Genomic DNA, 72,089 nt, shown 5'->3' on the forward strand with positions numbered 1-72,089 from the left:
AATGAATAGGTCAATTCAGCTTTACTCATTGCTAAAATTTTTTTTTTTTTATCCTTGTACAAAAATCTCCTGTATACTTCCCTTTCTCCTACAGTGTGGGAGGCAATTTCAATCTTTCTTCATTCCACAGAATAAGAGACGCCGAGTAACATATTTTGTCACTGAATCTACATTTAGAGACATTAATCAAGAAAAAGGTAAAACTACAAAACAAACAAAAACTCAGCTTCACCCAAGTTCTATTCACCAGGTTACAAATGTTTCCAGCGACAAGATCTCATTGCAAAACAAAATTCCAGGCCATAAAAGCAAAATTAATAAAGCGAAATATTTTTGTTTAAAATTGAGCTCAGATCTCATCTTAGTTACAAAATCAAACCTAAACATTCGCATTTTTCCCCCTTGCCAATAAAACCTTGAAAGTAGAAAACAAAATATTCACCCACAAACTTTAGCCGAGAACATACTCCAAGTAATCTCAGTATGTATGTGATTATGTCAACGCTAAATGTGCAGTGAGTGAGGGAACAGAAAACTGAGTCTCCATGGTCAATCGCTTACATTGCAAATCACAACGCTAGATGAAATCACACTACAATAGATGGGAATAGGTAAATCTCTGCTTGCCCCATTTTAATAGAATTCTTCAAATTATGCTTATTGTTGCGTGACAATATTTTTTGTTCAAGGTCAAGCCACCCTCCAGGGAAAACAGAACCTGTTTAGGATTAGTAGCTCAGTGGGATGCAAGTCCTTAGGTTCGAGTCCTACTCGATCCATGGTTTCAACAGTTCTTAGTAACCAAGAAGTAACTAATTCTAAAACTCTCTTGATAAAGATATCTACAAATTTTGCTCAACAAATGAATCCGAGCACAATCCAAAATAAAAAAGGTCTGCCCCCCTCCCAATCACATTATCTTCTAGCTGCAAATTTTTTATCATGTCAAATACAATTGTAGTATTCGTGCACAAAGAATTCCCAGGGTTGTGATTTAATGGTAAAAATGTACATTTCATAAATAAGGTGGCCCACACCACACAGAAAGAAGGTGATCCATAACTAGGATTTGGCTGGAGAAATAACGCGTTGTGCCTAAATACTCGAATAATACTATACAATGATTCTATAATGATACAGGAAACTCTTATAGCAAATACGAAATTATACCACATCAAAAATTGTTTTAGAAAAGTGTGAAACTATAATATATTGAAGCAGATAGTAAATACACAATGAGAATATCAGTATAAAAACAACCATTCAGCAGAGCCATCAATTTGGCCAAAATCAAGCATACCGCTCCAGGAAGCTGATCCATAGAAATAAAAATTTGCAATTTTAATGAGGTTGATCTTGGTAGCATTACATAATTTATATGACCTCTAGATCAGAGTGGGAGCCATGAAAGTGACTAATCAGAACTTGCACTTGATATTCTATGCCTTAAGTTTGTCGTTTCCATGTGTGTGCTTGATGAACCAGAGCTTAAACTCTGGTTGTTTTCAACATTCTCTGGAGCCTCATCTCTATTAGCTTCTACAGCCACATCCCTTGACGGGTCTCTTGCAGCTTGTGAAAAATTATCATTGCTTCCATGCGATCTGAGTTTCTCTTCCCTAAAGTTGTGCAATCTTCTTCCTATAAGATACCTATCATCACGGATGGAATTATGGAGGTCCATAAACCACTGTTGAAATCTTCTCATCCAATACCACAATAAGCCCAAGATAAGGCACCCAGACCAAGCAAATCGATAAACAGCAGAATTTACAATTAGAGAGTATCCAAAAAGTGGAAATACACCACGAGCAAAAACATATGGCAAAGAGAGTGCTGTCAAAAGCTTTATGAGTATTGGTGCCACAATCTCACGAAGCACCCATAGCCCACGCAATCGAGAAAACCCATCTGCTTTGACTTGCTCAAATTTTACTCGCCAACTTTCATCTGCAAGTGGAGCCATTTGACCTAGCAATACCTGTTCACACAGCATAGTTTACAAAAATAGTTACAACCCCAATAAGGCATTAGACTAACCGCTAAATTAACTTTAATGTCACTTTCATGATATCAAGCAGAAATAAAGAGAAAGATAGTAGAGTACCAATTTTGTCCATAGCTTAAGGAATATAAGCCCCAAAGCCCAATCCTGGTAGAGAAGAAACACAGGACTTTCATCCACTGGCACTCTCAGGGGCACTACCAACAGCAGCTCAAACAGAAGTCCAATAAAAACAGGAATCACAACAATCTGTACAAATAGTCAGCAACACATAACATAGCATACTTCATATATGTACCAAAGAAAAAAGAAAATACCCACCCATAGTGATAGGAGAATGCAACTTTTCAAAACTATCAGAGACCATTTTATCATGTTCATCAAAAGAACTTTGAAGCTGTGTGCCCTTAAATAGTCTACTGCATATCCAACTCCAGCAGCCACAGCCCATATAATATAACATCCGATATTGAACGCATATAGATCTGAACATACAATACAGCAAAATGGTAAAAACTTATTAAACACATTAACTGAGAAAATTAACAAGCTCCATATCAATCATACACCAGAGAGACTTCTTGATACAACACTTGAATCTTACCATTGCATTTTATGCCGTGCGTTATTGGAAGTCGTGGAATTGAAGAAAACATAGCCCGCCCAAGAGAAATAGGTACCACAATCATTGCCGAGTTAAAGAAAAGTAGGGTTAACCATGCCCCAAACAGCAGCAGCACAATGCGGATAGCAAACTTACAGCTATGGTCACAAACGCACATTACAAAAATCAAACATATTGATATTATTAATTATAAGCAATTGTAAACTAGTAAAGAAAACAAAGTCTAGCATGTGGATGAGAAAATCCACGATAACATCAGTATAATATATCACAGCTTAAGCCAATGCAATTAACAAATCCTTCACTTAAGAAAGCAGCTGTATATGTGCACATGAGAAAAACATGTTGAGTAAAGATTGAGGCATGGAGTCCCCTGACAGGGAAATTTCAGTGGAGACAAGTATAATTTTATAAATATGTAAAAATGCATTTTAGTGACTAGAAAATGCATTGAAAAATTAAATTCAAACATTGAGGTTATCATATATCATTATAAAATTTAAAAACAATAAAATACATGAGTTCTTCTAACATCTTGATCTCATCATTTGGCATTGATTAATAAGTGACCAAGCAATAGAAAATGCATTGAAAAATTAAATTCAAACATTGAGGTTATCATATATCATTATAAAATTTAAAAACAATAAAATACATGAGTTCTTCTAACATCTTGATCTCATCATTTGGCATTGATTAATAAGTGACCAAGCAAAGAAAATTAGAATACTTTAAGAATGGTTGACCAAGGGCAAAGATTGCAAACACTTATCAATGCATTACTGGTCCATTCATTTAACGGCATAGATTTCAATCTCCATGCCAAATTTTATAGACCAACCTCAATCAGCACTGGAACTTCTAAAAGGTAGTGTCTATTTGAGCATGCAACCATTACAGTGCTTGAAATCATTATAAAAGCTTGAAGAAAATGACAGCATTAAACTCAAGAACAACCTTGCCCAACCAATAACTTCTTGTACAGCCCAAAACTCATGCCAGCAGCTGAGTTTTCTTGAAGAACACTGTACAATTATATACAATACAGGAAGATGAAGCTGGCAGCGGAGAGAGGCCAACTTAACTACAAAGCCACCCCATGAAATGAAATTAAGGATTCAAATAAACACTCGTCACAACCAATTTGAAATCAGCTGACTCATCTCCCCTATTTTAATTAGGTTTCTGGACTGATCAAGGGTTGCACCTTATGTTACTTCCGTGAAAGGCTAACTCAGGCTGTTTGAATCGACCTTGCATTATCCCAGGGTTAAGAATTTCATAAGAGCAACTTTTCCTAAAAATGCTATGGTGCAGATGAGGAATAGGTCACTAAAAGAAAAGAAAAAGTATCTAGATTCTATTCCCCACTAATCAAGAAAAAGAAAGAATTTCTCAGTAGAACATACTTTTTCCATCATATGGCATGTAAAACATACATTTGGAATATCTTTCAGAACAATGCATTGATACTTTCATGTAGTTTCATGGCATGCAAAGAATATTTGCGTCTTTTGTAGTGCAACCAGAGACAGAAATTTGCTAATAAGAAACACAGCATCATCAAACATTGAATTTATAAGACCAAACCTGAAAGAAAATGAGACTGGAATGCTACTCTAACACAGGATGGATGGAGTTATTCCAGCATATAACTTCCAACACAAACGATTATCCACAAAATCATGCAGTGGCTTAACTGCTAAAAAGAAATCTACAAGTCATATATTTTAAACAACAAAGTATAATACTGTTTTTCAAAAATATTAAAAAGCTTACTCTTCTGTATCTTCATCGTCATCTACATCATTCTCTTCAGAAGCCATGCCCTCATGCACTGCCCTCTCAACATTCCCAGCTGCAGGAAGTGCTAATCTATGTTGGTTTTGTTCTTGAACAACACGATGCTGAACATCTTGTAATCTTAATTGCTGTCCTTGGTTGCCATTTACATTTGCTTGACCATCCCTGTCATCAGGGTTTGGCAGAAGAAAATCAGACAATCCAAGCAACCAACCAACAGCAGAAAACCAGTGGAAAAGAATTGTCTTAAAGGTTGCTCGTGGTCTGAAGTGCTCAATAGCAAATGGAATACAAATAGAAAATAGAAGTATGTCTGCTGGAATCTCTGTAAACGGATCTGACACCCTGAAATTCAAAGTTTCCAGATAAGAAATTAAATATGAACAAAGAAAATAAAATTAGGTAAGGCTTAAAAGCCAAATAATAAAGATAAGCAAAAGAGATTTAAGGCATTCACATATTAACATACGAAGTATCCAGTGGAAACATTGAAGGTGCCACATGCATTGCAAGTTTGACTGGTAAAAATACCAGCAAGACAATCAAGCTTCCATAAACCACAACAGACAGTAAAACCCTCCGTGCATGTTTATGTATAGGATCATCAATGAGATCTCGGAATGGATTATAATTTGGATCTGCAGGATCTCTAAGAAAGTATAAGACGCCAGGTCGGAGTACCTGTGAGTTAAGAAAACACACAGGCATGCTATCAATCTTGTTGACAATGCAGAAGACAGATTACCAGAATATTTTCCCTATTATAAGTGCATACCTATTAAAGAAAAGTCAATGACACGTCTGAAACAAAAACTATTTAATAAAGTATGAGCATACCTCTCGAAGAAGGCTGACAAAGATACTTATTTGTAACATATATACAATCCCAACAAGCCAGTGAAATACTGAACTTGTTATGGGTGAAGCCCAGAAAAATCCCACACGCTGGGACAATGTTGTTCCAAGCATGCTAATTGTACATACATCCAGCCACCAGCCACATAATAGAGGGAAGACACCGATCTCCACCAGTAATAGAAAAGCAACCTTCACCATAGTGAAGAAGTATTTCACTCCAGCCAGGAATTGCCTTGCAAGGGAAGGGGCAGCCTCGGCCACTGATGCTATACCATAGATCCTTCCCACTGTCAATGGCTCCCCCCTGTTATAACGTATCAGAGCTACTAAGCCAAGATAACCAAAGACGAGAAGGAAAATAGACATGTAACCAATAGAAAGAGTCGCAGCATCAGAAAGTTGCAATGACGTAAGCAAGACTTCTGTCAACAAATCCACAGAACCCCCACTTGCAATAATATTTGAAGAACGATCACCCTGAAGCACAGTAGCATTAATGTTCCCTGCAAGACCCTCTTTGGCCAGAGAAGAATTAGACATGTTGGAAGGTGACTTGAGATCTTTTGTTACATTGCTATTAGCCATAGCCATAGTCATAGCTGATTCTGACATCCCAGCAGTAAGCAATGCACCACTTGTTGTGACTGCAAGTTGGGATGCAATTGACAGGACCATTCTTCCTAGATGGAAAGGTACAAGAACTACAACACCAAGAAATATGGTATTACTTGCCAGTACCTGTATGAACATCAGTATAACAAAGTTATTCACCTATCAAGTACAACCCTACCAAAACAAAATTGCCATTGCTTCCAAAAAATTCAAATCAACTATGTACGTTATAATAAATTTTATGTAGGGTGAAGATTATGTGAAATATATTAACAACATACACAACTAATTGTCGGAAAACAACAGAAATAGCAAAACCCGCTTGGAAGCAAGCATGATAGCTCTTGTAAGCTGTAAAAATAGGTAACACTGGAAAGATAATGGACTCACTGTTACTGCATTTTCAACCAAGTGAAATACAGGCCCTTGCATCCCCACAAGTTCATCAAATGGCACATCCTCAACACCATCTGCATCGTCTCCACCATCAAAAATTTGCTCAACATTTGCATCAAAACGTGCTGCTTGCATTTCTAAATTAGCAGCTGCTGCATTTTGCCCATTTCTTCTGATCACTTGAACTGCACCAACATTTTCCTGACCTGCTCCACCACCCTCACCATTCACAACATCTCGTATGAGCAACCGCCTTCCTGCTCTTTCTCCATTTTGCCTGTTAATCCCATCATCCTCTCTCTCTGGATTCTGCCTTTCTATTTCCCGCAGATGTCTGAAGTACTCCCGCATGGATGTTGCACCCAAAAATATAAACACAATTCCAGCAGACAGAAGGAATCCATGTAAACAATCTGTGAGGAGTATAGCAGGAGAAATATGAAGCCAGCCATCAGAAGATATCCGACTTATAAACAGCTTCCGAGCCTCCATAAGGCTCCTCACAAATGAAAGCCTCCAGATCCAGAAAGTTATGAATGGTATGAACAGAAGCCATACAGAAAGCACAAAGGAAAGCCGGAAAAAAAAGTGCAAGCCACGCAATGCTTTCATTGTTGTCCCAACTAAAACCTCTGTAAAAGGTAACCTTGCTGGGGCATTGTCGGCATAGACAGGAGAGAAAGAAAAGGCATGCTTGCAAACCTGCCCAAAATACACAAAGTGACTTTGATAGAAAATAACAAGAGCTGTCATATAATACAAAGTATAACAGAAAGATGACTTGATAGAAAATAACAAGAGCTGTCATATTGTACAAGTATAATAGAAGGATCATGTAAATGAATGTAAATCAGATACAGAACAATGCAGTCAACAACACCTGCCATGACCAAACCACCCTGAAATGCAATAGGCCCAATATATTGCTCTGGTCAAATACAGAACTAACAAGATGTCTTTATAAGCTCCTAATATAAATTTATAAAATAAGCACTGGTTAAATATACAAGAAAGAAAGGTCATTAAAGTAAAATAACTACCCATGGAAATTGGTCATCTTGTAGACAACATAAATATACACAGGTCGAAATCCCACAAAAAGTATACATTGGATAAATCCTGCTCAAGGTTTTTTGTGGCTCTCTATATTTTTCAATTGTTTCTATGTATTCTTTCTTTTAGCATTGAGAATTGAGGGCATTTCAAAGGTCAAATCATAACATTCATTAAATTTTAAATTATTTACAAATCTTGATTAGAATAAAACAACATGATATGATTTATTGAATCACATACTAAAAGGTAGTTTCAATACTTTTCAGGAGCGGGACCATTTCAAAAGTAAAAAAATTTAAATTCTACTCCGTTTATCATACAATGATGAAAGATTGTTGCTTTCTTTCAGAATACGTATCCTTTTTTCTGGCTCTTTTTAAGAATGCTAAGACTAACATTTAAATTTATATTCTTAAATTTCATTTTAGATTTGAACTATCACCTCAGTAATTAGCCTGTAAAGGGAAAAAGCAGCAGTATGTGGATTGCTAGGAATCAAATGAAAACATCAATGAAGCAATAAAGAAGACGGGATACGATGCACTGGAGGACACTGGTGTTGGAGGGTAGCTCTGAACCAATAGCTGACAGTGAATGTCCTTGCATAAAAAGCAGAAATCGGCTCACTAAATAGACAAATGAAAAACAGATACACCAACATAAGAAGGACATGGAAAACATAGTACTCATTAAATTAGAAGATGGAACAATGCAGAATGGCAGAAGAAAAACAACAAAGGCAGTTGGAATGGTGTGACTAGTGCACAATAGAATGCATAGAACAATGATAACCCGCATTCATAAATCAAAAAAATAAAATTACAGAAAATATGATTAGGCGAATCAATAATCAATGTTGTCATCCTGGGTTATGCAGTCTTTGTAAATAAATTGCAAGCTTCTACGCCTTTGAATTTTTTTATCAAAGAAAAGAAAAGATTCTGGAATTAGTGGGGAGCAAAGATAAGATATGTCTCTTTTCTCAAGTTCTGCAAAATGATCTTCCCTGCAATCAGTAAGTCTTCTTTTTCTTTTATTCGTTAGTTAATTAGAGTTGTAAATGTCACCAGTAATGCATACGATGTTACTTTCTCTTATTTTACACTAATTTGAAGGGGTTAGAATTCTGCAGATAGAATTAATAAAAATAACTAAAATGTTTCACCCACAAATGTACTAGCATTCAAGTCTAATGTAAGTTAATCACCTTTACACCATCCCCTTTCCAGACTTTTTCAGCCCTTAGTTATGGATGCTAGACCATGTTAAATATGCTTCCATTTTTCAAATTAAGTTCAACTAAACGGCATATGTTAAACAACCAGAAGATTGTGGAAAGTAACACTCTGAAAAGAAAACCTTAATCTGTTGCAGGTCATTTGCCCAAATCTAATCTCATAAATATTCAAAGCTAAAGTTCTTACAACATCCAAATCTAAAGTATTAAAATTTTAAGTATCTAAAAACAGTTCACAATAAAATTAAAGCATGTCAGAGTATTTTTCTCATTCACGGATAATTTTATCCATACACTTTCAGGTACGATCATAAATTTACACTGAGTCACCAGAGCTTGCCAATTAATATGGAAGAATCCAAAATTTTGGCAAACTTAATTTCAGTCTTTAAAAAATCACTTTAGATCACCCATTAAATTTGTCCATACTAGCAACAGCAAAAAAATTTAGGTTTTTTTCTGTTCACTGGTTTTTGCTGTACACCATCACTGCAGTCCACTTCTCATTCCATGCTTCCCTGCAGCAGTGCCAATTCTGTTGTGTAAGTCACCATGATCCCACCTATGGATTGGCCCAATGCTATGTTATCAAGTTCCCCATGAACCCCCCAATACTGGTATGGTTCCTGGTCTGATTCGTCCCCAGGTTCACCCAGGATGCTCCCCAGATGAAACTAAGGGGACACACAGTCCCTAAGCCCATTAAAAGGGAAAAAAACAATTTCTTAAAATAAAAATAAAAACACCACAAAAGCACAATTTTGCCCTAAATGAGGGCATAACACTTTCATGAACCCGTTTCACAAACATGAAAGACCAAAACTGCATTTATTTCTTCAAGCTGCCATTGTTGGGTTTTGAAGGTTGCTTCATTTGTTTTTTCAAATGTGAAGGATACAATAGAGTTAAACCTACACCAATAGGGGAGAAATAGCTGCACGAAGAAGATTTAACCATCAAACATGAGTGAATCTTTCATTTTTTTCAAAATTTTAATAATTTTTTTTTAAGATTTCAAGTTTTTTTTTGTTTGGTAAATTTTGAAATTATTTTGAACTTTTTTATGCATAATAAGAGGGGTTATAAAGTCAAACTTTTTTAAAGTTGTAGGGTGTTAATTTGTAATGTTTTTTCTTTGTTCTAAGTTCATAAAAAATGGCTGGTAGCTCTAGTTTAGTTGCCCTTGGTGCAAAGAGTTTATTTAAATTTGATGCAACGTCGCCTCTTTGGCAACATATAACAATGATTGAACAACTTCTTGGCGGTGCGGATTATCATTCGCATTGTAGCCAATATAAAACTGAGCATACGAGATCATACTTTCAAGTGAAAACTCACTTTTGTGCTATTCCTTGCATGGGAATAAAAAATTTGTCCAAGGCCAAAATGGATTACCAAAGCAACAAATAATGGCCAAAGAGCATGCTGACATGGTAAGTTGTCGACCAAAGAAAAGAGCACAAGAGCATGCCGACATGGTAAGTTGTAGATCAAAGAAAAGAGCACATCCTCCTGCCAAGGAAAACTTGCAAAAACCTCCTAGTGGCTTATTACAACCAACTGACCCACATCCTTTCATGACATTGCCAAAATCTTCCTATTAGGAGAATGTTTTGTGTCCAAGAAGTGCATTGAAAAAGGCCGTCAAGAATGAAGCAAGGAAAGTTGCAAATGAGAGTATTGTTCATTGCATTTATGGCAATGGACTTCCTTTCAAACTCATCAGATCACCATATTGGCAAGATATGGTGACACCCATTGCCAATGCACCTTCTAATTATTTTAGTTTTGGTTATGAAATGGTGTGAACCACCTCATTGGCAAAGGAGAAAGCTTCAATGGAAGCATCATTCAAAACAATCAAGGATACACGGTCTGAAATAGTTATGTGTCATTTTTGAAGGAGGAAAGTTTGCAAAAATTAAACCACTAATCAATGTCATTGTAGTGTCCCCTAAAGGCGCCATGTTTTTTAAGGCAATGAATTGTAAAAAGGAAGTGAAGGATGCAACTTTCATTGCAAATATCCTCATAGACTCCATTGAAATGGTAGGATTTGAAAATGTTATCCAAGTCATAATAGACAATGCTAAAAATTGTAGGGCAATTGGTTCTATAGTGGAAGGTACATATGCTACATCTTTTGACACCATGTGTTGTCCACTCACTCAAATTTATACTACAAAAGAATGCCACAACAATTAAGTGGGTCAAAAAAATCTACACGGAGGTTGAGAAGATTCAAGTGTTTGTGACTAATCATCATATGTCACGGACTCACGAGGCATCTTCAAGACCTTGTCCAACATGAATTTCAAGGTAATTTAAATTTTCCTTAATATATATTTTTGAATTTTTAATTGTTGAAACTTGATATGTGACATGCCATCTACCTTTTAATATTTTAATTTGTATTTTCTTACACCATGTTAGGTTGTCGGCACTCAATTTGCATCACATAATTGGCTTAAGATGACTTGTGAGAATGCAAGATGCATTGCGTGCTATGGTCATCAACAGTATTTAGAACATATGAAGGCAATCAACTACAAAGAGAGCCCAAAAAGTCAAAGCCTTGATTCTAAATGATGAGTGGTGGCTCATGTGGAATATGTCTCGAGTTTCACTGGGCCCATCATCAACATAATTAAGTATAATGATATAGATCACCCATGTTTGGATGAAATTTATGATAGCATCAACCCCATGGTTGAGAAAATAGAAACCATAGTAGAAGCCAAGAAGCGTGACCGAACAAAAAGATTTTTCAAACGAGTGCAAAGGATCATTGTTGATCATTGGAATAAGATGACCACACCCTTGCATCTTCTAGCATTTGTTTTGTCCCCTAAGTGTTATAGCAAATAGATACTTTATTTGCCAAGGAGGGTGGCACCATATAGAGATGAAGAGGTTGCTAGTGTCTACCAAACTACATTTAGAAGAATATCTAGATATGAAGAGATAAAAAATATTGTCTTGAGTGAGATTGACCACTTCACATCTTCAAAGAATCATGATGTTTCCACTCTTCGGGTCAAGTACAAAAAAATGCTCATGAATGGTGTTACATACATGGCTGAGGTTTTGTTTACTTGTAAACTCTTGAAATAAAAATTCTCTCTCAAGCGTGCATCTTTTTATTTTAAGTTTTGTAATGTCCCCTTTTGGGATTGCCCTTTAAATGCTTGTAATGATTTCTCCTTTATACTTTATTGGTGATACAATCACCACCTTTCATAACAATTGAGTCACCACCCTTTATTGCTACCTTTTAGAATAATATATATTTCCCAATTGTTCTCTCTTAGATGTCCTCCTCAAATGGAACCTTCTCCTCTTTATATCTTCCAACGTGAGGGAGAGGTCACACATCTTCATCATGTCTGCCTTTTGGCAAGAGTCGCAACCTTTCACAACTAGCACCCTTTGAAAGAGTACAACCCTTCATAATTTCTACCCTTTCGAAAGAGTCACTTTCCTATTTACTTCCCATTCCTTTCCTCTTCCCTTAATACTTCCTCGATTCACATATTCCATTCTTTCTTCCTTTCTCCATATCCCCCATGCAAATGAAGTTCTCTTCTCCCTTCTATATCTCATGTTTGAGGGAGTCACAACTTTTCATTTCATGCCTTTTGACCATTCATTAAATTTAACTAAATTTTCATTATTTTAATTTTATTCTGTTATATTTTAAATTTTATTTTTATTTTTATTCTGTTATTTTAATTTTATTTTATTTTTTATTCTGTTATATTTTAATTTTATTATTACATCCTATTTCAAAATGGGTACATTAAAAATTTTCTCATATTTCAATTGTTGCTATAAATATTAATAAAATATAATTTTATAATTTATAATTTATGCTCTTTAATTATAAATACTAAATGTTGTATGCAAATGCAACAAGTTGCAATGTCTTCAGCTAAGCAGAATTGAAGTACAGACTCCATCCACTCAATTAAGCGCAACCGATCAGATGCAGAAAAACTGAAAAGCTAAGGATTTAGCCTTTATGCACTCCAACCCTTGCCTACTGTCACATAAGACACCTGAATACAATGAAGGGGTGACAAATAATTGGGATCAAACTCCTATTGTGCCAACTTACTGGTTGCACAACTTGCCTAAGTCTCTATAGATGAGGCAACTTCTCCACGTAACGCAAATAGTGGGAGTGACAGTCTAGTGATTGTGGTCCAAATGAAAGTGAACAAACACTTTGATGCTTTTGATGAAGAGCAACATGAAGACAGCTAAATATTTATTGTAATTTTAATTATGTACTAACATTTTGATTTTACAAATTATCGAATTATAAATTTGAGTATTTTCACTTTTGTAAATTATGAATATGAGCTATTTAAATATTTTGTTTATTGGTAATTATGAGTATCATTGTTTTTATATTTTCATTTTATAATTTTGAGAATTTTAATGCATACATATATATAGCCAAACTTATACCCATGCCTAAGTAGAAAAGAATTGTCATATCGTTGTAACCAATACCCGTACCTTCATTAGCCCAATAACTTAGAGTTCAATGGAGAACAAGGTTTCCAATTACATATAGCTAAACCCACCACCCTAAGATGCAAAAGAGATTATTATGTGAAAGAGATGGATGCTACCTAGGATCAGCCAGCACACTCACATAAGAATGGGTGCTAATAAGAGTGCATAAGTTTGTGATTATTATAAGATTATCATTGTAAAATAGCACATTATACTATATATTAGAGTTTAACATTTATAACTTTATTTAGTATGAAAATGTTTACCTAAATTTGTTAAATGCGAATATAAATTTATAATTATAAATATCAATATTTTGGTAGATTCTTTTTTTATAAGATAATAAGATCATAAATAGTTTAAATGTCTTGTTTAATATCACCATTTGTTATATTTTTATATTCTTTTTGCAAATAAAAATAAAAATTATTGCATTTGTTAAAAATTCAAAATTAATCAAAAATATGCTCAAGATTTTTATTTATCGACAAACTTCTAAGTTTTCCCCTGCCAAGCAAAAACGTGAACCTTCCGACCAAGGAATGACAAACACATGCCCAACTCTAGATGCCAATGTTCAAATTGCACTATCATTGCAATCTTCCATCGTGATAAGGTCTTCACCCCTTTTCTACCCGTTGTGACGTATTCACACATCGCCCCATTGCAAATGGGGACCCCTACCTTTTTGCTTTTTGGGGTTTGTTTTTCTAGGTCTTTGAGGTTCTTGTCTATTAGCCTTTGCATTTTGAGTATTGCCAGAGAGATCACTAAGATAGCAAGCTCTGCTTAAGTAAAAGGGATTGAGTCAAGTGGGTCTCCTCAAGAGGTCAGGTCAATTCAGTGATTAGGGGTTATTTAGATCATTCCTAGGGTGTTTTTTGTGTACTATCTAGTCGCACTTCAAGTTGCTAAATCAAACCTTGGTTGAATGCATAATGTCCTCCTAGGTCCCATCCCTTACATCAAGGGCAGAGTGAATTCACCTTGAGAAGTCTAGAATGTCATCCTGATCTTCAAATGTCCTGAAATTTGGCTAAGTCTGGAATGTCATCCTGATCCTGAAATTTGACTAAGTCTGGAAAATTGAAGAATCCTCCAAAAACTTTTTGCATTATAACTCTTGGATGTCCCAAACCACTCTCAAACATCCTGACAATATATATGGAATATAACTTAAAGTATAAGATTAAATGTTATATTCCATATATGAATCCTGACGGAGAGGCTAAAATGTGAAATTTCGCTCCTGACCCTTCCAAAGGGTCCAGAGCGAAATTTCACGAAGGACCTAAGATTTCACCTAAGTCAATGAGTGGTTGAGTGAATTTGCAAAGTTATGAAAGGAAATGCATCAAAGGGTTGAGTCTAAGGCAAAGTCAAGTCAAATCCAAGATGAATTGAGTCTAGAATAGGAATTTCGCCCCTGACCCTTCCAAAGGGTCCAGAGCGAATTCCTCTATAGGACACTCTACATTGATCAAAACTATGAACTAATTGATGTCCCAGGTATTATTGAAGGCAATTCACTTGTTTGGATGAAGAAATGTGAAAATGAAGTCAAGATTTGAGCCAAAGGGAGAATTTCGCTCTTGACCCTTCCAAAGGGTCCAGAGCGAAATTCTTGTATGACCCTATTTCTTCACAAAACCTTGAACTAAATGCCAACTTGAGGAGCAAATTCACTTGATCATTATGGAAGGAGACTTGAGAAGTTATGTCCAAGGCATGGGAAGGAGAAAGGAAGTGAGAAATTGGCTCAAAATATGAATTTCGCTCCTAAACCTTCCAAAGGGTCCAAAGCGAAATCCTCAATTTGACCCCCTATTTGGCCTAAGGCATTGAAAAGTGAGGATTTTGAGCTAAGTAGATGGCAAATAGACTTGATGGTGGTAAGGAGAGGTGAGTGTGATCAAGTTTGAAGGTGGATTGGATCAAAGAAGTGTGAAATCAACCTAGAATGTCAATTTCGCTCTGACCCTTCCAAAGGGTCCAAAGCGAAATTCTTCATAAACCTCATTTCCTTCCTTGTTTTGGCCAACATCTTAGTTCCTTGGGCATATTTGGAAGTAGATTGACATTTTTTTGCCTTAGGAAGTGATTAGAAGTGGAGGAGTGAAGGATTTTGTCCTAAATCATGAATTTCGCTCCTGACCCTTCCAAAGGGTCCAGAGCGAAATTCTTGAAAACAACTATTTTCTCCTTAGATGAGGTCAAGACCTTGGTTCCTATGGCGTGGATACAAGTGGAGTGGTTTATATTTGCCTTGCAAAGAAGATTGGAGTTGAAGAGATGAAGAGTCAAGCCTAGAATGTGAATTTCACTCCTGACCCTTCCAAAGGGTCCAAAGCGAAATTCCCAAAATCTCCTTTTTCTCTCAATTTTGTGTCAAGCCAAGTGTGGATCAGGGTGAATTAAGCTTGGAGATACCCCTAGGCATGCCTTTGAATAGCTTGTGACCACCAAATGTGAAGGAATTGAGCTAAGACTTGAATTTCGCTCCTGACCCTTCCAAAGGGTCCAGAGCGAAATTCTCTATAGGTCTTGTCCTTGGCCATGGTTTTTAGCGAAATTCTCCTTTCAAGCCTTTTTGAGGTCAAACAAGTGTTGCCTTCATGAGAGAGGGATCCAAAGATGAGAGTCCAAGTGAGAAGAATGGAGCTAAGTAAGAGAAAACAAGCAAATCTTGAATTTCGCTCCTGACCCTTCCAAAGGGTCCAGAGTGAAATTCCTCAAACCACTTATTTTCTCCTTGTGTGAAGCCAAAACATTGGTTCCTATGGCGTGGTTGGAGGTGAAGTGATGTATTTTTGCCTTGCAAGATGAATTGAAGTTAAGGAAATGAAGAATCAAGTCTAAAACTTGAATTTCGCTCCTAACCCTTCCAAAGGGTCCAGAGCGAAATTCCCAAAATCTCCTTTTTCTCTCAATTTTGTGTCAAGCCAAGTGTGGATCGGGGTGAATTAAGATTGAAGATGTCCTTAAGCATACCTTTGAATAGCTTGTGACCATCAAATATGAAGGAATTGAGCTAAAACTTGAATTTCGCTCCTGACCCTTCCAAAGGGTCCAGAGCTCTCTAAAGGTCTTGTCCTTGACCATGGTTTGGAGCGAATTTCTCCTTTAAAGCCTTCTTAGGGGTCAAACAAATATTGCTTTCATGAGAGAGGGATCCAAAGTTGAAATTCAAAGGAAAGCAAGGTATGAAGAATGAATCTAGGTGAAGGAAAACAAGCAAATCTTGAATTTTGCTCCTGACCCTTCCAAAGGGTCCAGAGCAAAATACCCAAAATCACCTAATTTGCTCATGATGAAGGCCAAGAGAAGGATTCCTAGGCCTTGGTGGAGAGAAGACTAGTGTATGCTTGTCTTGGGAGGAAATTTAGAGTAAGGAAATGATGGAATTTAGACCAAATCATGAATTTCGCTCCTGACCCTTCCAAAGATTCCAGAGCGAAATCCTTTGAAACTCCTATTTTTCACCTTGCTTGAGCTAGGCAAAGGGCTAGTTGTGAGATTATGATGAGAAGAGGTTTGAAGGCTAGGCCTAAGATTATGAAATGATGAAATGAGGTCTAAATTGAGCAAAATAGCAAATTTCGCTCCTGACCCTTCCAAAGGGTCCAGAGCAAAATTCTTATAGGGCCTGTCCCTAGGGAGGATCCTAAAGCAAATTCCATTTTGATCCCTTTTTGTTAATGATTTAAGGTAGAAATACTATGTTAAGATAAATATATTATGTGTCCTTAATCACCTTTTGGTTTGTTTTGCAGATGGAAGAAAATCAGGCCAGGACAAGGACGACCTATTCTAAGCCCATCATCATCAAGGACGTTCCAAAGGCATGGAGGAGGACTCAAGATGCTTCTAAAGCGTTGGAAGGCTACAAGTGTTCGACGAGTTCCAGGCTATCCTCAAAAGACTCCATTCTACCACACAAAAGACCCACATGATGACAGAGAAGAATTACCTTACCAACACTTCAAGGCGAGGTATGCTACCGGAGAAAGAAGAACTTGACAGTAAGGAAGCCTCATCAAGCACATAGAGAATCAAGGAGTGCATCATTCATCGCATCAAGGACAGAGGAGGATCAACCAAGATACAAATGTCAGACAAGGTGGCATCCCAGTCACTTTTCCTCTAGTCGGATTGGTCCACCGCAACATGTCCAGATTCAATGTACCTAATTTATCAAGGATGGCACAAACTTCAATGTACCTACCCCTACTTCCTATTGGTCCACACATTGAATGTAATTTTCTCATTGGCTAAGGAAGTCTATTATAACAAACCCTAATTAGGGTTTCTATCTTGTAATCCTAGCCATTGATTCTAAGTCAATCAGAGCCATCAATTTGTAAAGGGCTCTCTATATAAAGCCCTGGCTCTTCATTTGTAAAGGTTAATAGTGGGTGAATAGTTAGAGATAGTCAATAGTCAGTAGTGGTAGTTCAAGAGCAATTAGTTTTTAGGGTAGAGTAGAAAGAGAAGGCAAAGATTGTTGTCAAGACATTGTTGCAAAAGACATGTAAACTTCATTGAAGAAATGGTGAATTCTATGTGTTGATTCAACAATTTGCATGGTCTCTATACTTCTCAAATTTAATTTCATGTTATTAGATGAATGGAAGAAATTTGTATGATCAATGGTGAAATTTGTATATCCATACTACTAGCGGTTTGTTGATTGCAAACTTGCCTTGCGTAGTCAACTGGAATCATTCAACTTAAGCTTAACTTCAATTATCGCTTCTTCATTGATATGCATCAACCTGACGATGTCTATGCTTGTAGCGGTGATCTGAACATCATAAAGCTATCCTTAGAAGATCGCACTAACCTTGTGGAGATGATCATAGCATGTCAAAGCAAGACTTAGTTAGAGTTTCATCAAAGGTCATCCATTGCTCCTACATTCTTCATGTTAGAATTAGATTCCTCTCCAACCCTTATCATTTTTTCCCTTTTTTAAAAATCAAAGATCAGTAAAGACCCACGTTCCAGTGATATACAAAGTAATCAGACGCTCAGGTCATCAAATGTAAGTCCCCTTGTGATTCCAGCAAAATCACATCATACCACAAGAGCTTATCCACACATAGAGACCCTACATACAAGAACCTTGGAGTTGCCTCAATTGATCCTTAGGCGAAATCTTCAGCATTCGGGGAAACTTTGTTCAAGAGAGGATAAGAAACCTTGGTATTTTATTTTGTGTTCGCATGTGCATAAAAGACACATCAACACTACCTAAACCATATTTGATCAATCTGATATAACATATTTCATGTGTTAATGGATAAAGATTGCACCTAATACTATTTAGTAGTATACACATATATGTGCATAACATTGGTTACACGAGTTTGAATGTGATTGCAAATTCCTAATTCAGATCAGAAATTCACCTTTTAACTGATCCATCATGTATCCTGTAGTAAAGGTTCATCCAAAGAGGATGCATCTGCATACCCGGTTTTGACCCTGGCCTAGAATTTTTGGAAGGTAAAATCATCTATTGGATCAAATTGGAGAAATAAAAGATTGAATCTCTAGGAACCAAAAAGTCAAAGTAGAAGGGCTTGACAGGCAATGAAATATATTTGCACTTGTCCATTTAAGAAATACACTCTAGTAAAAGAGAAATTTCCTCTCCCAACTGGGCTTTTCACCCCTTAATTGTTTTCCCTAAATATGAATCTTGTGTTTATGTTGCTTCTCTCATTTCAGCACTTCATTTCTTTGTGAGCCTTTAATTCCTCCCAATTGACAGTGCCATTTGAATGTCCAGCATAGTAAAATAATTTTCTTATTTGACTCTCTAGTTTCTAATTTTGAGACTTGTGGTGAAAATTTTGTTAACACATAGGATTTGTGTGTATAACCATTTTTGCAGATTATTATCAAGTTGTGTAGGTTGTGAAGGGGCAACAAAGACAAAATCTACAAAGAAAAAGCTGAAGAAATACAAGAAAGCCATGAGTTAATAGTGAGAGAAAATAAAGCTCTTTGGGAAGAAGTGTACCATTTGAGAAAAATATTCAAGAGTTGAAAAAAGAGAAGGAACATCTCAATTTCTAAATGGAATCCTTCAATAGCTGCAACAAGAAGAGATAGCAAAGGATGAACTACTCAAGCTCCATGAAGAGAAAGATGAGACTACAAAGAAGAGTAGGACATTCCCCACTCAAGAATAACAAAAAAATGAGGTATGCAAGGAAAGCGTCCATGTTTTCTTCAATGGTTTTAACCTAATAATTTTACTAGCAAGTTTGGAAGGCATACCAAGGGTATAAGCTCCAAGTTGCTAGAGAAGATGAGAAACAATGGAAGATTACTCGGTAAAGATGGCAAAAGAATACTCCAACCCAACATAGTGAATGAGAGGCCACCATATGAGGATCTTGAATGTGTGAGCATGTAAATTAGTGAATGCTCAAGAAGAGGCCTATACAATGCACAATCCAAAACAGCCTGGAGTGAGAATGTTTCATCATGAGCAAGCAACATGGCCAATTCAATGCTTGGTGATGTAACAAACTCCTTTGAAGGTAAGAATGATGAGCACACAATTATATTGAGAAGGGGAGTGAATCAGTACAATACAATATTTTACTTTTTCAACTTAACAATCACAATAACATCAATTGCACATTATCAATAACAAGAAGAACAAACAATTTACGTGGAAACCCTTACAGGTGAAAACCATGGCAAAATATTGCTTATATAAACTTGTCTTACAAATTTTGTAGACACCAACCCACTAGAGACACCAATTCTCGCAACTGAGCACCAACTAAACAAGAGACACCAATCTCTTAGATATGAGAGGCACCAACCTCCAAACAAATAATTGTTCTTCTAAAGATATTCTTACTTACAATGCCTTCTTGAATATACCTTCTTCAATTAATGATGATCTATTGATCCACCAATATAACGATCTTCTTGTTGACAATCTTGATGCAATTGTCTACATATAGCTTTCTCTTCAAATCTGCATATGCTTCTTGTTAAATCTGCTCTTGGATGATGCACGTATAATCCTTACTTTACGCATATGCTTATATAAGATGTATCATATACATACTAAAATACCCTTTCAATATTTCTGCTCTTGTTCTCCTCAAATTGAGGTAATTATCATTGCATGAATTCACATACACTTCCGCTCTCTTGATCTGATTTAAATCTGAATGATCTACATTTGTTGCATTATTTTCTATGATAGAATCTGGTTGCAACTAAATCTGCTCTGCTCTGAAATAATAATACAATTATTCTGCTCCACAATAATCTGCTGTCTTTATTAGATCTGCTTAATAGTTCTGCTCTGCTGAATGATAATCTTTTTATTACTCACTCATTCTCAAATCTGCTTTCACCTTTCTTATATATATCTACTCAGATTTTCTGCTTGTTAATCTGCTTTATAACGAATGATATCTCATTTTGTTCCTTATGTTTTTTAACTCACATTCCATCTTTTTTATATCTCTTCACACCTCTTCCAAAGAGGAACAACTTGTCCCAAAGATGGCGATTGCTTGAAAAGGGTCAGCCTCTAAATTTAATTTATTTCCATTTCCTTAAAGGTGGCAACCTTAATTTCCAATGCTTGAGCACTTATTGTGGAGGTCAGCCAGCATGACTTAGATGGATTAGATGAAGTTTGTCACAGCCTTGATTAAGGTGAGGTCATCCCCTTTCAGCATATGTAATTAACACTTATAAACAGAATTTATATCCTCTATTTTGAACACTAACACAGAGAGATCGGCCACTATTTTTATTAGTCTAAGGAGACATCTTAGTCATAGAAGTTGGCCAGCATAAACAACTTTCAAGATTTATTAGTGATTTACCCTTGAATAGCAATTAGTGGCCTTTGGCCTTCATTCAATTTCGTTCATATGTCTTTGATATCAATCACAACAATCTAACAATCTCCTTTGACATTAATGACAATTTTCCAGCAAAGAAAGCATATCAAGCTGACGTACAAGATATCTTGGAAAAGCATAATAAAATCTTCAACAACATCCCACGCAGCTTTTCAATGCCCCACTCAAGCACCATGAATTTTTGGGCATGTCATTCGGTTTGACAAATGCCCCACGAACCTGCTGATCATGCATGAACCAAATTTTCAGCAAGCAACTGAGAAGGTCCATCCTTGTTTTAATGGCATTCTTATCTATAGCAAGACGTGGGAGGAGCACTTACCGCATAGTAGAGAGGTGTTAGAAATTTTAGAAGCACAAACTCTTTTTGCAAAGGAGTCAAAATGCAAGTTCACCATGACAGATATTCTATATTTGGGGCACATTATTAATGCAAATGGAGTGCAGGTGGATATAGAGAAGATCACAGTGATTCTGGATTAACCTCCCCCAAAGCCTGTGACATAGCTACAAGGATTCTTTGCCTTTACAGCTACAACAGAAGATTTGTTAAGGGATACTCTCAACTCATTGTCCCCTTAACTAATCTAACAAAAAATCAAGCTTTCACTTGGAATGAGATTACACCTCGAGCATTTGACAAATTGAAGGAAGTAGTGAGCTCATGTCCCATTTTAGCTATTCCTAATTTCTCCCTCCCTTTTTGTATTTAAATATGATGTATCGGGAGAAGGTATCGGAGCAGTGCTTATGCAAAACAAGCACCCAATTGCCTTCAAGAGTTGAAAATGCATAGAGGTGAAAAGGTGATTCTCCATGTATGACAAGGAAATGTTGGTTGTTATGCACACATTGATCAAATTCAGGCAATACTTGATGGATGGTTGATTTGTGGTCAAGACTGATCACAATAGCCTCAAGATTCCTTAAACAAACTAATTTGAACAAGTGGCAGCAAATGTGGGCAAGAAAACTTCAAGCATGTGACTTTGACATTGAAAATGTTAAAAGGGAAGAAAAATGTTGTTCTGATGCATTATTGGAATATTTTCAATGTCTTGTGTCTCTACTAATTGGAGGGCAAAAATCATAATAGAATATGCTAAGAATGAATTTGCAGCTGATGTGTTGGAAGGGAAGCTACTAGATGACTGATATACATTGTGTGATGAACTCATTCTCTACAAGGGAAGAATCTACTACTTGTCGAAATCAAGAATGAAAGGAAAGATGTTGAGAGCAGTTCATGATACTCCTTTGGTGCATCACATTAGGTATTTCATGACCTGTAAACAAATTGGGTAAAAATTCACATGGAAGGGACTCAAGGATAACAATGTATCATTTGTCAAAGCCTTAAAACAAAGCAAACATTCCTAGCTGGTACTGCTGCAACCCTTACCTATCCCTAAATAGAAGTGGGAAAATGTTTCAATGAATTTCATCACTAGATTTCTTGAAGTCCAAGGTAAGGACTGCATACATGCTGTGGTGGGCAGACTCATTAAGTATGCACATTAAGTAAGGCACCACAAGTTGCTGATCTGTTCTTTAAAGAAGTGTTGAAGCTCCATGGGCTACCCAAGGGCATCATAGAAGACAGAGATAGTCATTTCTTAAGTTTGTTTTGGAAAGAACTCTTTCTTTTGGTAGGAACTGAGCTCACACCCAGCACTAGATATTGCCCACAAACAAATGGCCAAACTGAGATTGTGAATGTTAGAATATTTAATCTTTACTTGGCTTAGGTTTATTTGTATTTAGTTTAGGATATTCCTTTGGAATTTCTACATGTAATTTGTCCTCTAGTACATGTGTGAGGACAAGTCATTTCTTTTATTTTCTTTTATTAAGGAATATTAGATTTCCTCCATAAGAGGATGTGGACACATGGCACACACATTTTATGAATGGTGGCATTCATAGATTTGGGAGTTACTTTGTAACTCCTCTCCTCATCTCTATTTAAGAGATGTCTCCTCTCTCATTTCTTCTTAATGAAATTATTGTAAAGAGCTTCTTTTTCTTTCTCTCTCTCTCTCTCATTTTAGGCATTGCCTCATTCATAATATCACAAGGGGTTTTTCTTTGCTTTTCCCCTTTCAAAAGTTCTTGTGCCTCCTCCTTCACATTTGGGTGATTGCTCCAAGGTTTTTTGCATTTCTCTTGGTAACATTTACTTTATCAATAAACTTACTTGGATTTTATTATTATTTCCTTGCTCTTGTATTTCCTTTCATGGTATCAGAGCAGGTTTATAATCCTTGTTTTAAGTTGTCATTGATGAAGGTTACCATTCTATGGAGTTCACCTTCTTAGAGGCATTCTTGATAGGAGAAGTTCTTTCTCTAATATTTTCTATTGTGCAGGTTTTGGTTTCAGATTTTAAATTTTTTTTCAAACTTGTTAACAAATTTGCCTGCAAGTTCAATCTTCTTAGATTCTATTTTTTTTTAAATAAGCTTTTGAAGGCTTGCCGCCAATGTTTCTTCTTTCTAGTTTTAAGTTGTGGCTTTGGAAGGCTTGCCACCAAAACTCCATTTCTAACCTCTTTTCTTGCATTCTATAATTTATATTTATCAGTTTGGAGGGCTTGCCGCCAAAACATTTTGCATTATTCAGTTGCTTTTCTATTTATTTGGAGATTCTAACATTTTATTTCACTTGCAGATTATTACTGGTTTATTTTTCTTTTCTATCTATTTCTGTTTGATTCAGAGATATATTTTAGTTTTTTTTTCTCTAACATTTCTTGCAGATTATTATAGATGTATTTTCTAACAGTTTCTGTTTGCAGATTAAAAAAAAAAAACTATTTATGTTTCTCTGCTGTAGTAATTTTGTTTTTTATATTATTTCAATCTTTTGTTAAAACTTTCATCTTTCTGTTTAAATCTGTTTGAAATAATTCTATTAAATCTAAATTTATTTCTTTTTAAATCTGAATCTATCTATTTCATTTACTTCAAACTCTGTGTTTTCTAACTGCTTCTTGTGCAGACTTTAATGACAAAGATCTCTAGTTTCAATTTCAGAATCAATTTTATTATATCTCTGTTATTACCTGCCCTCAGTCTGCAGCAAAAAAAATTAAAAAATCCGATTTAAAAATATATTCTCTTCTACCTGCTTCGTGTAACGTCTCTGCATGTTCTTGATATATATCATCATTTAGTCTATGTAGATTCTCTGTTTGTCACGTTTTCTCTCTGATTTTACTGTTATTACCTACCCTCAGTTTGCATTTTATTTTGTTCTGGTTTTCCTGCAATCTGTGTTTTAACGCCTCTGCCCTTTATCATTTCATTGCTTACGTTTAATTCCTTTCTCTAAAAGCATCATTTACTGCTCTTTTATAAAACTTTAAACTTCATTTTCTTAATCTCACGTATAAAATTATATTAAAAACTTTATTTAAAATAAGTTATAAAGTTTACTTTATTTAGAATATAAGTAAAGTTTTCTTTTATTATTAAAAGTTTTAAAGTTTTTTAATAAAATAAACTTTTTCTAAATAAAACTAATTTTTTAATTTTTTTTTAATAATATATATATAAATTCAAACTTTTTTCTATAAAAGTTTCTAAAAAAATATAAAGTTTTTTAAGATTTGAAAGTTTTTTTCATAAAAATTTAAAGATATTGTTATTGAAATTTTTAATCAAGGAGGTTAATTTTTGTTTTTTACTCAAAGGGAATTTTTTTTACTAACCACTATTTTGCTATCATGTCTACTTTAATTCCGGAAATCAAATTAAATAGTTCTAATTATCATTCATGGAAAACACATATTTCTTTTATTTTTTGTTTCAAGCATCTTTTGAATGTTGCAACTGATAAAACCTTTGAGCCCGCTACAACTGCTCCTCAAGCCGACCAAGACAGATAAAAGACTCAAAATAAGGAAGCACTTGGTTTAATTGGTATTTCAATGGTTCTTGATTTGTATGTTCTAATTGGAAATTGTACAAAAGCGTATGAAGCTTGGGAAATTTTTAAAACAACTTATGATAGCTCAAATGAATCCCGAAAAATTCAGCTTCAAGATCAACTTGAAGATCTCAAATATACAGATTTTAAAACTATGGATGAATTCTTATTAAAGTTTGATTCTGTTAATAGTCAATTAATTGGTTTAGGAGTTACTCTAGCTGATTTGCGTTTAATTCATCTTATTCTTAAAAAATGTCTTCCTCGTCAATTTCAACAATTTATTACGAATATTCATGCTCAACTTGCTATTCCTAGCTTAGCTACTCAATTAACTTATGATATTTTTCATAATTTATTGCTTCAAGAGGAAGCTAAATTAATTCAATTCAATACCCTTAAAAATAGTGAACATGCTTTTATGTCTAAAAACCAAAATCACAATAATAACTTTAGATCCAATAATAATAATCATAATCATAATAATAATCACAAATCTTCTAATTATCAATCTCAGTCTAAATCCTATCATAACAATTCTCATCATAATAATATGTACAATAATCAAAGGAATAATTCTCAAACAAGACCCCATTGCACATATTGTGGGAAAGATGGACATATTATTAATAATTGTTTTAAGAAGCAAAATGGTAAAAAGCCCATGAACCAAAATAATCAAAATAATCAACAACATAAACCTCATTATAAGAAAGGTAATAATAATGGTAATTCATCTCGTCATGCATTTACTTGTACTTATAATGTTTCTCAACCACTTGAGTGGATTATTGATTCTGGTGCATCTTAACATGTTACTTCTCATAAAGAATGTTTTGAATCTTTGCATCCTGATACTTCTAATATTCATGTTCAATCAGCTAATAATCATAGGTGCAAAGTTGAAGCTATTGGTGATGTGAATGTTCCTAATGGGAAATTACATGATGTTCTTTATGTTTCAGAATTAAAATCAAATTTGATTTCAGTTCCTAAACTTTGTCAAGATTATAAGATTAACTTTTATAGGGGCATATGTTATATCATTGATCCCAACACTAATCATGTTATTGCTACTGCTAAAATTGATAGTGATAACTTATTCAAGTTCTATGAATTTGCTCCTCCAAAGTATTCTTTGCTTACTACTGTTGATTTTACTATATGGCATGAAAGACTTGGCCATCTCAATTCTGATTATATTTCATTGATGCAAAAAGCAAATATGGTTGATGGATTGCCTCGTATTGTTCCTTCTCAAATTGTTTGCAATGGTTGCATGAGTGGTAAGATGCATAGGGAACCCTTTCCTCATGGTCAATCTTGGAGGGCATATACTAAATTGCATCTAGTTCATAGCGATCTCTTGGGTCCCATGGAGAATCCCTCCATCCAAGGTTCAAGGTATGCTCTTACCTTTGTTGATGATTTTTCAAGGATAACATGGATATATTTCCTTCATAGTAAGGATCAAGTGCTTGATGTGCTTACTGAATTTCATATGTTTGTAAAAAGGCAATCTGGTTTTAAAATTAAGATTCTTTGTACTGACAATGGAAGAGAATATGTCAATAATGCATTTAATGCTTATTTGAAATCTTTTGAAATTAAACATGACCTTACCGTTCCTTATACACCACAACAAAATGGTGTGGCGGAACAGAAGCATAGGACAATTGTTGAAATGGCTAGATGTTTATTGCATGCAAAAAATATGGATTACAAGTTTTGGGCTGAAGCTATGGCTTGTGCAACTTATTTAATTAATAGAACATCTACCAAAGCCTTAAAGGATAAAACTCTTGAAGAAGCTTGGTCTGGTAGAAAGCCCAATTTGCAGAATTTAAGAATTTTTGGTTCCTGTTGACGTGTATTTTGTACACCATCATACACAGAATAAAATACCAATAGGCATCTTATCCTCTCTTGAGAAAATAGTCTCTAACTGCTGAAGATTCGCATAAAGGATCAGTTAGGTAGACTCCAAGGTTCTTTTAGTAGGGTCTCTACATGTGGACAAGCTTCCAGCGGTATGATGTGATTTGCTGTTTCCTCCAAGGGGCCTTACGTATTCCGAAAGCTAAAGATTTGCTAAACTAAGAAACTATTCAAAAATAACAAAAGAGTAGGGTTTGAAAGAGGTCTAATCTAGTCTAACCCTATGAATAACTTAGTATGGACAAGACTTGGCGAGATTCAACCAACTTCAATTTTGCCATAAGATAACAACTCAATTGAAATTAGTGCGATCTTCTAAGGTAATAAAATGATATTCAATGCATCAAAGATCATGGACACTACCACGAAGGTACATATCCAAGATACAAGAATGATTGAAGATTAAGGGGTTCAAGGTATTCTCCAGTCGACCACGCAAGGCGTTCCTACAATCAGCAAGAAGCTAGTGGTTTGGATTACGAATCCTACCAAAAATCAAGTCTCACACTATGTCCTTCAAATTAACAAGCTACTTTGATTGAGCATGACTCAAGTAAATCAAACAACCATGAAGATAACTTAAGAAAGTTGCAACGAAACACCATAACTTCAATATTTCATTGATTTCCAAATCATCATATACAACAATTGCTTGAATTTCTCTCTTCAAACTCAATCTTGCTACAAAATAAAATTGCTTCTAGCTCTAATCTCTCTTCTCTATTACATCAACTATTGACTATTACACTATTAACTATTACCAAATGAAATGAAAAATGGGGGTATAAATAGCATCCCCAGTTACAATGAAAGGTCCAGATTGAAAGTAGATCAACGGTCAAGATCATGACACCTAAACCCTAATTAGGGTTTGTTACAAATGGCCTCCTTTTTACTGAACAATATTAAATACATAGCCAAATATTAAATTTGGCACAAAAACCTAGGAGACATAAACCAATGACAAATAAGATGCCATATCATCTATAACAACCTTTCATCTAGAATCTTATTCCCTTTCCAATGTTCTTTTTTGGCATATGCAATGAATCTTGTCACGATTCCTTCGATTTCTGCAATTGGAATCTCGGGAAGATTCTTCATACTCTCTTCTAAGTGGATGACCTGATCGAATGCATCTAGGAGAGCTGCGTCCCATGAAGCTTCAAGTTCTTTCGTTCTTTCAATCAGGAGCATGGTGGCAAACATTTGATCATATTGCTCGTCTGTAACATTTGCGTCCTTGCAAAAGATGATCTTGATTCTATCCTCTAGCTCCTGCATATCCACATCTGTCTCGACCTCGATCCTTCTGACAAGAATGGTACGAAGTACCTCAAATACTCTGTCCTGGATCGGATTGATCACCTCTTCAACTTGGCCACATCTAACACTGATGTCTTCAAAGAAAACACTCTTCATATGGAGTAAGGTTGACCAATGAAACAAACTGTGAGATTCTCCCTCCAAGATCTTCTCCTGTGCTAAAATCTTCCTTGAAGTATGTCTTATTACCTTCAAGACAGGAATGATGACATCCTTGGTATGGGCAAATGCAGCTACTCTTATCATCAAATTGTGGATTATCTCAAGAACTTGGATAGCTTGATGAATAATCTTCATCATCCTTGTAACAAACTCTATGGCCACTGTATGAGATCTATCCATCCAATTACTTGTACGTTGGACCATGTTCCTGAATCTCTCTGCTTCATTGATTGATTGAAGCGGCAATGCTTGCACTGGTGATCTAGCTGGATCCTGACGTCCCAAAGGTTCATTGATGTGACTGAAATACGTCCTCCATGCACCGACCTCTCTCTCAAGCTTTCTATTCTTCTCCATTTCTTCTCTAAGCTTGTCTTTCAATGCTTCAAATGAATCGGTAGCATCATCTAAAGTTTGCTCTGCTGTGGATGGTCCTAACTCAAAAGTCTGTATATCATATTCTTCTGCTAGGATCTCACCTTCATATTTGTCTGTTGCCGGTGTAGCTATCTGCAATTTCCTGGATCCAGTCTCATCTCGAATCATCTTGGACATCTTGGTAGCCTTTCTCTTCTCTGTTACTTCGTGTGAACGTCCAACAAGGCTCTCTAAATCAATTGCATTGTCCTCGTCCTCTACTACGATCACCTTGGTTAATCTTTCCTTCAACCAATCTGGGATAATCGATCTTGTTTCTTGAACTTGAATCTCTTTATGCACTATTTCTTCTTGTCTGGGAGGAGATGTCATTTCATTGTCCTCTTTGTCTTCATCTAACTCATAGTCTTGGAGAGATCCATCTGGTGACCCTTGCTGTGCCTGTCCTCCTTTCTGCCTGTCGTTCTGTACCATAGACTCCATGGATTCTTCCACTTGAATTGTTCTCTTCTCTGGTCTAGAAGAAATACCGGATGATCGATCTCTGTTAGCCTCTTGTTTCCTCTTGGAAGATTCTCCCTTTCCAGGTCTCTCTTTCCTCTTCGAACCTCTTGGATGGAGATTGCCCTCACTGGCACATCGAAGGTTTCCTTCACCTGAATTTCTAGGATTAGGATTGCCTTCACTCACACTAGCTCCTCCTTCGGCTGGTTTCTCTTCCAAAGTGAAAGTCATAGCTATGCCTTGTTCTCTCAACTTCTGATGCTGAACGTCAACCCATTTGTGAGTACAAGACAAGACTGGTGCCATCAAAGCATCTAAATCCACGACCTCGGGCTCATTCCAATCTAACCTTATTGTTTTGCTTTCTCGATCATAGGAAGACTGGATATGTCTGCCACTGTCCTGAGCTTGGTCGGCCACTCTGTAAATCCTGCATTTCCTGATGAAATCCAAAGGTAATCTAGAATGCATTTTTCGTTTCACTTCAAGATCATCTAAGAGATTCATCATAAAATCTTCAATCTGATACTCATGTCTAAACTTCCTGCCGACTGTCTCCTCTAAATGTCCATGTGGATCAAAGCTTTCTCTCAGAGCAAAAGATGAAAAAGAATACAAGGCTAACTCCTTCTCTGCGTCATCCATGGCTAAAGCATTAGGACATACCTCAACTGAATTACCCAAAATGATAGGTACTGGAACTCCATTCTGATGTCTGTGTCTGAATGCCTTCACATATGCTGCCAACTGTCTTGTTACTTCAAGTAACACAATTCTGTCTGTCGGATATCTCGGCAACATGTATGGAGGTAAAGGACATCCATGCACCCTAATATAAGTGAACTTGGGAAACTGAATGAACCAAGCACCGTACCTCTTTATGAATTTCTGGGCATCCTGAGATAACCTGTTGTGAATTCCACCTTGCAACGTCCTTGTGATGTTCATCGTGAAAGTATCATTAACCAACCTATAGTTGCTCCCTGGCGGATGATGCAAGTAGGCATAGGAATCACAAGCTCTGACCTCGCTGGGTCCTCTTCCAATCACTCCTCTGTGAGGTAGTCCTGCGTATTCAACACTCCTGATCAAGGCATAGATGACGTAAGAACTCATGTGGAAGGACTTAGTAGCCTTGAGTCTCCTCAACTGTACGTCCAAGCAATGGCTAATCATCCTAGCCCAATGTATCGTACCTTTCCCTTGAACAATCACCTGGATGAAGTAAAACATCCACTTCTCAAAATAGAAGGCATGAGGGGCTCCTGTAACTCGGTTGAGCATGGTAATTAAATCTCTGTACTCCTCCTGGAAATCAATCCTGTGCGGTGTGTTCGGGACCTTGCTCAGACGGGGACGGCTCTTGAGTAACCAGTTCTTATTGATAATGCTTAGACAAGCATCTGGATCATCTTCGTACATTGATCTGGCTCCTTCTATACTCTTGTATATCATGTCCCTGTGCTTTGGAAGATGGAAAGCTTCACTTATAGCTTCCTCTGAAAGGTACGCCAAAGTGTTTCCCTCTTTGGACACGATCGTTCTGGACTGTGGATCATAGTGACGAGCACATTCGATCATCAACTCATGGCACTGAACAGCTGGAGGAAAGCCGGCCGCCTTAATGATGCCACTCTCTATTATTCTCCGGGCGACAGGCGATGGCTTGCCAATGTAAGGGATCTCTCGAAACTTCTTCGTGCTAAAGTTGCCTAAGTTTGTATCTCCAATGTGGCTCCACTTCGACACGATCTTGGTCTCCACTTCTTCGGTCTTCTGATCTTCTTTCATGAGAGCTGAACGACTGGTGGATGCTCCCGCCTTCGGGGTTGCCATACCTACACAACATTTCATAATAAGAACTAGATTTTGCAATAAATAACATAGATTAGAGAATAAATTTTAGGAAACTTCATGATAAGTCTTGAGTTATCATTTCCTAAAATAAAACGATTGAGCTAGGAATTCAAAATTTCAAAAAATCAAAATTTAAAATATGACGATGAATAAACAAGACAATAAAATCAAATCGCCATACCTCAATAGAGAGCTAACTCTAGAATGCAAAAAGGACAAAATCGCCTAGGCAAAAAGATCGAAAATAGCCTTCAATGTAATCGCCTTAGCAAAATAGCAATTCGCCACCTTTTGAGTTGCCTTTGACGTGATCTTCAAAATTCGTTCAAATGGATCTTCAAGTTCGCACAAATAAATCTCCAAGTCTCGCACCACCTTTGGATGATGTTAGCGTCACCTTGGATGATAGTTCGCACCACCTTTCTTGGAATGAAATTCGCACTTCTCCAAACACAATTCGCACTTTCTTCCTCCAATCGCATGTGCAAGATGATAAATAATATTGTGAAAATGAAGATTTCACCTCTCCCTTTATAGCGCTCACCTCAACATTCACCCCCAAGGCCGACTTGGTAAGAATAAGGCAATTTTAAACGATTTTTTAATAAAATAACAAGGCCGACCTTTAAAATACCAAGTGCTCCAATCGATTTTTTTATTAATTAATTAATTATTAAATGCCTTTTATTTTTAATTAATAAATTCGATTTTTTTAAAGGCAAAATAATTAATAAATATTAAGCGCAATATTTAAATGCTAATTTAATTGAGTTTTTTGAATTTATCAAACTTTAGCATTTAAAATGAATTCAAAGATGTTTATTTAGCGCCAAAATTTTGAAAATGGTAGATACGTACCTCATCGCCCTGGTCCCTTGGAGAGGGACAGGAGCGATCCACTATTTTGTTTCGATCTTGGCAATTTTGGCATTCGAGATCTCCATCTCCACGTTGAATTTAGCGTTTTGGCCAGGTCCTTTGAACTTGAATGTCTTGCTTGTATGAACAAATGCCTTTATAACCATTATCGCCCTGGTCCCTTGGAGAGGGACAGGAGCGATCTCCATGTTTTCACGTTGATCTTGCATCTTCGAACTCCAATTTTCATCATAAGGCAAATAATAACATCGCTTGTTCATTCCATGCTCGTCCCACTTGCTTTTCACAAGACATTTTGATATTTAAAGGATCATCGCCCTTGTCCCTTGGAGAGGGACAGGAGCGATCCTTGTCTTTTCTCCATTTTAAGCTCAAATTGGTAATATTTAACGTCCATTTCCCTTTGCATCGCCTTCCAAATGATGTTTAAAACCTTGTATAACTTTGTTTTGACGTGGTCTTCAAAGGATATCAGTGTTTTGGCAAATATCGCCCTGGTCCCTTGGAGAGGGACAGGAGCGATCTCCATGTCCTGGCTCAAATTTGTAAACATTTGATCTTCGTTCTTCGTTCATTGCCTTCCAAAGGACGTCCTTTACTTTGCCAACCCTTGTATTGTCTTGATTTTGAAGGAGCATGAATATTTTTGTAAAAATCGCTTTGGTCCTTGTCCAAAGGACAGGAGCGATATGAGTTCCTTAGCTTGATTGATAACACTTTGACGTTCAAAACTTTGGTATATCACCTTCAAAAGACGCCTTGAACCTTGTATGACCTTGTGAAGTCTTGACTTAACGTGATTTTTGCATGAATCGGTCAATACATTCAATATCGCTCTGGTCCCTTCCTGAGGGACAGGAGCGAACTTCAAGGTTTTGAGTTTGTTCTTGCGTTCTTCAGCTTGCCATTACCTTCAATGTGTGATATGACGTCCCTTGACCCTCCTTAATCGCTTGATGCTTGACAAACTTTCAAAATTTATGCCTTTATGCAAATTTCGCTCTGGTCCCTTGGAGAGGGACAGGAGCGAACTAGGGGTCTTAGTGTAAATCCATTCAATTTAGCAACTTTGGATACTTCATTCTTCGTTGGGACTCTTCGAAATGCCTTTATCACCCTTCATCTTGACTTGGAACGGTTTTGAACTTGAGGAAAAGGCAACATACTCACTGTATCGCCCTGGTCCCTTCCTGAGGGACAAGAGCGATTCTAGCTCTGTAGGCCTCATTTCATTTCGTCATCTTCAAAACTTATATTCAACGGATTCGTAATGTACCCTTTTATTCATCCATGCCTTGAGATCGATTGTAACTTGGCAAGAAAATCATCTATAACAAAAATCGCTCTGGTCCCTTGGAGAGGGACAGGAGCGAACTTAAGCATTTAGGGTCCTTGTTGATGTTTCATGATCTTCAATTTATCTTCAATGAGTTCATTTCACCTCTGTCCTTGCCTTCAAACATAAACTTGACTTGATCTTCGCCTGAATCTCGCCTTATGAAGAACATCGCTCTGGTCCCTGGGAGAGGGACGGGAGCTACAATGTACTTCGCCCTGGTCCCTTCCTGAGGGACAGGAGCGATTTTAGCATTCTGGGTCATTCTCCTTCATGTTTGCACTTCAAGTTATATTCATTTGATAAAACATATCTCCTTGGACCTCTTCAAATCGTCAAATCATTAAAATCCTGCAAGGACAAAGCAATATTTGATTTGTAGCTCCGGTCCTTCATTGAGGGACAGGAGCGATTTTGGATTCCTGGAGGCACCCCTGTGCTTGTGAAAATCTTCAATTTATATTCAACAGAAAGATCACGCCTTTCTCTATCATTTCCAACTCGAAATTCACCTTGACCCTGCAAGGACAATAAGATATTCGAAAACGAGCTCCGGTCCTTCACTGAGGGACAGGAGCGATTCTACTCCTACAGGCCAAAATATCATGATTTTACAAATTTTATCACTTCACAAGGCGAAAACAAATCATTTTCAATGTCCGGGATCAAAAATCAAAGAACTCAAAATTTGGTCAAAATTGGTCAATTGGTCAAAATTCACATTTCATCTTCAACACTTAGACAAATTTAAGCTCTGCACTCAAAATTCCAATTGAAAATAGACCATTCTGGCGAATTCATTGCATTCAAAATTTGCATTCAACGAAAGGAAGCTCAAAAGCTCTCAAAACTGACTGGATTCTGGCTTGAAAAGACGTTAATTAAAACCCTAAGGGTTGACCCTAAATCCAGACAACTGACTGACTAACAAAATCCTAAAAGCGAAACGAAAAGCGAGCGAAAAACGAGCAAAAAGAGGGGGTCCCCATTTGCAATGGGGCGATGTGTGAAATGGTCACAACAGTTCCAAAGCTAAATCTAAGGAGAAAAGGAAAAAATTAGATGCTAAATCTTCTCCTTTTATTTTTGTTGGTTATGATGAAAATACTAAAGGTTATAGAGTTTACAATCCTATTACTAACAAGGTAAAAGTTGCAAGAGATGTTTGTATTGCAGAAAAAGGCATTCATGATTGTTCTAAAGTGGAGGATGATGAACTTGCTCAAAGCAAAATTGTGCTTGTGGAGGACCAACCTCCTTCTCTTAACCCTACTCCTAATGCATCTCTTTCTATTCCTTCTAGTGATAGTGATGATGATAATAATAACTCTACTCCTCATGACTCTTCTTCTAGTGATGAATCCATTACTTCTAAAAGAAGACCTAAATGGTTCAAATCTTTAATTCAAGGAGAAAAAATCATACTTTTTTGTTCCCGATAAAGTATTTCAAGGAATAATGAAAATAAAGCGTCCATCGTCTAATGTAGTGACGAATACTTAGCTAGAATGGATAGACTTCAATCTAGAAGAGTTAATTATTGTAATTATGCTTTCATGACTACTATTATGAATTCTAATGATCCTAAAACATTTGATCAAGCTAAAAATCAACCACGTTGGCAAAAAGCAATGAAGGAAGAATATGATACTTTAACTTCTAACCAAACTTGGGATTTAGTTCCCTTGCCTCATGGTAAAAATCTTGTTTCTTGCAAGTGGCTTTATAAAACTAAATTGAATGCTAATAATCAAGTTAGTAAATTTAAAGCTAGATTAGTTGCTAGAGGTTTTTCTCAAATTGAAGGCTTAGATTATACTGAAACTTTTGCTCCTGTTGCTAAAATGCCTACAATTAAACTTGTGCTTGCTTTAGCTTCTAGAATGAATTGGCCTATTCACCAAATGGATGTTAAAAGTGTTTTTCTTAATGGTGATTTACATGAAGAAATTTATATGTCTCAACCTCTTGGTTTTATTATAGAAGGTAATGCACACTTAGTTTGTAAATTAAAGAAATCAATTTATGGATTAAAGCAATCTCCTAGGGAGTGGTATTCAAAGATTAATGCATTCTTTCTTTCTCAAGGCTTTATTAGAAGTAAAAATGATCCTAACTTGTAAATTAAACATAGTGAAGATGATATTATCATTATTATCTTGTATGTAGATGATTTGATTCTTACTTCAAGTTCCAATACTTTGATTTCTGATATTAAGTTTCAACTTAATCAAAAATTTTAAATGACTGATTTAGGTCTTTTACATTATTTCTTAGGAATGCAAATTTGGCAAACCTCTAAAGGAATTTTCTTATCTCAAAGTAAATATGCTCAAGATCTCATAGATAAGTTTAACATGAATGATGCTCACCATGTTTCAATCCCTATTGAATTAGGCACTAAGTTAATGCTTGATATGCAAACTCCTCTTGTTGATCCTACTTTGTATAGACAATTAGTTGGAAGTTTGAATTATTTAACTCTTACTAGGCCAGATATTGCTTATAGTGTTGGTTTGGTTTCAAGATTCATCTCTAAACCTCAACAAACACACTTTAAAGTTGCTAAAAGAATTTTAAGATATATTAAAGGAACTATTAACGTAGGTTTGTTTTATGATACAAATTCCGATTTTACTTTAAAAGGTTTTACTGATTCCGATCTAGGTGGAGATCCCAATGATGGGAAATCTACTTGTGGTTGTTGTTTTTTTGTTGGTTCAGGAGCAATTTCTTGGAATAGTAAAAAGCAACAATCTACCTCTCTTGGATCCACTGAAGCTGAATACAAAGGATGCACTAATGCTTCCAAAGAAGTCTTGTGGCTTAGACAACTACTTGAAGATTTGGGTCTACCTCAACACGAACCAATTCAATTGTATTGTGACAACCAAAGTGCCATTGCCTTGGCTAAAAGTCCAGTTTTCCATGCAAGGACAAAACACATTGCTCTCCAACACCACTTTATTAGAGAACAAATTGAAGACAAGCATGTTTCACTCCTCTATTGCAAGGGGGAAGACCAAGTTGCAGATATTTTGACCAAGCCACTTTGTAAAGAAAAGTTCCAATTTCATTGTAAAAATCTTGGCTTGCAACCCATTGAAGGGTTTGATGTAAACTCCCCAAGTAAAGCTTAAGGGGGGGTGTTAGAATATTTAATCTTTACTTGACTTAGGTTTATTTGTATTTAGTTTAGAATATTTCTTTGGAATTCCTACATGTAAATTGTCCTCTAGTACATGTGTGAGGACAAGTCATTTCTTTTATTTTCCTTTATTAAGGAATATTAGATTTCCTCCATAAGAGGATGTGGACACATGGCACACATATTTTATGAATGGTGGCATTCATAGGTTTGGGAGTTACTTTGTAACTCCTCTCCTCATCTCTATTTAAGAGATGTCTCCTCTCTCATTTCTTCTTAATGAAATTATTGTAAAGAGCTTCTTTCTCTCTCTCACTCTCATTTTAGGTATTGCCTCATTCATAATATCACAAGAGGTTTTTCTTTGCTTTTCCCCTTTCAAAAGTTTTTGTGCCTCCTTCTTCACATTTGGGTGATTGCTCCAAGGTTTTTTGCATTTCTCTTGGTAACATTTACTTTATCAATAAACTTACTTGGATTTTATTATTCTTTCCTTGCTCTTGTATTTCCTTTCAGTGAACAATGGATGGAAGTTTGTTTGAAAAGTAGGTGTGCATCAAAAGGCTCCATCTAGGTGAGCATTGTTATAACACCACTTATCACATGTCAATTAAGATGGCATCATTCATGGCTTAGTACGGGTATGAACCCCAAAGCTTTGTTGACCTTGTTCTATCAAACAGCATGTTTCTAGGAGCAAATGATTTGATCAAGCAAAGCCAAGACACTCTAAAGTCACTCGGGAATAAACTCCAATAGGCTCAAAATCAACAAAAGTATGCAGCTCACCATAGGATTGAGAGAACATTTGAGGTTGGAGACATGATGTTTGTGAGATTGCAGCCATATAAAGAATGTTCTTCAAAGTGCAGATCTGAAAAACTCAAGCCTCATTTTTACAAGACTTATAGAATTCTGAGAAGGATCGATGAAGTTGTTTATGAGTTAGAGCTGCCAGATGAGAGTAAGATTCACAATGTGTTCCATGTGTCTTGTCTCACGAGAGCGGTTGGAAAGCATATTGTATCTTCAGATAAGTTACCACTATTAGATGAAGGCGAACAAATTTTGATCCCCAAAGTATTCATGGATATGAGGGAGAGGAAGCTAAGAAACAAAAGAAACAAAAGCACCAAGGACTATTTGGTTCGATGGAAAGATCTGCCTATAGAACATGCAACATGGGAACCTCAAAAAATTGGAGCATCCAAATCTGAAATTGCTTGAGGGCAAGCAATTTGTTGTTTATAAGTAGGGAAAGATGGGTTCGGATTGCCTTAAGGCAACATCCGAACCCATTTAGGACTGGGTCCTATCCTTAAGGCCTAGCATGGCCCCAAGACAAGTCCAGCCCCATCCTCCACGCTACACCAAAAAGGACTCACGCCACAAAATATAAATTGGCGCCAAAAAGGATTGAGGCCGACCTTGGTCAAAAGATCCATATAAATAAAGTTAAAGTGCAAACACAATTCAATCATCAATGCAATCAGCGAATTAGCTCTGCTAATAAAAGTGTGAATTTATCCAAGGATTGTGCGAACTTGTCCAAGAGGATATAGGCCTCTTTTGGTGCAGACTTGAAGTGCTTAGAAGTGCAGATCTGACATACAAAAGGGATCAAATCTGGAGAAGCAAGCTAAGTATTGTATTTGTGCAATTAAGAGAGAATATATAATCTGACCTGTGGGTCTTTAATGCTGGGTTTTTCCTCCTTGGAGGTTTTCCCAGGGTATTTGCGTTTGTCTCTTGTTTACTTGTTTCATTTCTGAGTTTACTGAGTTATGGTTTAATAAAATATTACAAATCTGATTAACAAACTAGGGCATAATTAAAAGACATAAATCTGATTACTGATCTAGGGCACAAAATTAACATGGTATCAAAGCTAAGGTTATACTAACCCTCAGATTTCAGTAAGCTCTTACCTTCAGGTTGCTGTTCGTTTTTTATTAAGATAATAACGGGTGAAGTTAGAGGGCATTATCGGGTCCTCATCAAGGAGTCCTTCTTTAATTCATTGTGGAGATTCGAGTGAAGAACCAAAGAAGGAAGTAACTGATATTTCTCCTTTCAAATTTTCAGATCTCTGGAATGCAAAGTGTATATTGTGGAGTTATTACCTTATTCAAACCTTCAGAGTTGTTGATTTTCAAAATTGGTCTAAACCCTAGATTGGTATATATTTCATGATTTTTAACCCTTGATGTGATCCGATCCAATTTTAATAATGATTGAATCTTTGATGGTATGGTAGATTTATTTGCTACTAGACATGCAACTGCTATTTTGTATTGCTAACAAAATCAGTTGTATTCCCACCAATCTTCAAACCCTAGCTGACTGTGCTAAGGCACATCAAGAGGAGATTGCGAATTATGGCTTTTGAAGATAGACTGCAAAGATAGTTTCTTTTGGGGAAGCTTTCGGTTCCAGTGTCAGTGTTATCTAAACATCAACAGGTGTATTTTTCTTAACTCTTTATTAACTTTGTGATGAGAGACTTTATGATAATTGAAGGTTAAGTATTCCTGTTGAATAACTTTGTCAATTTGTTTACATGGGGTTTCTTTGTCAAGTTGTAATAATAAGGGTTTCATTTGCTTCTTATGGGTTTGTGTTTACTTAGTCTTGTAAAACCCTTGTTGGGTTGTGTGAAAGGAAAATGATATTCTCTTTGAATTAACCCGTGTTGGGCCAATCATGTTTTGAGGTTCCCTGTGACAGGTGTTTATCCTTGTAGGTCTGCAAGCAAGTTTGTGCCTGTGTTATCCCAAGTTAACATCCTTATATCATCCCTGTTGCATTCGAGCTCATGTCATTAAATGTTGTGACAAATGCAGTTTTATTATGTCAGTTATCTGTTAAAATAACTGTATGACAGGTTGCTTTCAGTTAATTGGTTATGATGATGCTCTTTCCTACATAGTAGAAGTTAGAATGTATTGTTGATTTCTTAAGATTTTCGTTTTCTATCGATAACATTTATTGGCAATCTTGTTGTGTAATCTCTTGATGGAATTTATCCTCATCTTATCTCAACAATTGTGCTATGGGTCCACCTTATTGAAAGATAGATGGACAAGATCCTTGAGATTAACATAAAAGATTGATTGTGTAGAAGTTAAGGAGGAGCGCCTCCTTTTGAGTTGGTATACTCTAACCTATGTTGGTTGATTACCTTTTATTATGTGTATTAGCATGTAATTCTTTTCTTGAGTCAAGCATTTTTCAATTTCATCATATAGTATGATTTCCTATCCCGGAGTACAGGAAATTGATTGGATCTTTCAGTGGCTTAGAATGCTTCTAAAACAGGGCATACTAAATCTTCAAGGGAAATTATTGGGATGGGCATACACTCAAAGGAAGTTCAAGTACTTTGGAAGCTGTGATTGGACACAGCTGTTGCTGAGAGGGAGTTCCAGCTATTTTGGTATATCTTAAGGGGTTATGAGATTCAGGTGTGCAGATTGAAGAAAACCCTGTATGGCCTCAAACAGGACTCTCATGCTTGGTATGAAAGAATACTTGTTAAGTTTAGAATTTTGTAAAATGATGCCGACTCTAACATCTACTTTAAGTCATCCAATGATGAAATGCTAATTATGGTTCAATATGTGGATGATTCATTTCTTACTAGTAAAGACGAACTTATCATTAGATGTAAGAAAGAACTAGCTTCAAAATTTGAAATGAAGGACTTAGGTTTAATGCATTATTTTCTAGGTCTAGAAGTATGGCAAAGGTCTAACGAAATTTTTCTAAGTCAAGGAAAGTATACTATTGATATTTTGAAAAGATTTAGAATGATGGATTGTAAACCCATGTCTACTCCTATGGAATCTAACTTAAAGAAGTTAAGTGTTTCTGCAGCTAACTCTGATTTTGCAGATCCATCAGAGTACAGGCAGTTGATTGGATCACTGATGTATCTAGTTAACACTAGACCAGACATATGCCTTGCAGTGAATGCTCTCAGTCAGTTCATGAGCTTGCCCAAACATGTTTATCGTGTTGCAGCCAAGCACATCCTAAGATACTTGCGAGGAACAGTTGATTATGGGTTGAAGCTGCTTAAGTTCAGATTGGTCAAGAGGTATTACGGACAAGGAAAACTCTTCAAGCATTCACCCACTACGATCTCTTGGACCTACAGGGACAGTCCTCAGTTGCATTAAGTAATACTGTAGATAAATACACTGTTGCAAGTGTTGCATCAAGAGAAGCAGTGTGGTTTCTCAAAATTCTTGTTGTGCTATTTTGATTTATTATCAGGGTTGTATATTGATGCCTGACAATTCAATGTTTTATGGCAGGACAATCCTATGGTGTAGATGTTCTCACCAAGTCTCTTGAAGCTTGAGATAGACTTGGAGCTGTGGAAAACATCGCCTTGGTTGAGAGGGAGTCTCAACCTCTGTGATACATTGTGTTGTATCAACCATCCTCTGCGGGCAATGTAAAATGGTAGAAAAGATCCTCTCCACCCTCTGCGGGCAATGTAAGGTGGATCCAATCTATGCTTGTGTGCGAGCTGGAAGACTATGTTATGTAGTTCCATTCTATGCTTGTGTGCAAGATGGAAGACTACAATATTTTGATTATGTCTATTCCATTTCTTGCTTGTGTGCAGGATGGAAGACTATGATGTTACATTCTTCTTTGGGAGAAGACTGAGGTAAAGACAATGAATGATGGATATGCGTGATCGATGGCATAGAAAGACTCCATGATGTGCATGAATAAATTGTGTATATATTCATGACTTGCAAGTGTGCATGTTAAAGTTTGAAGTCATCCTCCACAGGCATTACAAGATGGATACTATGGGATATTGTGCAAAGAGGTGCCAAGAGGCACCATTCAGCTAAAGTATATTAGCACAGATGAACAGGTTGCAAATATCCTTACCGAACCCTTATCCAGAGTGAAGTTCGAATACTTCAGAGACAGACTTGGTATTGTGGAAAACGGAACCCTAATTGAGAGGGAGCTCCAATCTCAGTGACTCTATCTGCAACACCTTGATCATTCTTTGCTTGTGTCCAATCTATGCTTGTGTGCTAGATAGAAAATTGTAATTATGTAAAGACCCACTTGTGTATTACACTTTCTATGCTTGTGTGCTAGAACCATCCTATGCTTGTGTGCTAGGTGGAAGACGTAATTCTATGCTTGTGTGCTAGGTGGAAGACGTATGCTTGTGTGCTAGATGGAACTCTAAAGGTTCAGATTATGTATTCTCTTCTTCCCTAGTTAAGAGGTAGTGTTGTTTATAACTAGGGAAAAATGGGTTAGGATTGCCTTAAGGCAACATCCGAACCCATTTAGGACTGGGTCCTATCCTTAAGGGGTAGCGTGGCCCCAAGACAAGTCCAGCCCCATCCTCCACGCTACACCAAAAAGGACTCACGCCACAAAATATAAATTGGCGCCAAAAAAGGATTGAGGCCGACCTTGGTCAAAAGATCCATATAAATAAAGTTAAAGTGCAAACACAATTCAATCATCAATGCAATCAGCGAATTAGCTCTGCTAATAAAAGTGCGAATTTATCCAAGGATTGTGCGAACTTGTCAAGGATTGTGCGAACTTGTCCAAGAGGATATAGGCCTCTTTTGGTGCAGACTTGAAGTGCTTAGAAGTGCAGATCTGACATACAAAAGGGATCAGATCTGGAGAAGCAAGCTAAGTATTGTATTTGTGCAATTAAGAGAGAATGTACAATCTGACCTGTGGGTCTTTAATGCTGGGTTTTTCCTCCTTGGAGGTTTTCCCAAGGTATTTGCGTTTGTCTCTTGTTTACTTGTTTCATTTCTGAGTTTACTGAATTATGGTTTAATAAAATATTACAAATCTGATTAGCATAACTTGTCAAGGATTGTGCGAACTTGTCCAAGAGGATATAGGCCTCTTTTAGTGCAGATTTGAAGTGCTTAGAAGTGCAGATCTGACATACAAAAGGGATCAGATTTGGAGAAGCAAGCTAAGTATTGTATTTGTGCAATTAAGAGAGAATATATAATCTGACCTGTGGGTCTTTAATGCTGGGTTTTTCCTCCTTGGAGGTTTTCCCAGGGTGTTTGTGTTTGTCTCTTGTTTACTTGTTTCATTTCTGAGTTTACTGAATTATGGTTTAATAAAATATTACAAATCTGATTAACAAACTAGGGCATAATTAAAAGACATAAATCTGATTACTGATCTAGGGCGCAAAATTAACAATTTTGAGCAAGGCGGAATTGTCATGTCTCGTTTTCAATTAAATCAGTTCTATAGATTTTAGATTAAATTGATTTTTATTAAGTTGTCAAAAAATATATATATATTTAAATCATGACTTAATATTAATTAATTTAATTAAATAATTAAATACTGTTATAATGTAACTTTATTAAATAAAGTTCTCCAATTATGTTAGAAATTAAAGTCGACCTAAGCTTCTAGATGTTTCCTAGAGTTCTTTATAAGGAGGTTGGTTGGGTGGAGTAAGACATGCTTATGGATTTGATAAACGGCTTATGATTTCTGGAAACAGCAACTATTGCAGTAATTATGTAATGTTTCTATAATGGTCATTTGGTTAGTTAGTTTAGGATATTTCCTTTTCATAGGCTGTTCTTATTTAGAATGTTTCTTTTCGGCCTTTTGTTTTTGTTTTAGAAACTATGCTTGAAATTGCTTATTTAAGGAGCCTTCGTCTCCTTTGTTAATAACAACATCGAATTATCATTTCATGGTCTCAGAGCTTAGGTTCTTTTTTGGCGAAAAAATTCGTGGGTTTTCTGATGCAAAAAATCATGGAAGGGTTTTGCTTGTTTTTTTTCCACAAAAATTAGGTAGTTTTTATTTTTGTTTACTACTCACGATGGCCGCTAGTAAACTTTTTGAACAAATTGGGGCATTTGTACAATTTTCTCCTCAGAAAAATCATGGATGGATTTTCTAATTTTTCTGCACAAAAAATCATTGAAGGTTTTGCACGATTTTCTCTTCAAAATCATGGTTTCTATGTTTGTTTTTTTGCACGATTTTTCCACACAAAAATCGTGCATTCTCTCTGTTGGAGGATTTTGTAATTTTGTTAATAATTTTGGTTCTCACAATTCTGATTAATTGGTTCCTTTATTTGTATTGATGTATCTGAATCACTGTCGATGCATTGTGAAGTATTTAATTTCCAATACATATGTCTCTCTATTCATATTTTATATCGAATACTTCCATGCTTGAATGCAAAATCTGTATATGCACAACGATAAAGTCTGGAATTGAATTAAGCGTTGTCAAATTAGAGGAAGATATTAGAGGGACATTTCAATGTTCCCCCTAGTCATGTTTTGTTGTGTGACTTTTCCCTTCTTACTAATGAGTCTTTTGTAAGGTCTATTCTTCTAAGTTTGCGCTAGTTGTTAGAGTTCCCCTTCCAAATATTTATTTCCTTCCAACTTTGTTTTTCCCCTTCTTTCTATTAGAGTTTCAGACTTCTCCATCCTAGCATACCTTCCATTATTCCCCCACTTTTTCCTTTGTATTTGTCAGACTTTTGGAACTATCCTTACTACCATTTCCGATCACCTTGACATGTGGAATGAATCTTGTGATATTTCCAACCTCTGAACTCCAATATTTCCACCTTTGGCTCTATTCTCTTCCCAACTCTCCAACACGTGTTATAATGTCATTTAATGGTCTATTTGTTGCCATAAGTTTTGAAGGTGGGATTTTTCCCGCCCATAATCATTATGTTGAATGCAAATTGGAATGTGTAAACTCACAAACGGCCAACCTACTCTTGTGGCAATGGATATACATAGGTGATCTTATCCATTCAAGGATATCATTTACCACTTAACATGAACCCCTATCGAAAAGTCGAGTGAGCACTTATGTTTGAGCATGGAGATCAAAGGATGAAACCCCTTTGTGAAACATATCTCATCCTAGAGTTCTCAATGAAAACAAGTTTGCAAACTAAACAACAACCTTCACCAAATTATATCCAAACAACAACAATTAACCATATTCAAACAGCATCCATAATTGGCTAGACAATCACATAGATTTGCACAAATTGGATCAAACTCTAGCAACAACTTGTATTGATTAAGATCTAGTTTCTACAGTGGATAGGATTGTTATGACAAACATTACATCAACAATTTTGCAACAAATTTTTCCAATTCTCAACAAAGCTGAACTTCCCTAGAACTCCTTGAAGCTCCAATGCACTACCTAAGTCAAAATACCCTCAAGAACCAAAGGTTTTCATCCTTTGATTCCAATAATCAATGGGGTTGTGTCCACTAATCATAATCTCCTATAGGTTCCTATCCACAAAATATCGCTTGAACACCAATTGCCTAGAAAATGCATAACATGACATGGATCATCACAATTCAAATGTCTTCCTATTTTATTTGCTTCCTACCCACAGATCAAACTAGTTGGCCTAGACAAAAATTGGCGCCAAGTCCCAAAATTCAAACTTTACACACTAGAGCTTAGATCAACCATACAAGCCTTATAGAATTTGGAGGTCTGGGGTATTTGCTTCCTTCCAACTTGGCATGGGTTAGGCAGATGCCCTAATCCCCAATCCCGATATCGTTGAGTCGGCACCCTCCTCATGCTCTAGCACAAGTCGAGTGATATCTCCAACAGCCATCAAACATGTATCAAGCCTTAGCCCCAACTTCCAACATCTCCTTAGCATGACCCCAGCAACAATCCTAACCTCCGATCACCCACATCTTCCTAGCATGGTTAGGCGGCAACCCCAACCCTCAATCTCCAAAAAGGGACATTACAATTCGATTCCAAAGTCAAAGGATGAAAACCCTTTGGCTAGCAAGTGATCTCAATTAAAAGATCACAATAGAGCTTCATTATTGTAGATTTCAATCACATTGTATCGGTTTTATTTTTGTTGGCATGAGTATGTACATGAAAGCTTAATGCTATTGTAATCGCCAAGGTGTAAACTATTTGAATCGTATTGTATCGGTTTTATTTGTTTTTGGCATGAGTATGTACATGAAAGCTTAATGCTATTGTAATCGCCAAGTTGCAAACTATTTGAATGTAATTCAATCTTCATTTGTAATAGGAGAGAGATCAGGAATATATCTATTAGTAATTTTTTGCTTATTAGAATGTGATGATAATGATAATGTGTAAATAGTGAATTGAATCTAAGTTATTTAAGATCTTATCTAAATAGGGGAACTCGATATCATTGTTTCAAATAATTAGCATTTGTAGAAAGTTAAAAATTTGATTTGCCAAACTATCTTGGCCAAGGCATTACATTTATTGTCATTAGATTTGGGAACTCAAAGGCTATAAATTATAGCTTTTTTCTTTTATTTCTCATCTAATTGAATTTAGATATTGGCATGCTGAAACTCTTGTCTTCTAATTGTTCTTGTGTTTATGTCATCATAATATTGTTTTGTTCCTAAGGTAGATTTATTATTGCGAGTTCATTATTAAAACATAAAAAGGATGCACATACGGTCTTCGAGCGCTCTGCAACTAGTACGGATCCAGGAAGGATGCCATGTCACCCTCCTCGGATTTCGAACCGGTTTGCTGGCGCTCGTGTGGTCTTCTTGGTGTCTTGTGTCAGCCTATCGTGCGAAAATCGTTTTTCCTTGTGTTGCCTTGGTGTTTGAAGGATTTGCTTGTTATTGCTTCGTGTGTTGGTTTATTCGTCCTTCTTTTTCTTCTTTGATTTTCTCTCCCTCTGCTTGCTTGTTTTTCCCTTAGCAAATTGCCCATGGGCTTAGGTTTCATTCGTGCAGTGGTTACAAAACAATCGGCCACAGTTTGCCCGCCTTCTGCCTGTTTCAATGGATCTTTCTACAGGCTCGAGCACATGGCCACTGAGGCCGCCTCGGGAGGGACCACAACTAATGGAGATAGATTTGAACCTGGGGATGATAGAGCGGCTGACGACCCTGGAGGAGGAGGAAATGGTAAGTTTCGTCCTCTCGAGTTGAAGACCCTTTCCTTGTCGCCTAATGAGGATATGGTTAAGGCTATTAGGGCTGAGCAGTCTCGCTTAAGAAATATTGCAATTTTCTTTGTTTGCATGGATAGAGAATCTTTGCCATCGAGGAAGTTTTTTGATGATTGGATTGCTAATGTGTGGAGCAAGAAATTAGGCATTCATGTTAATTTCTGCAAAATGATTCAGAAGGGTTTATTTGTAATTTTCTTGAAATCTCATAACATGCAAGATAGGGTTTTGAAGAACTTTTGGAATATCGAGTGTTCTCTGTTTAGGGCTTTTCCTTGGACTCCCAAAGGAAATGTAGAGCAAGTTATTGCTCGCTCCTCCCCCAATTGGGTTGAAATTGAGAATCTCCAGCCCGAATTTTGGCCGTTCATCTCTCAGATTTTGAAGCCATTAGGCTCGGTCCTGCAAGTCAAGGACTCGAGAACCGCCCTCCCTCACTTGAATGCTCGGGCCCTTGTTGCTCGACCCTGAGGTTGTGTTTCCCAACATTATTGTTGGGTCTCAAATCAACAGATTGGATAGATTCTAAGGAAATGCCAACTCCTATGATCAAACCCTCCAATTGACTTGGCCAACTTATAGAGTGAACCTATTTGGTTACTAACTCTCTCACTTTAGGCTCTGCAGGACCTAGGCGGGTATACCTACTCACTAGCTGTTCCTTCAACTAATGCTTTTTATAGCAGATTTAGTTTCTTAATCTGATATCTCCTAGTCTCAGAATGGCATAAGTTCCTAGAATGGAGATACAGCAGATGAGTTCAAGATTGTTGTTGTAGAAGCTATTCGATCTATGTTTCCTAATTACTTCTGTTTGCTTTAAAATAACAAATGGTGAAATATAGTGATGAGTGTAATCTGTTTTTGACCAGTGCCTTCTTTGCTGTTTGGGCTACAGAGTCATTATACTTTCTTCAGGACTTATTATGCGAGCCTGTGAGACAGTTTTTTAATCCACCCTTTTATAGACCTGTCGGTTATTATTTCTTTTGAGATCAATTTGAATGCTTATATCATATGTTGATTGAATGAATTTAACCCTACCTTTAAGGGACCAATCAATGAAGTACTGCGAGGAACAATTACAATTCGCAAGCAAAACTTTTGTTTCAACCTTATAACATGAAGCACAAATTTGATTTCAAGAATATGAATAACCTTATCACTTTAGATAATATCACAGACGATTGCCAAAACAAAGTGAAATAATCCACAACACATACGCAAAGAAAAACAACAGTTCATAGCATGTATTCCATCGAAGTTTGTAAAACTTACAGGCTGTCATACATCGCCATCTTCTTATTGTGTATTTTTTTTCGTCTCCCCTTTTTACTTTACAAAAACCATTCTCATATATATATGGGAATGAAAGCTATTCATGAAAAGAGACGTCTTTTCGAAATGCTAATCATTAGTTTAAACGTTTCTAACAAACTTAAGCAAAAAGAGATTAAGAATTCCTAAATGATGAATATAATCATCATCTTTAAAGATTTTGATTTTAGCACTCTGTTTCTTCAATTCTTCTCCTTGCGACAAATATTTGAATATCATCTGGTTGACGGTAGGGGCCATGTCTTTACTTCGATCCATTTCTGACAAAGCCCAATCTTTGACGCTGATAAGCTCATTCCGCAAGTCCTCCAGGGATATTACATCTCCTTCTTTATAGACCGAGGGCATTCCAATAGGTCTCCCATCATCCAATTCCTTGAGATCTTTCCTTAGTGCATCTTCGAGTTTAACATGATTCTCCATGTACGCTATCCCTTCAGTCTTCTCCTCTGTCGTCATTGTATCGACACTATTCAGTACTTCATGTAGTCGTGCTTTTAATCTCTCATGCTCTGTTAATGCCTTTATAGTTCCATTATATACCTTCCAATATGGTTCGACATGCGAAAGCATGGTGTTAAACCGATGTCCGATGATATCATTGACTAGTTTATCCATCTTTTGTTGGATACTATTTGCATGTTTGGTGGCTTTATCTGCTTGATACTTCCAGTACAGAGCATCGGAAACATCATCCAAGCTACGTCCTGTGGGATATGAGGTGTATTCGCTTATGGGAGTCTCTGTCTCAAGTTGCAATATTTTTGCTTGCAACTTTTGATTCTCCTCTTTTGATTTTTCATACAACCCCTTATATGTGATATTTTCTCTGACCAAAAATTCTGTCTGGTCCAGGTTTAATCTGGCAACATCCAAGTTCAATTTAGCAGTGCCCCTAGGGTCAGTCTTTCCAACCTGATGAACCATGAGGTGTCCAAAGGTTTCTTCAATATCCACAATGATAGGCCTCTTCCCCTTTGGATATAATGCCCATTGTAGGAGAGCCTTCTTGTCAGGATCATATCCAGAGCCTAGGAATAATTTGTCTATCTCCTGAGGCAACACCTGTTGATTCAAATCTTGCTTTTTCAGGAACCCATCAAACAGAAGTGCTGAGTTTATATCCCAACCAGAAAAGATGATTACACCGGCCTCTTTTAGTAATTTTCTCCCTTTCTCAGGGGTCATATCTTTCATGAGGATATCAATCTCATCCTGCAATTTCTTCATCTGTTCTTCTTCTGGTCTTCCAGCCATGCTTCGTTTAACATGTGCTCCTTTGTACTGGTACAAAAATGAAAGGAATTCCCTCAGCAACAAAATCTTCATGTTCAGTCATCCTTATATCGACGACATCCTTAATATTAATTTCACCAGTGTCCATATTCATCTCTGCTTCAAAACCAGGAGGATAATCTTCTCTAGGAGAATCAGCAGGGATACTACTAGCAGTTGATTTTGGTGACATGTGAGCTAAGGGTTGACTATCCTTCTCAGTATTAATAAAATGAAGGAATTGTGGGGGCACTCTATGCATGATCTCTGCTTCATGTTGAAGCAGCCTTTTAGCCACTTCCAAAGGATCTTGGAGATTTCCAATTAGATCTCCATCTATCATTCCCCTTGCCCTTTTCCATTTGTAGGCCTCCCAAGTCAACCACTCTTTTCTCTCAAAACCCTGGCCTCTTCTCTTTCAAGATTTTTAATCAGGTCATCTGGCATTTTGGCTACATGTATTCCAGCTTTGAGTTTTTGTGACGCTCTAGCAGCTCTTATATACCCTTTAGGATCGAAGTTCTCTCTAGGCTCACCCAGAGTCATGCCATAGTAATCTAACTTATTCTGTAGTAAATGATAGCTTTTTGAACTTTTAACAATAAAGTCAGAAAAAACCAATAAACCTGGAACGATGGACTGCTTATCGGAATCTGTAAGGTGTTTGGCACTGACAATAGATAATTGTCTTACAATCTCCAGGCTAGCCACCCTGTTTGGTACTGTAATTGGAAGCATGTGTGGTTTTCCTTCATACCCAAATACCCTGATTTCTGTGTGATTATCATGGCAATACCAATCACCCCAATTATGATCAATTTGTGACTCTGGAGAGAAGTCCTTTGGCCTGAGGAATCTCTTAATTTCAAGGGACAAAGTATAATCCCTGTGTTGCCCAAAAGCTGAACTAAGAGGTTTCACAAAATATTCTTGAAAGTGCCAGTACTGGTTGTTCATGAACCTCTGGTCCCATGCAGAAACCCATAACTGAACTGGCTTCTTCAAACCATTCTTATCATAAGATCTAATGCAGAAATCATCTGACCAGAAGTTAATCTCTTGTCCACAATAAAGAATAATATGCATTAACAAGGAGTACAACGAAAAATGAACATTCACAAGGTCCCCTTTCAACTTCTCCAACCCATGATTTAAGGCATCTGCAACATAAGTGGCAAAATCAAATGACCTAGGGTCTTTTGACTGTAAATCAGCACACAGAACCATAACCCCAATATCCATGAGTGGATGAGCCTCTAGGCCTAATACTTGGGCTGCAGCATAATATGTATATTTAAAATATGGATGGAAGTGGTTGACATCAAACGGCACCTTGTCATCTTTGCTGAACGGAACAAATGACCCACCCACTTTTGGCCGGTGAATAGGTAGTCTCCAAGTCCTGTAGATGTTTTCCAAGCTAAAGAATTCTTGTGAAAGTTTCTGCATATCGATTCTCTCCTCCATCTCCCAGTCTAAATCAAATACCATATCAATAGTTTGTTTGTTAATCACCACTAATGGATTCCCTCTGTAATCGCATATGGTTTTGGTTCTCGGATTATAACAATTTACCAGAGCTTTCATTAATTCAACATCTACAAACACGTTCGGGACTACCAATTTCCCTAAGTTTTTCTTCCATAGATTACTTATGGGCTCAGGAGCATCCCTTCTTTTGTAGCTAAATAAGAACAATTCATGTCCTCTGATTTCAGTCCAAATGTCTCCTAGATTTTCAAATCTATCCTCCAATCCTTCTTCTTCGCTTTTGATCTTTTTAGACCTTACACTAGATGTGGGACACTGGTCTAACAAATCCTGAGTCAGAGCTCTCCCTTCCTTCTTTTGTCTTTTGGGCTTCTCTTCAGGGTTTAGTTCTTTTCCTTTCCTACTCTTTTTAGAAGAAGATGAAGAAGGTTCCATGATTACAGCAAATACGAGAGACAACACTTACTTGGAGAAATGCCCAGCTCTTCTGATTGTCGTTCACAAGTTTCCGCAAGTTCTTCGCAATTTTCAGTCTTTTGGCATTGATCTGGCTCTTATGAAAATTCAATCAGTTCAACTGTAATCGTATGGGCAACTTGTGCACAGTTAATGTTCTGCGTCTACAACGGCTACTCAAGTGTTTAAACTTAATTGCAGATGTGACATTCTTCACTTGGGCCTTTAACTCTTTCGCGGGAAGTGCAGTTCGACCAAAATAATCGTAATTCAAGCTATCGATGAAACCCTTGTCTTCGGCCGAGTGCTTAAATCTTTCATCGAAAGCCCATTCTCTTCGATATTATTCTTTCGGTGAGTAGCCCATGTCGAGAAGCCACTTTCAAGACTCATCGAAATCATTTTTTCATCGACAAACCTTTTTTTCAATAGGTCACTCGCAAGTTTCATCGAAATCATATTTCGATGAGTTCCTTTCTTCGGTGAAGGTTCATGTATGTTCATCGACAGTCCTTTTCCATCGATATCCTCCTTTATCGATAAAACACCTTTGCTTTTGTTCGACATTATGTCATCGATGAGATTTTGCATTTCGATGAATGCTTTATGAGTTTCTTCGGTAGTTATATTTCTTCGAAATCACTTTTTGCCTTTTGTTTTTCACTTTTTCGATGAAACTTGGAGTATCGATGAGCGGTTTTCTGTATTCATCGAAGGTGACTTTTTGCCGAAATACTTTTGTTTGGTGCTTTACATACTTTATTTCGATGAAAGTACTCTTTCGATGAAGCTTCTTTTGAAATACTCAATACAATTTATTTGCCGAGAAATCTTGTAACCTTTACGCTTATGGAAATATTTTTTTTTTTTATTTCAAATATACTGTTCAACAATTATCTCTCTGGAATTTGAAGGAGAAAGATTTGCTTGGGAATTGTCTTTGTTGGGTAAATTGGGGGCATGTTTTTTCTGTAAAAATAATGGGCATATGAGAAAGGACTACCCTTCTCTGAAGAAACCTCACAATGCTAATTTTAATATTGATGATAAAAATAACTTGAGAAGTGACAATAGTAAAATGCCAAAAGTTGTTTCTTCCTCGAAAAAAGGTGTTTCTTTACCAACGGATACCCCATCTAACATGGGCAAGTAGAAGGTTAATTCTGGCTTAGAGTGCCCAATTGGTGATAGTAGTGGACATAAATTTGTTATTCTTTCCAATCCTCTATTCGAGGATGAATATGAGGTTGTTCAAGCCCCTCTCATGAATGATCCCCCCAATATCTTTGTCGGATGTCAATCAGTACAAGCTAATCCTTTTTAACTCTAATCAATTAAGGGTTTTGAACTCTTCCCCCCAACCCAGATTGAATGCTCAACAACTTGCTCTTCAAAGTATTAAGGAGAAGGCTGGTCTATTAAGAAATGCCACTATAGTCCCACCCAAGTTGAGGTTGAGCAACTCCTTACCTAGTATCATGAACTCCGTGGTGGATGGTTCCTCAAATAAATAGATTGTGCCCTTTGGCTCGGATGGTTTAGCTAGCAGTAATGCTGATCAGTTTATAGAGGTGGTTAGTAAGAAACTTAGAAAGAAAAGAAAAACATCTGATAGACAATCTCTTTCCAATGATAATAGTAAAAAAGTTAATGAGGTGCCTGAGCGCTTTATTAATAGACTGTACAAGAATCAAAAACCCTCCTCCAAATAGTTCTTATGATGATGCACATACATAGCTGGAATGTTAGGGGCCTGGAGATGTCTGATAGAAAATATGTGGTCAGAAAATGGTGTAATAGCATCAAGGAAAAAGACATCATATGCCTTCAAGAGATCAAAGTGGTAGGGTTTCATGCTTATACTATGTTGAAATTTTTGTGGGCTCAGGCCATAGGGTTCCACTCCAATCATGAAAGGGGTAAAGATGGTACTGCCATTATGGTTGGCCCTAAGTGGGCAGATAAGATCATTGCTAATGGTGTCTCCACCTACCAAAGAGCCTTGTGGATCACCTTTAAGGAGAAGGATTGTGTTTTTGGTATTTGCAACATTTATGCTGCTAATGATTACAGAGACAGAGCTAGACTTTGGGACTGGCTGACAACCGGTTTGTCGAATGCCCATTGGAACTTTGTGGGTGATTTTAACATGATTGAACATGGTGAGGATAAAAGCGGTGGTAATAAACATTGTTGGAAGGGTAATGAACATTTTTTCTAGGCTAAATTCAAAAGGATTTTTAATCTGATAGACCCCATGGAGAAGAAAAAGGGTTCCTTTCATGGTATCTAGTTCACATGGTGCAATAATCAAAGTGGTAAACAGAGAATGTATTGTAGACTGGACAGATGTTGTGCAGATGCCTCTTTCTTTTCCTTCCTCCCTCAGAGAATGTATTGTAGACTGGACAGATGTTGTGCAGATGCCTCTTTCTTTTCCTTCCTCCCTCAGAGGGGGCAAGCCCCCATTTGTGTCTCCCCTACTAGCATTTCGAATCATTCTCCTATATCTGTCACTGTTGATTTGGACCTTGACCCCTCCTTTGTGATTAGACATAAAAGGGAAAATGGTTTCAAACTTAATGTCTCCTTGCTCAATGATGAGGATACTCGTGAAGCTATTAAGATGGTCTCTCAATTGACTAAAGTTTGTTCCTCTCACCTTGGACCTAGGGAGTAGTGGGAGGCCCTTACTGCTTCTTGGAGGAAAATGTTTCAGATCATTGGTAGGAAATATGCTATGGACAGATCTAAAGAGGAGTCCTTTCTTCAAGCTAGGCTTAATGAGATTGAAAAGGAACTTCAGGGTAAGGGGAATGACCTAAGTCTAGAGGGAGAATTGTCCTCGATCAAGAACCTCTTAAGGAAACTGCAAAACTTCAAGATCAAAGGGCGGAAGGTTAGAGCTAGAATGAACTGGATTAAAGGTAATGATAAGGGAACCAGTTATTTCTTCAATCTTATCAGAGCTAAGAACAAGAGGGAACTTATTGAAGTCAACAATTTAACCACTAATGATCCGATAGCCATCAAGGAGGCCTTCTTCAGTTTTTACAACGGTCTCTTCTCTTCTGAGCATGGGGATATTAATCACTAGGCCCTCAAGAAATGCTTATTATTAATCCCTAAGAAAATTTCTTGTGAGGAAGCTAAGGCTCTGAGCCATAAGATCTCTCTGGATGAGATCAAAAGTGCTATTACTTCATTAGCCAATGGTAAGTCTCCAAGGATAGATGGTTTACCTGCTGAATTCTATAAGAAGCACTTGTATTGGGTAAGCTTGGATCTATTTGCATTATATGAAGATGTTTTTATACAGGGTTCCCTTGGAGAAAATATTAATAAAGGTGTTATCAAGTTGTTAACTAAAGGTGGGGATAAGACTCAGGTTAAAAATTGGAGACCTATCACCTTATTGAACATCTCATACAAAATTATTGCAAAAGTACTGGCAAGGAGAATTGTTGGACTGTTAGATAAGTTCATCTCTGCCACACAAACTGGTTTCATAAAAGGTAGGTATATTCTGGAAAACTTGCTTACCAATTGGGAGGCAATACTGGGCTAAAGATGATAATCAGAATTTTGCAATGGTCCTTTTGGACTTCGAGAAAGCATATGACAGAATTGAGTGGCCGTTTGTTAGAGGAATGTTAAAAGCTTTTGGTTTTCCTTCATATTTTTGTAGATGGATAGACATTCTTTTTAAGGACTCCTCCACAGTCGTTGAGGTCAATGGTGAACTGTCTGAGTCTATCCCCCTAAGGAGGTCTATAGGGCAAGGGTGCCCCATTGCCCCAGCCCTGTTTGCCATTGTTGTTGATGTTCTTTATTACATTCTAAGGGCCTCGGAACTTGGGCCCTCTATCAAAGGTCTTAATCTTCCTAATGTTGATGATTTGATTAATACTCAATTCGTTGATGATACTGCTTTATTTTAGCCCTGAATGAGGAAAACTTTGATAATGCCATGGAGAGACTTCAGTTTTTTTGTCTGGCCTCTGGTGCTAAGATAGCTCCTCACAAATTTACAATGCTATGGTCTGAGACTCCTCCAAATTGGATCCCATGCAAAGGTTGGCAATGGGCACGAGCGAACTCTATTGTAAGATATCTTGGTATCCCCTTTGCTATTAATCCGTCTACTTAGGATATGTGGCAGTGGATATACTCTAAAATTGAAAAGAAACATCTTAAATAGCAGACCCACCTGCTCTCCTTGGTTAGTAGAGTGCAGATTGTTCAAAAGGTTCTCTCCTCCCATCATATTTATTGTGCCTCTACATGGGTGTTTGCCAATTATCAAATCAATAAGATTGAGAGGATTATGAGGGACTTTTTATGGTCTGATGGGATGGGGCACAAGAAGAGGCACTGTGTGAACTGGAATTGGTGTTGCAGACCTAGATGTATGGGTGGATTGGGTATCAAGGATATAAGGGCTCATGGCATTGCTTTAGCTTCCAAATGGATTGTAAAAGCCCTATAAGGTAATGAACCTTGGAAGGTGCTGATCAGGAACAATATTGAAAGGTCAATTGTTAAGAAAGGTAAAAAATGGAGGAATATCCCTTTATGTGATATTGTATTAGGGGATTATAGCACGAAGGTATTTGGTTCCAATGTATTTGCTTCGTTATGGAAGGCATGGTCACAAGTAAGGAGGTTACTCCCCTCTAAGGATGCAATAGGCAATTCTCCATCATATGATGTTGTGGATAGATCTATCTGGTGGGGGGTGAACTTGAACAATAAACCGCTTGCTTTGACTCAAAGTTGCTCTGCTAAGATATGGAATGATAAGGGTATCTCTTTGATTATTAATGTACTGATTGACAACCAACTTGGTTCTTGGGTTGAGATTAAGTCTAAATATGGGATCCTTGCTTCACAAAAGAAAACACATTCTCTCATTGGTAAGGCTACAGGTTGTTTTTTCCCTGGTAAGATCTTGGATACTGTCTCCTTCTTGAAACAACTTAAATGGCTGGATGGTTCTTCCTTCTTGGAAATCTCTACTAAACAAATTTATTTGATGTTGAAGGAGTACTACTCAATCTTCTCTAGAGTTAATCAAGGTTGGGGTTTAGACTGGCCTAAGTACAAGTGGCAATTTGTTTTTTATTTCTTTTGGCATTCTCCCATTGACCCTAAGAAGTCTTGTTTTAAATGGCTCCTTTTTAAAAAGCTAGATGTTGGTTCCTTCTTATTTGCTGAGGGTCTCATGTCTATTAAGTGTGTTGTGTGTAATGTCCAAGAATCCTTTAAGCACCTGTTTTTTGAGTGTGAGTTTGCCCGTGGTGTGTGGTCCATCTTCCTTGGCCCTCTATTGTCTAGAATCACCGGCGTGGCCCTTTCTGGAGTGAGGTCCTTGTTGGTTTTGTAAAATCTTTTGACCTTAAGATGAATTGGTTTTGGTCTGTCTTTTTTTGTGAGGTGTTATGGTTTCTTTGGAAAGAAAGAAATAGAGGTGTTTTTCAAAACAAGGGGAGGAGGCTTACTGAGTTTAATAATAAACTCACTCATTTTTATATTATGTCACAAGTTTCTGCTATCTTGGAGATCTCTAAAGACAGATTCATGACTCTGGTTCATGAAGGTGCTCTGCAGATTTACAAGGAAGATATCCAATCTGTCTAGTACTTCAAGAAACATATGGATATGTTGCATCTGAAGGAGATCGAGGCCTTTGTATAGTACATGCAGAAGCTTAAACTTGAAGACTCAGATGAGCTTTCTCCTAGAACTAGGGAGGAAGGCACAAGAGAACAGTGAACAGGGTGGCTCTTTTGATATCTATATACTGACCTATGAGGCATTTTGTATTAATCCTCTTTATATGTTGTTCATATTGTAATACCTAGGTATCTGACACAGGGCTACGGCCTGTTTTTGATATACATGTGAAAAAGATATTGTACAAAGCAAGAAATAGAAGAAGAACAAAGCAAAATATATGTAAAAAACAGGGCACCTAATAGTATGATGTATATGTTTTGAACTATTTTAATATAAAAAAAACATAAAAAGGATATCAATGAAGTAGATGCATCTAGAGGCAACAATGATGAAGATAATAATGATGGTAACAAGGATCATCATAATCCACCATTTCACACAAAAAAAATTACCCCAAGTGGTGCACTAGCACATTGCGAGATCCAAGGACAAGTGAAGTCCCAAACGCATCTACAAAAAGATGTATCATGCGAAGAACAACACATGATGAGGTGAATGTGACCTTTTTTTTTAGGTGAATATGACCTTGATGAGCATTTGTGTACAGAATTTTTAACCATAAACAATTCAAGAAGCCCTTGAGTCTAAGCCTTGTAAGGATACCATTAACACAATATCAAGCATCGCTAAAGAACAAGACATGACAACTCAGTGACCTTCCACTAGAGAAGTACATTGTCAAATGCAAATGGGTCTTTAGGATCAAATATAAGTTCAATAGTAGCATGAATAAGTACAAGGCACAACTAATAACTAGTGCTATACTTAAAGAAAGGCATTGATTATGAAGAGAAATTTGAGCCTACAACAAAGATAAAAACATTCAAATGATATTTTCTCTAGCCATGCAATTTAGTTGGAGGGTTTATTAGATGGGCATAAAAGCATTTCTATATATAGACTAGAAGTAAGAGCTTTGCATGACCCAACCTAAGGGATTGCAAGAAACACAGTTGTATAAGTTTATTAAATCTCTCTACAACCTCAAATAGGCTCCCAAAGCCTAGTACATCAAAATTGATGAGTATTTTGGATAGCATGTTTTCCAACAAAGTCCCTATGATCCAAACCTCTACCAAAGAGCAAGGGGACAAAGGTACTATCATCAATGTATATGTCGATGATTTGGTTAATAAGAAATTCTACAAATTGATTCTTGCAAGAAAGGATCATCAAATAAAGTCATTTGACATGACTAATCTTGGTCTATTGCACTACTACTTGGTTGGGAAGTATATTATAGTACATATTAGTACATATTTGTCTCCTGAATGAAATATGCCCAAACACTTCTCGAGAAATATCACAGTAAACACTATAAACTTATGCCAACATCCATGGAACCAAGGTTCCAACTATCACGATTTAAATCTTCTCTAAGGGTGAAAGCAACTCTCCAACAATTGATTGGGAGTCTCATTTATCAAACCTACACCAAGCCTAACAGCAGTTTTGTAATCAATTTATCTTTCAAGATTCATGCAAAAGCCAAAGAGTGTCATTGTAAGGTAGTGAAACAGGGGAGTATTAAGACAAGTTTGCGATACTATTGAGTATGACTTGGAGCAAAAGAAAAGCAATCTATTCTTGACTAGATACATAGATGAAGATTATGTAGTATTTATTGATGACGGACCATCCACTTGGCTATTGTTCTTTTTGGGATCCAAACCAATCTATCTTGCACGCAGTTGCTTGATCTTCCAACAAAGAAAAACATTGTGCTACAGCTGGAGCTGCCTGCAAGATGACAAGTATGCACATAACACAGAGTAATCCAACGATCAAGGTGTTTTGAAGCTTGTTCATAATCCAGTATCCCATGAATGCACTAAACAAACTGAAGTTCACCGTCAGTTCATATGCAAGCATGTTCACCAACATAACTTTCAGCTCTTGTTTTGCCCCACTCAAGTACAAAGTGCAGATATCTTCACCAAACATTTGATATCAAGTTGTGATACACATGGGTGCATGGGTATCAGTATGTCACTTGGGTGCATAACAATTTGCCATGCGATAGCACATGGTGGATAACTTAAAAATTTGCATATTGATAGCACATGGGTGCATGGTGCATCCGTATGTCTATTAACTATTTCACCATAGGTATCAAGTTTGAGTCCCACAGAGATCATTGTGATGCTTAAGTGTGTTATACATGGGTTCTCAGCAGACAATGTGTTTCAAAGTACAAAGGTGAAGTCCCCCGTTTGTGGCCTCACTGCTGGGAGCAGTGAAACCAAGAATTCTCATATCAAAACATAACCAAATTGATAGAATCTTATATTTCAAAATATATCACTCCTTTGTAAAGTGGAAGGAGCTCAATTCATAATTCGTTCTGACTTCTATAACGAAAATCCATATTCAAATTCCAAAATACAGGGATGGGGTCCCCTGTTTAAAGCATCGCCAACTGGAGGCAAGTAATCCCAGAATTCACGTATCAAAAAATAACCAAATTAAAAGATCTATATTTCAAAAGATATTACTCCTTTGTATAATGAAAGGAGCTCAAGTCATTTTTCATTCCGGCCTCTATAACAAAAATCCATGTTCAAAAATTCCAGGAGCCTTGACAAAGTATTGAAATTAGGTAAAGTGCAGCATCCAACTAACTGATACATCTATAGGTTGATAATACAGAAAAAACCAAAATCCATCAAATTACTAAACATTGTATTTCAGAAGATAATGATTTCTTGTCAAAGGAGACGAACTCAAATGATACAATCACTGGGGCTTTCTTAAATAAGTTGCGGGTTCATATATTTAGATTAAAGTACTGCATCCAGCTTGCTAAGTTGAGCATACCCAAAACCCACAAGACGAGGTACACGGGATAACTTATGGAACAGATACTTTGTAATGAGAATTACGTTGAAGTTCACCCCAATCCAAAGGGAATTTGCCCCAATAAACTAGAATTCCCCAGTAAATTAAAAATAGATAAATAATGAGAGTTTTGGGATTCAGCTGCGTTAAATGGGCACAATAAAGAGACTCAACAAAACAATTTGTACAACCACGCATCTGAATCTAGAAAACACCCATTATTTGTTACACTACGAGCAAAATAAACAAACCAAAAAGATACCACAAAATTTTAAAATAATTAATCCCCCAAAAGATCATACAAACAACTAAGGCAAATGCTAATTTACCCCCTCAATGGATCATAAAAACCCCTACAATAATTATAATGTTACCTCACACTGCCGTGCATTGCTGTGATTAAGCCACTGAAGAAGACAATCCTGATGCACATATTTAATACTGCCACTGCACGCACACGGATAATACAATTGATTGTCTGCATCTCCATTTGTTCTGCAAATCCTGCAAACATCTTCATCTTCTTCCCCCGTTTCCTCCATGAAATTATTATTACCACTACTCCCTGAGGTGGAGGGTTCGAATCCCTCACCGACATTAGCTCCTCTCATCTGCTCAATCTCTTCCATGGAGAAACCCAATTCAATATACCATACTTAGTGGGCACCCGAAGTACTAAAGAATGAAAACCCTCCTTACCGATTACCCTGCTAATCAATCTCAATGGATGATCTGCCGCTCTTAAAAATCTGATGCACCGAAATGAACTGGTAGACCTCATTTGGATATTTATAATGATTTTCAAGGGGGTAATGGAAAAAGCATTTTGGGTGGTTGTTATGGTCAAACGAAAAAATATATTTATTATATGGAAAGAATATATCTAGAAATAAATTGGGTCGGCAAAATGAAGGTGTCCAGAACTTTCGTTTCATGTTGTCTACTCGTTTTGATTGAGACAACGCAGTTAAGCAAAAGATTTCGTATTTGGAATAGGAATAAGAACATGCTTTCATGCAAACCATTTGTAGTCCTGTTTTAATTCTGCGTACTTAATATTTTCTTTCTAAGTTATAGTTTTTGTTGGAGAGGAAGGTTGAAGATTTTTCACTTACAAATTTGTAAGTATATGTTATAGTTGGTATGGTTTTTCTAATTTTATTTGTTTAGTTCATTTAAGAGAATTGTAGGTAATGGGGTTGTTTTGGAAAAAATTAATAAACGAGAGTTGGGGACAATTTTTTTTTATAAAAATGTTTTTTATTTTTGTTAAAGTATACATGTAAATTTTATAATCAAAACAAAAATATTGAAAAAAGATAATTTTTTCAATGAGACTGGGAGAAACATTTTATTTCATGAAGGAGATCAATGTATAAAAATCTTATTTTTAACTATAGAATAGTTATTTATGCAATCAACATTTAGATATGTGACTTTTGAGAGGTTATAAAAATGGAATAAAATGGAATGTTAAACTATTGTAAAACTAACAAAGATCCAGCCACATAAAACCCTAGTTTTACAATTAAGATCCACCATACACTAATGAAGAACCTAAAACATGCAAAATATCAAAAACATGAAAGATTATACCATTCACATGCTTAGTAGGGTTTGATCTCCATTGATCTTGCTTGATATGGTTGCTCTTAGATTTTGTATTGTGCACAAGAGCTCAACAAAGAACAGATTGTGGTTGTGTAGATGCTCGATTGCTTGATCGCGTGAAAGATTGATTGATCGCATATGAAGTCATTAGGGTTGATAGGGATGAAAGGATCGTCTTATATAGAAGACACCTTAGAAAATGGAGGGATGGGATTAAGAGGTGAAAGGATAAATGATCAGTTAGGAGTAAAGGGTAGGTAGAGGATATAATAAAATATTAGAGAGATGGTTAAAGGTAAAATTAAGTGATAAATGACAAGTGTCATGGAGGGAAAAAAATTAATTAATTAATTAAATAAATAAAGATCTATTTAATGAATAGAAGAAGTGAGGCAAATTAAATAAATAAAATATTTATTTAATTTAGAGAAAGGATAATTTAAATAAATAAAAATATTTATTTAAATAGGGAAAGGTTAGAAGAAGATAAATTAATTAATTAAATAAATAAAAAACTATTTAATTAATAGAAGGCTTGAGATAAAATAATTAAATAAATAAAATATTTATTTAATCGGGTTAGGCCAATTTAGATTCTACAAGATCTACACATAAATCAAATTATAAACAATAATACCTATACAAAAAATTTAGGACATGCTTGAATGTTTGGGTATGTGGGTTGCTTTTCAAAATAGCATAACCATGATTGCACAATCATATAATAATGAAGGATAAATGTTAGCTCTTGATTGAGAATGATTTATAGATGCTAGTAATAATTTAACTATAGTGTAAGTACTCAACAGTACTATATGGGAAATGAGGGGGTGGAGGTCTTATTTATATGCTTCACATACATTTGATCAATGGTAGAGATTAAGTGGCAAAATCAATGGTTAAGAATTGTTGAGAAAGGGTATGACCTATAATGCACATGATTAACAAGGTGGGAGGATAAGGTGAGGTGTAAATGTATAGAGAAATAATTTTATTTATTTGAGGTAAAAAAAATTAAAAATTATTTCAGTTCAAAAGTGTTAAATTTTACAAAGTGTGGGATCTATAATGCACATGGATCGGTAAGGTAAAAGGATAAGATGAGGTGTAAGTGCATAGAGAAAATAAATAAAATATTGATTTTATTTATTCAAGGTGGGAAATTAATTAAATAGTATAATTATTAGCTAATATTAGGATAAAAATGGTAAAATTAATTACACAAAAATATTGAATTAATTATGGATAGACAAGGCTAATGAAATAATTAAATAATTAAAAATTATTTAATTATTAGAGGAAAATTAGTTTAATCAAATAATTGAATATGGATAGACGAATTAATGACAAGATGATGACAAGATGAAAATTCATTAGTCATTTTTAAATATCTACATTTTGTCCCTCTTGTAGACAATGCTTTGTATGGAGTTGTTTCAAAAAAAGTGATACTAATGATACGCTCCAGTGATAGGATAAAAGAAGGATGGAAGAATGAAGCGCCCCCTCGAGAGATTGGCCTAAAAAATATATTTCATGTCAAACTCTTGAAAAAAGATGTGAAAGAAACATGTTTGTAGAAGATGTGTGTGGATGCAACTACATGGAACTATATGCAAGTTAGCTCATTAATCAAATGCAAGGTAAATCAAATAAATAGATAAAGAAATGTATTGGGGAACGTGCAATATAGAAAGGTTATGATAGGATAGGGAAAGTGCAATATAGAAAGATTATGATAGGATATATGAAATGGATGGACATGATATTGTGTTTTGGTTATGCTAAACATATATGAAGAGCGATCCTATTTTGATATATCAAGGATGTTATGCATCAAGGTATAAGAAATCATGATGATTTTGCTTCTCTTGCATGGACTAGGACTTTGCAAATAGAAGGGTGCTCTTACTCATATTAGGCACCACAAAATCTTTTCATGATGTATGAGGGAGATAGACTTAAAACATGATATTCCTAGTACACAAAGGGTAATTCATGACCTAGTATGCAAAGGACAAAACTCATGTTGTGAGATATTCCAAAACACACAACGAATGTGAGGACCTAAGTAGTACTGCAAGAACTACCAACAAACATGCTAAGCACAAACGCAAAGATCATGCCCCAATTTATGCCTCGCTAACATACCAAGATATGGAAGATCTAGGTGGTCTCAAGAAAGCATGAGAATTGGGACAAAAAGATAAATATCAAATCTCAAAGCTCGAGGAGCAAGATAAAATGATAAGCACAAAAGATCAACAATCAAAAAGACCAACTGACAAACAAGCCAAACAACCAACACATCGCTTGCCAAAAGGATAAGTTTAGTGTAAATAAATAATGCATATATAGGAAACATAATGGAGGATGTGATAGGTAAGATAGTATGGATGAAACTTGCCCCCAAGAGTAGAGTGAAAGAGAATCATGGATTACACATGTTGCATGTTTATTAGGTTTTCGTCATGATACTTGCCCAAGTCACCATTGAAGTGGTTTTTGCCATAGGAAAAATTATTTATCTTTAAATTTGATGATTTTTTTTATTTTTATTATTTTTATTTATCAATGATGCCTATTTGTCAATTTTTCATCACGATGATTTTATTTGAAAAATAATGGTCGCATGGTAGGAGATGGAGGAAGGACTTAAGTGTCTAGTTTCGTGAATGGTATCCCTAGGAGAAGTGTCAGACTAGACCATGGCTATTGAAGTTATGCTCATAGATGCTGGTAGAATGATGGTAAGAGGATGAAATGGATGATAAGATGGAAAGGGGTAAGGATTTACACAAATGAATGGACAAAAGGGGTGGAAGTAAAATATGTGTTGGATAATGGATGGGGTGTTGGAAGACTTGTGTATGAGTGTATGGAAATTCTAGCAAGATCAACATTGTCACACACCTTGAGGGGTGTTGGAATGGTGGAGGAAAAGTGGATTTTGGGTTTTGAGATTTGATGGAGGAGTGGATGTGGATCTAACATAGTGAGTTTTGGGACATAGGGACCCAAAATAGATTTGAAAGGTGGGATACTTTTAGATATAGGAATGAAGGAAGCTTTTGAAATAGCGATTTTGGATGTCAATTTTAATTTTTCTTTGGGATGTGTTGCTTATATGAGCAACTTGGGAATCTACATGATTTTTACACTGAAGGTGTTCCCTTATATGAGATGGACAACCTGAAATAAAAGATCTGTAGTTGAAAATGCTCCTTAACTTGGCAAGACGATTGAAATCGTCTAGATAGTGCATTTTCTTCTTTTGTCGTCCACTACTCACAGTATTAATACAATTGTATGGATACAGATACAATTAATTTAATGTAGTTCCTCGGCATACACAAGTACAATTAATTTAATGTAGTTCCTCAACATACTCATCTCCTTACATTTTGCATCGATGGTTGTGCTTTTAAAAATGATTGATACAATTAACTTTATTAGCTGACTGAATCAAGGTGGCAAACACAAGGCTTATAGTACGAAAAAAAATTGTACCTCTCGTCATGGATAACAACTTGCAGATTCTTAACTAAACAAAACCGGTGTGGAAATTCTTTATTTATGTTTAGATTGAAAATGTTTAAATTATGTTTTAAGTGTCCTGGACGAAGCTTCATATTTACTTTTGTCATTCCTATGAGTTTTGATTTTGAGATTCTTATGTTTTCATTTTGTATTAAAACATGTTTTTATGCTTTCCATGTGTTGACTTGCCATTATAATATTGGCAAAAAAATTGAAGTATAAATTTTAAGTTTAGAGAAATATAATCACCTTGTAAGGAATTGATTTAATTGTTTTTTATTTTATTTAGGTGGAAAGTTCACCTTGTAAGGAATTGATTTAATTGTTTTTTATTTTATTTAGGTGGAAAGTACCACAGTAGGTTAAAAAAACTAAATTGAATTAATAGGTTAAATATAAATTAGATTACCCATTTTTTCAAATGTTTTAAATTAAATGAAATTAAAATTTTCATTTTAATTAAAAATAATAGTAATTTTAATATTTTTATTAAATGTTTAAAATTAATATTATTTTTTTATATATAAATTTTATGAAAACCATGACTCTTCCTAACTTTCAATAATGTTCTTAGTCTTAATTTATATTATTTTTATATATATAAACTTTATGAAAATCATGACTCTTTCTAACTTTCAATAATGTTCTTAGTCTTTATGTAATTTTCTTGGTTACATTTATCTTTTCTTTTCACATATTTATCTTTTTTTCTTCATTTTTTTTTTTTTTTTTAATGGTAAGAGCTATCTTTAAAGGGGATAACACCCTTATATTAACTTTCAAAAAGCATTACAAAATGGCTTATAGGCCTGATAGCAACTAAATACGCCTTTTTTTCTACCCACCCCTGAGTGCAAAGTCTAATCATACAGATATTATCTATCTACTCCCCAGCCTGCTTATCTACCTATCACCTCCGCTATAATCTTGAACCATTTGCTGAAACAGAATAACCATAAACAGGGACTGTCTTATGGCCAAAGACGGAGACTGATACCATCTTCATTTTGTTTTAGATCATTAAATAATTCTTTATAAAATTTAGTTATTGGGTGCAACAATAATTAGAGGTTTTTTTAACTATGAATTAAGAATGGGCAAATACATGAGTAAAAAAACTAATTATCATTGAATATTTCTTATAATGTTTTGACTACAAATTTTAAATTACAATTTGATAAAAAAAATATAAAATATAATTAAATGTATATTGTTGATTTAGGAAAAAAAATTCAAAGATTATTTTATTTGGTAGATCTCATTCTTAAGAAACATTTTAAAGTGTTGTACTAATGTCTTTTTTGTCTTCAAAATATATTAATTTTTTATATTTTATTTCAAATTATATATTTGCAAAGATATTGGTGGAAATATTCAGTCAATTAGGTTAATCTATCTAACTTAATTTAAATATTTTTTTTGGAATGTTGATGCCTTCTCTTTTTTATAATAGAAGAGGATAAAAGAATTATTTTTTACAGATGATAGTAACATTTATAATGTAGAATAGATTGAAGATTTAAGCAAACTTTAAAATATGGTCTTTATATGACCGCACTAACATCATATGCATTGATTACATGCATTTATAAAGTTTTAAAATAAAAAAATTGTTTTGCATATTATAGTGTATTGTGATAATATGAGTAAATATTTGAAAAAAAAATCTATGGTAATGTATTTCATAACTTAATTATTATTATTTTTATATTGTGAAATGTAATTTGAAATGTTCTTGAGGAAAATTTATGTTATAGATATGGAAGACAATTGATGAAACTAAAAAAAAATGTTTAAAAGTTTGAATAATTTTATTTTTTTTGGATATTCAAATTTTTTATTTATTTTTTAATGATATAGAAAAAAAGTCATCTTTACTAACTGTATACAGTGAAATTTAGAAGATTAAAACTATTGTAAAACCAGCAAAAATCTAACCACATAAACCCTAATTCTACAATAAAAAATTCACCATACACCAATGAAGAACCTAAAACATGCAAATCACAACAAAATAGAAAGATTGTACCATTCACATGCTTGGTAGGGTTTGATCTCCATTGTTTCCTATCTCCATTGATCTTGTTTAGTATGATTGCTCTCGAATTTTATGTGTGCACAAGAGCTCAACAAAGAAGGGATTGTGGTTGTGAAGTCGCTTGATCACATGAAGATTGATTGATCATTGATTAGACTATTGGATTAAGGTTGATAAGGATGAAATGATCCTCTTATATAGAGAACACCTTAGAAAATGAAGGGATTGGATTAAGAGGTGAAAGGATAAATGATCGGCTAGGATTAAAGGGTAGGTAGGATAAATAATAAAATATGAAGGGGGTAGTTAGGATAAAATCAAGAGATAAATGACAAGTGTTGTAGAGGGAAAAAGCTAATGAATTGATTAAATAAATAAATATCTATTTAATGAATAGAGGAAGTGGGGCCAATTAAATAAATAAAATATTTATTTAATTTAGAGAAAGGATAATTTAAATAAAAAATATTTATTTAAATAGGGAAAGGCTAGAAGAAGATGAGTGAAATGATTAAATAAATAAAAATCTATTTAATTAATAGAAGGCTTAGGATAGGGAATGACCTCACAACGCAATAGTAAGCTGCGAGCCTCTTATATGGGAGGTCTTGGGTTCGAGTCTACTTGAGGCCTATGTGTCCTACACACAGGTAATGGAGAGATAAGGTGATGCATGGGCATGGAAGACATGATGACACAAGGAGATATAAGGGTTTTATTGCAGAACAAACATGAGGATGAGGCCCCTCAAAAATGTGGTCTCACTGGTTCATAGCTAAAGTCAAAAGCGAATATTGCTTTGACTGTGATTGATCAAAAAAAAATAGAAGGCTTAGGATAAAATATTTATTTAATTAGGCTAGGACGATTTTGGGTGTCTACATTTTGCCCCTCTTTGAGACAATACAACTTGTTGCATTGGCTCAAAGAAGATAAGATAAACTGATACAAATTTTGCCCTAGGATGGGAGTGATATGCTCCCTCAAGAGATTGGGTGAAAAATTCTGAAAAAGTGTAGGCAACCTCTTGATAAGAAAGAAAGGCTAGAAGAGACAAGGATAAAAGGTAAAACTACGTATATGTAGTGATGGAACGTATAGGCTTGGCCTTTGCGTTTATGTGTCTAGGAAGGCTAAAATCAACAGTTATGTGATAGACATATGTTGTCGATTAGATAAACTATCAAGAGGATACACTCAGATAGGTGCCCCAACTAGGATAAAGATAGGATTAGGAAAGGAATCAACAACCATGTGATAAACATGTATAGCTAATTGGATAAACTGTTGAGTTTATGAACTCAAACAATTACCCCTAGGTAGATAAAATGCTAAGCAAATCTAGGATAAGCTATCGAATTGATAAAATCCAACGGGTGCTCTAGCAGAAATAGGATCAAGTGCAATGTGATAAAACATATACACCGAAAGGATGCAACGCCATGTGATAGACATAAGCACTAGGAAGAGAGTATGATGAGCAATACCATGTGATAAACATAAGCACCACTAGGCTAGGATAGGATAAGCAGCACTATGTGATATACATGAGTATTACTAGAAATGATGTGATTGATTTTGGTACGATTGCAGGACTATCTTGCATAGTTGAAGTCATAGGAGAGATTGCATATGAAAAAGCGGCTACGGTCGAACCTGACTATTGAGGATCGAGCGATGATAAAGGCAATGGGTTTGCAACATATTACCTTCGTGCCTGAGATTTGGGCGAACATGGGATTGCTAACTACTCTTGCAAAGAGATGGTATTTCGAGACATGCTCTTTTAGGGGGGTGAATACAAGATCTAGGGGTTGGGCCTTTAGGAGCTCAGACTCCTTCAAGGCCTACTAGCTCCGAGGGAGGGAGTTCATCATAACTCTCTCTGGTCCATTTTGAATCATTTTTGTATGATGATTTAGGCACCTTCGGGTGATTTTGTAGTCATATGATTTTTGACATCATTGTATCATGACATATTATTTTTTATATATATTAGAGATTATTGGTGGCAATTATGTGATGTATTTACTTATGATGTTATACTTATGATGTGATGTTTCTATATGCCTTATGATATCTATGATGCTTATGAAACGTATGTTTATGATGTGTATATGATGTGCTAACAAGTGGTGTGTGCTGGATGTGATATTATGTACATGGATATGATATGATATGATATATGCAATTATTCTATTGATATGCAAGATGAATGCAATTATTATTCCTATCTATATGATATGCATGATGCAAAATAACACGTAATGATGCAGATGAACGCTACATAAAATGCAAATATTTTTGGTGTGTCATTACACTAAGTCCTGTGATTCTAAACTATGGGAACATGGACAAAACGCAAAAGAGGATGGAAGGTAGAATATATGAAGGTGAATGAGCTTCTTGTGTTATTATCATCATTGAGCTTTATTATAGAAAATGTATTATGACCATCCAGATATATGTTCGACCTAGATAGTCATCGTATCATTTGCATGGAGATCAGACAATCGCAAACAAGGAATGCCCCAGTTCACACTAGACTCACAATGTCCTTATATCCTTGTACAAGCTATAGTATTACTAACAGAAAATCCATAAACAACAAATAGGTGGACATACCCTATCCTTGCCTTTCTAGTCAAAGACTTCCTGGAGATAAAATCTCTAGTCAAAGACATCCTAGAAAAGCTAAAAGACATGTCACCGTAAAAGATAAAATCAAAAGAAAATCAAAGACTTGACACCAATATATAATGAAATCCTCAAGTTTTTAGTGTATCTTGCCACATATGTTAACATGTTTGATTTGGTCACAATGTTGTCAGATCCAGAGCACCAAAGATTCTGGGAACACATCTTCTGAATCACCAATACCAAGAACGTCAGAGACATCAATGTCAACCAATATGTTGACATTAATGACAACCACTTAACAACATCATCGTCACAACCGCAACAATCTACAACAATCTCCCCCTTTTTCATTGATGACAACATCAATCGACAACAAGCACAAAACAATTTATGCACAACTCTGCAGCTGAAACAACTGAAACTCTCAAGATCTCTCCCCCTTTCACAACAATGACAAAGGCGGCCATGACTCTCCCTATGAAATTCACTCCTGCTCCCCCTAAGAGGAAGCACCCAAGCATTAGTCCAAATAAGAATGTGCAAGCTGCTCACTAGACCAATGCACATCTATAAATGCACATTAATTCAAACTGGAAAGGGGTAATTTACCCCTAACCTCTGTCGAAGATACTCAAAGTATCTTTACACAATGCCTTCATGAGGATATTTAAAATTTGCTCCTTTTTAAGTACATACTCATGTTTTACTTTGGTATCCAACACCTTTTCCCTCAAGAAGTGATACCGAATAGATGCATGCTTTGTTCTAGAATGTTGTACTGGATTCTTAGAAATGTTTATTGCACTAGTGTTATCACACATAATAGAGATAGGTTCATTGAATCTTACACCAATATCCCTCAAAGTCTGCTTCATCCATAGAATATGTGCGCAACATGAAGATGTTGCAATATATTATGCTTCAACTATAGAAAGGTGTAACATCCTAGTGAATCTTTCAATATTTTGGGGGAGAATATTAATTTTTTTGGTGATTTTTTTAAATAGGGGAAAAATATTAAATTTCGTTGGCAAATTTTTCTTAGTTGCGTAAGAATTGTACGAAAATTAAGGCGAATTTTTCATTCTTTTTGGGAAAAAAATTAATTTTATTAGCGAATCTTTTTCTTTTGCGTTAAATTTTTTGAAAAATTAAGGTGAATATTTCATTATTTTTGAGAAAAAATAATAATTACATTGGCGATTTTGTACATATTGCATGAAAAATGTGGAAAAATTAAGGTGAATCATTCATTATTTTGGGGGGAAAGTAATAATTACATTGGCGAATGTTTTTCAATCACATAAAAATTGTAGAATAATTAAGGCTAATCTTCCATTACTAATTGGAGAAAAAAACTAATATAGCAAACACATCACATATTAGTTGTAAGTGTCCTCCATATCCGTATGAAATCTTTTAGAAAGCCGCTTTTTGGCATGTATGAAATCTTGATCGAGGATTCTCTGCTATCCTTTTGCATAGAAAACTCAAAACATTGCGTGTGTCAGAGGAAGAAAAATATGGAGGATAGCACACATTTAATATTCAATGAGAAGCTACCAGTATTAATCTGTGCTGAGGTTTGTGAGTCATGTACAGGTTTCAGGACTATTGGAATGAAAGCTTTCTTGTGGAAGGAGATAAAAGTACATCTCATATAGATTCATATAGTATGTGGAATAATCCAGAGTATAGACCTGACAATCAATTGCCGCCACTTCACAAATTGAGAAATAGGGTTGTTATTTGCATGCTGCAATTCAGAATGTAGAAGATAGAAGCTATATCATTCACATACTGTATTTCAGAATGTAGAAGATAAACATTTTCTAAAGATATTTTTTGAGGAAGTGATGTTGTTTTGCTTGCAGAGGTTTTAAAATGAAGTGCATAGAAGGTGCAGCTGAATTTTGGCATAAGGAGATATGGGCGAAGGTTTGCAGATGCCATGAAGTAAAGCAAATTGATGACTTACCTTGTAGCCAGAGGGTTATTAAAATAGCCAAAGATAACCAGAGGGTTATGAAAAGGCTCGAGTGCAACTACAGGCTTCGGCTGTAGTTGCAAATAATTCCAATCTCTCTGGTAACCGCCATGTCCCCCTTATAATGGGTAGAATGCAAAGAGAAAGCTGGGTGAAGACACAGGAGATGCGGTTTTAGAGTCAAGCATCCCTGCTTGATCAAAACTCTAAAAGTTCTCCCCTACCAAGAAATGCAATGAGAATCTTGTATCCTGGTATTCTCTGCATCAATAACCACAAATGTGCGATAGTGGCATGGCTCATAAGGTAGTTCACATTCATGGAAGCTTCCTGTTTCTCTAAACCAAAGCTTTCATGAATATTGGCTTGGAGGTTTTACGACATTACAATACATGTTACACATTCTTGTAAAAGGTCGGTAGCTTGTTGCATTCCTTATGATTATAAAAGGAATAGCAAGGCCATAAAAAAGGATTCTGTAATTTTCTCATCTCCAGGGAGAGTAGAACTATAAATGGGGCTTTGTCTTGTCTAGTGTGTAGGATGGTTTCATGGTGAAAGAATGTACACTTTCTTTCAATAGTTTTTCAATTATTTCATGAATAGACTACTATATTTATTATTG

General features: G+C 36.0%; 1 protein-coding gene across 2 annotated transcripts; it reads right to left on the minus strand.

The window, feature by feature from the left end:
- Window positions 1-1,320: 1,320 nt before the first annotated feature.
- Window positions 1,321-60,477, minus strand: LOC131072942 (probable E3 ubiquitin ligase SUD1). 2 transcript variants are annotated; one of them, XM_058009247.2, is made up of 9 exons: window positions 60,023-60,477; window positions 6,294-7,001; window positions 5,271-6,029; window positions 4,891-5,114; window positions 4,410-4,778; window positions 2,610-2,767; window positions 2,327-2,490; window positions 2,108-2,254; window positions 1,321-1,981 (listed from the first exon to the last, which is right to left on the minus strand). In XM_058009247.2, exons 1-9 carry the CDS (start codon window positions 60,275-60,277, stop codon window positions 1,415-1,417), a joined length of 3,351 nt encoding a protein of 1,116 aa, XP_057865230.1. In that variant the 5' UTR covers window positions 60,278-60,477; the 3' UTR covers window positions 1,321-1,414. The 2 variants fall into 2 exon arrangements, with proteins under 2 accessions (XP_057865230.1, XP_057865231.1); XM_058009248.2 differs by having other exon boundaries at window positions 4,903-5,114; window positions 60,023-60,476.
- Between the last annotated feature and the right edge of the window lie 11,612 nt (window positions 60,478-72,089).

Source organism: Cryptomeria japonica, chromosome 3 (assembly GCF_030272615.1).
Source record: "Cryptomeria japonica chromosome 3, Sugi_1.0, whole genome shotgun sequence".
Lineage (NCBI taxonomy): Eukaryota > Viridiplantae > Streptophyta > Pinopsida > Cupressales > Cupressaceae > Cryptomeria > Cryptomeria japonica.

Excerpts from the sequence above, each read along its gene's own strand:
- LOC131072942 (XM_058009247.2), bottom strand. The coding sequence starts at position 60,277 with ATGGAAGAGATTGAGCAGATGAGAGGAGCTAATGTCGGTGAGGGATTC. Across the intron at positions 6,030-6,293 it reads TGGTTGAAAATGCAGTAACA|GTACTGGCAAGTAATACCAT; the intron begins GTGAGTCCATTA and ends ATGTTCATACAG. Across the intron at positions 2,768-4,409 it reads GACGATGAAGATACAGAAGA|CTGTAAGTTTGCTATCCGCA; the intron begins GTAAGCTTTTTA and ends TTGTGACCATAG.